The following is a 72,089-nucleotide window of genomic DNA, read 5'->3' on the forward strand; positions in this document are numbered from 1 at the left end:
AGCAAATCGATGCACAAGGGAGTCTTGTAATGGTGGGTGGGACCTGTCCAGTGATGGATCTGTCATGCAGCTGTAGTCACCCCCCAGTAGGATATCATGAGTCATGTATGGTGCCAGGGTTCTGGACAGTGCAGGCAGGAATCCCCCTGGTATGAGAGTATACACCCCTACTATGGTCAGGTCTCAATCATCCTGATACTACCACATACCTCCCATCAGTGTGAATGTTTTCACTTGTTTTTTTAAAGGGATCTCTGAGATGGATCGAAAGCAGGACCCCTCTGGCAAATGCCGAGTAGGATGTGGTATATATCTGTCCCTGCCATCTCTTATGTTATGCCGCCCTTTTTTTTGCAGATGGCAAAATGATCTCCCCTTCTCTTTAGGTGCCTGTATCATGTACTGTTTACCCATGTTATTAAGTCGCCTCACATTCCAGCTAATAATGTATGAGTTAAGGGGGCTGCCATGATTGTGTGGTAGAAAAAGATATGTAAGTCAGGAGCAGGGGGCCGACTCTGTATAGTGGTCATCTGTTATTAGGATGCTTGGTGAGTGGGTATAGGTGGACGTGTGCAAATCAATATATAACCCTTAGTAACCGATGTCTAACTTTCCAACTACCCAGCCCCAGGACAAGAAGAAACTGACTTCCAATTGAAACCTGAAAATCAACATACGATGTCCGTGCAGTCATCTGCACAACTTCAACAGGGTGTTTGCACAAGCTACTGCACCTCCCGGCCTCACATCACACCACCCAGAAGGAATGAAGGATAATTGATCCCAGTCATGGCCCAACTGCAGACTAGGATTCATACAGTCATGACATTTAAGCAGAGTCACTGGGTATTACAACACAGGTCACCATTGTTCAGGGTGGAGTACTCTAGATGATTTCATCAGCTGTGCCCGGAGTAATCCTCGGCAGCTTTGATTCAGTGTTGTGGGAAGCCACTGATGCTTGCTCCGAGTCAGAGGTGCCAAATCTGCTGTCTTCTTCTACAGAGGGAAAGAAGGATCCTGCTGCACTTATGGCCGCCACCTCCTCCATGACCTTCTGGTGTTCCTGCATGGCTTAGATGTGGGTCAGGCCCGCTCCGATGTTTCCAGTCAGTCTCTTCCTTGACAGTTTCCAAATTGTTCTGGGGAAATCCATCGCAGTTCGATCATCCCTCTGAGGGAGCCCATCTATCCAGTCCCAGACCACGGTGGGTTTGGTGAAGAACTGCACTCCATCTCCATGGGCCACCCGCAGCCTGGCAGGGAAAATCAGGGCACAGCTTATGAGCAGGGCTAACAGAGAAAATAATATGAGTTGTAAAATGTGCACATTTGAATTATGGTGTACCATGTGGCCATTATATTTTATAAAGCAACACGTTTAACATGAGATATTTTGCACTTGTATTAAATGAAGTACTAATGTAAATTAACATTAAAAAATGTTATTGAAAATATTAAATGAATATGAATTAATCATACTTATATTGAATTAATTTTACTAGTGCAAGTTTCATGTGTGCAGAAAAATAAATTCACGTTCAAATCAGTTTTAACATGTCATATATAATATTTGCAAACAAGTATTTTGCTTTGCATATTTGAAATGTAAAGTGCTCAATAGGTTTATTAATATATTGAATGTATAAATGCTTTCTTAGCTTGACTAAGCCTGAAAGATTAATTTTGCAGCACTAATGGAAAGCCACTTGTTTATTCTGTCCCCTCTGACCTGAGTTCTTTCCCTGGGCTTTTACTGTGACTTTGAATGTCCTGTTGTATTGAAGGCAAGACAAATGTTTTAGAAATAACAATCTTCATTATTTGTTCTAGCTGCTGAACAAGACATGTAATTTCATAGTTCTCATGTGAGATGTATTAGCTTAGGTTATTGTGTGTCGTGAGAAAGGATCTAAAGTAACAAATAACTTGAGAATGTAAAATTTGTGAGAAATGTGTGTAATTATTTAGATGATAATGCACTTTTTGTGAGAACATTTTGAATAGTTGCAAATTGGATAGTGCCATCTACAGCCTTGGGAGGCTGAATGTGATTTCAAAGTGTGCTCACCTGAAGGACCAATGGACGGATAGTGCATACTTCTAATTAGCGAGGAACTTTGAAATTGAAATCAGTCTTCACTTAGATCAGCTCCAGTCTCGAAGTTGTTCTGATGTCTGCTAGAGTTTGTTCACTTTCGTATTTGGTCTGCTGTCACCCTCCCATTCTTTATGTCCCCAGAAGAGTTTTCTCATCTCAGTCTTAATTGCCTTATTTTGTTATGTGGTTAAGTACTAATAAGGCCTACTATTTCTGAACTGCTGATTTGTCCTAGGTGCAGCCCATGTTCTGCACTGTCCTGAAGTTGATGTCAACTGATGCTGGAAGAAGGTGACCGTCCTGCTTGATGAATCATTGTTGTATGCTGTCCCATGAGGAGAGGTATAATTAAAGGTGATTTCTTGTTTCCTTTCCAGTTAGGTACTTAGACCAGCATAATTTTATAGAGATCTGGCCTAGTTAGATGTTGTCCAAAATATTTTTATTTTTTTGTTGTTTCTACTTGAAGTAAAATGCGAATATTTGGTGACTGCATTTTGGTTGCCAAACATTCACACATACCATTGTGATTCGGTATTCGGAAGGGATGTCCTAAATATGCCCCTTCCTGATACCGAATCTCAAACTCTATTTGCGATTTGTTAATAGATCATTCATATATATGGTCCAATTCTTCCTACAGTGCCACAGAAGTCTCACCCATTGACCTCTGTTCTGACTAGCTTTCATTAAGCCACAGCAACCACAGGCCGGTCCTCCACAATAGGAACATGCCTCACAGTTCTCCTTTGCCACATCCCCAGATGGAAACCAAAAATGTAATATCTCTACTTATTCCTAACAATACTCAACCCCGAAATACCCCATCAAACCCTCCTCCCTGGTTTAGATGGAAATTTGCAATGGAAAGAAGCTACCATGGTAGGAGTATAAAGATAAGAAACAGGTTGAGAGGAGCTCTCAGCCAGCTCATGCCCCTTCCACACCACGAAGTCCTGCAACTACCCTCTTTCTGTCCTAGAATCTGCTATAGTCTCATCCTCAGTTTTGATTGACCCATCTTTGATGACTGGTTGGGGAGGAGTAGTATTCTAAGCGGTAACTGATTAACTTTGGAGATGTGAAAGAATTGATTAACTCACTACCCCCTAAAGAAGAGCCAGAGCCACTGCCCCCTGACCCACTGATTGAAATACATGGACGGGTAGTGTGAATTTGGAATGAAAACCTTGGACAGAAAAAAACAAGTGAAAGCCACACTAAATCCTCTCTTTTATAGACTAAAATTTTTGGTCGGTGATGGTCAGCAAAACGTTTGTGGTTTACCTTAGTCTCTTGTATGGGACTAAAGGATAGTAAAGGAGATTATTGACTTGCATTGTGGAGATAGTATGAAGTAATGTAGTGACTGAAGGGACAGAAGTTTAGTGAGCTGTACATAGAAACAATTGTGGGTGAAATCTAAATGGGCAAAGAAAGGAGCATCCCTTATGAGGAATGTAAGAAGTTATTTTTAGGCAGTTCAGCTAACAACAATCATATGACACATTGCTTATTGCTTGTATTGTAACCATTGAGGGACTGTTCTAATGACTGAGTTATCTTTTCAGTCTGGCCATCTGTTTGGGGACAATCACTTGTAGATTTGGAATCTATGCGACCCAGTGTGTGGGGCAAAGTGTTTGAGAATTTAGAATAAACTGAGCTCCCTGTGAGTCACAATATCTGTGGCCAAACCATGTAGTCCTACAATTTCTTTTACAAATATCAAATGTAGTTGAGGGGAGGTAATGAACTCCAAAGATATTTTCTTCTAATCCTGTTTGGTGTTGTTAGGGAAATCATTAACCCAAGGGGTTTTTGATTCCTAGACTTCAACTGGGCATGCACTAAACACAGTTTCTTTACTGTTCTATATCTTTTCTCAGAGATGGCCACCAAAAATGCTGAGCCATCAAATCCTATGGCTTTCTTTTTCCAAAATGTCCAGTGTTAGGAGAGTCATGGAACAGTATAAAATCTTTTCCTACAAGAGTGGATATCAACGATTTGTTTTTATGTAATAACAGTGCTTTCATTACAGTTCTTTTTTTAGGGTTTTTCTGAATTCTCTTTTCCTTCTTCTAAGAATTAAACTCCTGTACTAGGGAGCTTCTAATTTGCTTTGTTCTGGGTCAGTCTGTCTAGATAAAGTGTCATCCTTATCATGACCTTTTTACAGTCTGTACGTTCTTCGATACTGTAGTACAGAAAAGAAAAGTATCCATCTGGGGTGTTGAGAGTTTGTGATCTTCATAGAGCTCAGATGCCCTAGGTTACTGTTGGCTGCCTGAATGGTACTGCCAATGAGAAAAGTCTTCTTTATTGCCCAGTAGCTCCATATCATATATGGTGTATTCTTTTCTGTTTATGATAATGCATAAGAGAAGAATGCTACTGGGTGTACCACATCTGTCGCTGGATCCCTCTCTAACTGCATTGCCCCTAAAGAAGAAGAGGACTGATCAGTAACAGTGATAAAAGGTAAACTGGGATTGGCATGTGCAACTGATCAAATACCTTTTAGTGATCTGATCCCCATTGGAAAAGTGTTTACTCCTTGGTTAACTGAACTATTGGTATCACTGTTATAAATGAAGGTTCAATAAAGTGTCTATAAAAATAAGAAAAGCCCCAAACTCTTTGAATTTCTTTCCCATTGCAAGGCCATGACGACTTTACTACTGCAGAGACCTTCTGCGGGTCCGTACTAACTGATCTGTTATACAAGATGAAGCATAAGAAGGCAAAGGAGTAGACTTCAAAATTTGCACTTATGAAGATTAGCATATCAGGCATGTACACAAAAATGATTCAGTACCTCTTTTGATGTTATCTGTGTTCTTCAAGACTTCTGAAAAAATGGTGTTGGAGACTGGGTTATTAGTAGGGGTTGGTAGGTACACTAGTGATAAGACCACAATAACAATATGAGGTCCAGTCAAGTTCTCAGTAGATGAATCCCTTGTCCAACCCTTGTCGAGAAAGCAGGCTTAACCTAGGAGACAGGTGTTTAAAGCATTTAAAAACACCAATGCATTAAATAAGTAAGATACAACACAATAATAATCCAACACCAATTTATAAAAATAGGAAATATTTATATCTTTATTTAAAATGACAGCAAAACACAAAATTCCAATGTAGGAGACCAATTTTTTAAGAATAAATCAAAAACTGCTTTCTAGTGCCTAAAAACTAATAAGGCCAAATGGGGACATCTGGTCATGCTTGACCGGGGCCAAGTCACAATTTGAGGCCTACTGCGATGGAGCCCAACTCAGACACACTGAGGGGGAGGCCTAGGTCAAAGTTTAACCTTCAGACTTAGTTGCCTTTCTGGAGCTTTTTTTCTCATCATCGGACAAGGCTCCTCATCAGGCCGGGCTTTGGTGCAAAGTCGTCAGCTTGGCTCAGAGGGAGCTTCCGGTCAGCTCCTGAAAGTCTTATTGATGAGGAAAAGCTCTGGAGCTTCAGAAGGATGAACCTGAAATTCAGGCCGGGTTGTGGTTTGGCGTTGGCGGCTTGAATCTCATAGACCAGTCCGTCACCTTATGGACCATTTTTCCAAAGGTTCTCCAATCTTCTCCAAACCAAACTTCTGGATCTCCTTCCAGAAGTCCTCCTTTGAGTCACCAGTGTCCACAACACCAATCCAAGAGTCTAGAAGCTCTTAGATGATCCTTGAGATGTTTTGAATGCATTTCCTAGAATGCACCTGGCCAATCCTTAAAAGTCCAGTTGAAGGTGGTTAGCTTGGTCCTTCTTTGTGGGGATGTTGCAGGTGAAGCTCTTTTAACCTGTTGCTTTTAGGGCGTCTACTTCTTCATTTCTCAAAGCCAGGCAAACTCCTTAGGTCTGTAGTTCCTCAGTGTGCAGCAGGTGCAGTCATGCAGAGTACAGTCTTTTGTGGTGCAGACCAGGGTTCTATCAGGTCAGTCCTTCTTCTTTTTGTAGTTGCAGGCAGTGTTCTGAGTTGCTGGGCAACTCTCCCATATCTATTCAGTGTTCCTGGGCTGGCAAGCAGGGGGACACCCCTGACCAATAGGGTGCAGGGCACCACCCTCTTGGGTGACGACTTCATGTGAGGTGTGGTAAAAAACAACCACAGAAGGTAGTATTCTTCCAAAATCTAAGATGGAAAAAGTCTCTCCTTATGGTTACAATCTGGATAAGCCAACCCACTGATGTGGGCTACTTTCCCTAACAATTCCCCTCCAGCCCCTCTGCTAATCTAGTTACTGGCGCTCCCATCTGGCTGGGTGGCAGGATGTGGAAGTTATCCTGGGTCCTGTCCTAACTGTCAGTCCCTCTTTGAAGACCAGTTTGGCTATCAAGTCCTCTTCCTGCCTTTTACTCTGCAGCTTGCAGATCTCTATTGTCTCAATGCAGGCCACATCACAGCTCACTAAGGCAGCTTGGCTCAGCCTGGCAGAGGCTGGCCAATTAGAGAAGAGCTTCTGGAAGTCTGGAGTGTGGCTTACAGAAAAGACAGTTCCATAACGTCTTTTCTGTGATAGTTATAACCAATCTAACAATGGCAAGTTGTTACATTTATCTTATCCTTTTGAGCCCAAGAAGGACATGTTTAGCTGTTTTCTCTAGCAATAGTTATACTTCAATAAAGTATTCCCATGTATATGGATATTATCTAGAAAAATGTTGGATAACAATACCAGGATATAACAAAGGATATCATGTAATTTGCCGGGGTTTGAAAAGCAGCTGGAGCATAGCAAAGGCCTAATGGTATAAGTAGATACCCAAAACAATACATAAGATTAAAGTCTGTCTACCATGCATCTCCTGCTCTAGTGAACTGAGTTGTTTGCTCTCATCACATCCAGTGTTGTGAATAACATAGCTGTACAAACTTTATTCAACTGTACAGAAATCAGTGGCAAAGGATGTCAATACTTTACAGTAATGATATTCAGGGTCAGATTTATACTTTTTCACGCAAAACTGCGTTAGCGCAGCTTTGCGTGAAAAAGTACAGCGCCCACTAGCGCCATTTCAAGACACCGACCAGGCGCCATATTTATGGAATGGCGTTAGCCGGCGCTAATGCCCTGTTAGCGTGCTTGGAAAGAAAACGAATTATTGCGCTACACTGTTTAGAGGCAGAAAAAATTGCCTCTAAGCAGTGTAGCGCCATTTTCTGGTGCACAACCCCCATGGACATGGCTCCTGTCTTAGTAAAGACAGGAGCCATGCCCACCACTCCAATGGCCATGCCCAGGGGACAAATGGGCATGGCCATTGGGGCCAGAGTCGTGCAGGGGGCCCCATGTCAGGGCCCCCGAGCGGGGAAAAAGAATACTTACCGGGACTTACCTGGGATGGGACCCCCATCCTGTGGTGTCCATCTGGTTAGGGTAGGGGTGGGTGGGGGTGTCAGAGAAGGGCACCTGTGGGCACTTTCCATGGTCTCTGACCATGGAAATATGCGCGCAGGTCCCCTTACGCCTCCCCATACCCAGGCGTTAAATAATGGCGGTAAGCCAGCTTAGCGCCATTATTTAAGGCCCCTATCCCCGTGCTGGATTTTAGCAGGAGGGAGCCAAGGGAAATCTACTGGGTGTGTTCAGGAGTGACACTTGACCTGCAACAGAACCTTCTTGTCCTTAAAATATCATTGCAGCAAATGGACCAGTTTTTATCCCAAAATGAGTAAATGTCTGTATCTTTGAGTCTTCCAAGCTGCACATGATCTATTTCTGCCTCCTCACAGTGCCACAAAAATCATATGTGCATCTTCCTTAGCTCAGACTCTATACAGTAAGAGCCTCCCTCCCCGCACTCAAGGTGTGGGAGAGTTACCTTGCTGGTATAGGCATCCAGAGATGGTCCAGGTAAGATGGAGGCAGGGCTAGGAGGAACAGTGGTCTTGTGCCTTTCGGTACCCCATGGCTGAGAGATGGAAAGGTTGGTGGTGAAAGATTTGTCTTTCAAATAAAAGTTGTTTTGGTTTGGGAGCAGAAGTGAGCCTGTGTGCAGACATGAACTTAGGCAGTACTGCTTTTCGTACCGATGCCAGCATGTGTATTTTAGGAGCATACATGAGTTTGGGATGACCAGCTTGAATACAGTTACAAATGCATGTGTCATCCTTCACAGGAATCAAATGCACAACACAATTGATTAATCTTTTTCCCTAGTAAGATGTGTGGTGAATCATAGAAAATTGCTTCAACCCCATCCCAACAATTTAGACACCATGACCAATGCTGCCACGGAAGGAAAACTCCAATCAGGAATTTAGTTCAAAGCTTTATTACAAACATAAACTCAAAGTCATGTAGACTATGCATGAAATCAAGTTATAGAAATGCATAATCACAAAGGATTAGCCAAGACAACAAAACAAGTTCAAGCAAGCTAACATTAACAAAACTAAGCATTCAAAAAGAATAATTCAGAAAGTTAACAAAAAGATCTCACACATAGAAATAATGCAGTGCTCCGATTGCACAATCATTCTATCAATTCAAATTCAATAAAGTCAATAATCATTGTCTGGGCACATGTCAACCCTACAGCTAACCACATTAGGGACATACATGTGTAGTGAGTAGCACATGTGGGCAAAGCACAAAAATACAAAAAGGGTCAAAATAATTTAGAAAATTAGAATAACTCAGGATACATGACACTAACTAAAGAAAAATAAATTAAGAGTCTGCATAATGGAAAGGACGATACCTCTGCAAGGGATACAGTATTCAGAAATTCTTCATCAACAAAGCATCAGATCAGCAGGAAAGTTCAGTCAGAAGTGTTATCAGGAAAGTGCAGAGATTGGCTAAAACTTCAAAGTACATCCCTAAAATTGAAACACATAAATCAAATTGATTTGTCAGATTAATGGCATCAGGTCATGTAAAAGGGGTATATCCAATCAAAATGTTAGTAAAACTTCAAATTGCAACAGTCTGACAATTTCCCAGGTCTGTCATTGGAACATTTCCTCTTTCCGTGTGACTCCAAACGGTTTGAAACAAAAGTATGCCTTTGCAAGAGTTCGCTTGGTTCCCAAGTTTTACCAGGGGATCATAATATTTCCGTGTGAATCCAAACACTTCGAAACAAAAGTATCTCAGGGACAGACATACACAGTTCCTCTACAGTTGAACAATGGGCTTTTACAAATGGGACTTTGCTTCTCTTGAGAAAGAATCTAAAAGAAAGCTGCTAGGAAATATAATTTAGCACCTTTATTTGAATGCAAAATGCGAGCTCTGCAGGCCTAAGTTATGCTAAACCAGGAAAGTAGAAAATGCATTAAAATACTTGTTAATAAAACACACATCATATGCAAACTTATAAATTCAGCATTAATAATATACTATCAGAATAAGTAAAACATGTTATTACAAATTGTAATACTCTATTAATGCATTACATTAAGTATAACAGAGAAGTGCATTTTTACCATTTGCACATATTTTCAACCTTATTTATCTTTCACTTAACATTAGGAATGCAAATTCAATTTGATACTGGAAATTAGTGTAGGCTCTAAAAACACTTTAGTATCATTTTTATTTCACTAGCGTATTGTTTAACCCCTTCGCTGCCAGGCCTTTTCCCCCTCCTGTGCCGGGCCTTTTTTTGCCTATTTGGGGCAGTTCGCGCTTAGGCCCTCATAACTTTTTGTCCACATAAGCTAACCAAGCCAAATTTGCGTCCTTTTTTTCCAACATCCTAGGGATTCTAGAGGTACCCAGACTTTGTGGGTTCCCTTGAAGGAGGCCAAGAAATTGGCCAAAATACAGTGAACATTTCGTTTTTTTCAAATAAATTGGAAAAAGTGGCTGCAGAAAAAGGCTTGTGGTTTTTCCCCTGAAAATGGCATCAACAAAGGGTTTGCGGTGCTAAACTCAGCAGCTTCCCAGCTTTCAGGAACAGGCAGACTTGAATCAGAAAACCCAATTTTTCAACACAATTTTGGCATTTTACTGGGGCATACCCCATTTTTGCAGTTTTTTGTGCTTTCAGCCTCCTTCCAGTCAGTGACAGAAATGGGCATGAAACCAATGCTGGATCCCAGAAACCTAAACATTTCTGGAAAGTAGACAAAATTCTGAATTCAGCAAGGGGTCATTTGTGTAGATCCTACAAGGGTTTCCTACAGAAAATAACAACTGAAAAAGAAAAATATTGAAATTGAGGTGAAAAAAACATAAATGTTTCTCTACGTTTTACTCTGTAACTTTTCCCTGCAATGTCAGATTATCGAAAGCAATATACCGTTACGTCTGCTGGACTCCTCTGGTTGCGGGGATATATAGGGCTTGTAGGTTCATCAAGAACCCAAGGAACCCAGAGCCAATAAATGAGCTGCACCCTGACGTGCGTTTTCAATCTATACCGGGTATAAAGCAATTCATTTGCTGAAATATAAAGAGTAAAAAATTGCTATCAAGAAAGCCTTTGTATTTCCAAAAAGGGCACAAGATAAGGTGTTGAGGAGCAGTGGTTATTTGCACATATCTGAATTCCGGGGTGACCAAACTAGCATGTGAATTACAGGGCATTTCTCAAATAGATGTCTTTTTTACACACTCTCCTATATTTGGAAGGAAAAAATGTAGAGAAAGACAAGGGGCAATAACACTTGTTTTGCTAATCTATGTTCCCCCAAGTCTCCCGATAAAAAAGATACCTCACTTGTGTGGGTAGGCCTAGCGCCCGCGACAGGAAACGCCCCAAAGCGCAACGTGGACACATCCAAATTTTTGGAAGAAAACAGAGGTGTTTTTTGCGAAGTGCCTACCTGTAGATTTTGGCCTCTAGCTCAGCCGGCACCTATGGAAACCTACCAAACCTGTGCATTTCTGAAAACTAGAGACCTAGGGGAATCCAAGGAGGGGTGACTTGCGGGGCTCGGACCAGGTTCTGTTACCCAGAATCCTTTGCAAACCTCAAAATTTGGCTAAAAAAACACATGTCCCTCACATTTCTGTGGCAGAAAGTTCTGGAATCTGAGAGGAGCTACAAATTTCCTTCCACCCAGCGTTCCCCCAAGTCTCCCGATAAAAATGATACCTCACTTGCGTGGGTAGGCCTAGCGCCGGCGACAGGAAACACCCCAAAGCGCAACGTGGACACATCCTAAATTTTGGAAAAAAACAGAGGTGTTTTTTGCGAAGTGCCTACCTGTAGATTTTGGCCTCTAGCTCAGCCGGCACCTAGGGAAACCTACCAAACCTGTGCATTTCTGAAAACTAGAGACCTAGGGGAATCTAAGGAGGGGTGACTTGCGGGGCTCGGACCAGGTTCTGTTACCCAGAATCCTTTGCAAACCTCAAAATTTGGCTAAAAAAACACATGTCCCTCACATTTCTGTGGCAGAAAGTTCTGGAATCTGAGAGGAGCTACAAATTTCCTTCCACCCAGCGTTCCCCCAAGTCTCCCGATAAAAATGACACCTCACTTGCGTGGGTAGGCCTAGCGCCGGCGACAGGAAACACCCCAAAGCGCAACGTGGACACATCCTAAATTTTGGAAAAAAACAGAGGTGTTTTTTGCGAAGTGCCTACTTGTAGATTTTGGCCTCTAGCTCAGCCGGCACCTAGGGAAACCTACCAAACCTGTGCATTTCTGAAAACTAGAGACCTAGGGGAATCCAAGGAGGGGTGACTTACGGGGCTCGGACCAGGTTCTGTTACCCAGAATCCTTTGCAAACCTCAAAATTTGGCTAAAAAAACACATGTCCCTCACATTTCTGTGGCAGAAAGTTCTGGAATCTGAGAGGAGCTACAAATTTCCTTCCACCCAGCGTTCCCCCAAGTCTCCCGATAAAAATGATACCTCACTTGCGTGGGTAGGCCTAGCGCCGGCGACAGGAAACACCCCAAAGCGCAACGTGGACACATCCTAAATTTTGGAAAAAAACAGAGGTGTTTTTTGCGAAGTGCCTACCTGTAGATTTTGGCCTCTAGCTCAGCCGGCACCTAGGGAAACCTACCAAACCTGTGCATTTCTGAAAACTAGAGACCTAGGGGAATCCAAGGAGGGGTGACTTGCGGGGCTCGGACCAGGTTCTATTACCCAGAATCCTTTGCAAACCTCAAAATTTGGCTAAAAAAACACATGTCCCTCACATTTTTGTGGCAGAAAGTTCTGGAATCTGAGAGGAGCTACAAATTTCCTTCCACCCAGCGTTCCCCCAAGTCTCCCGATAAAAATTATACCTCACTTGCGTGGGTAGGCCTAGCGCCGGAGACAGGAAACACCCCAAAGCGCAACGTGGACACATCCTAAATTTTGGAAAAAAACAGAGGTGTTTTTTGCGAAGTGCCTACCTGTAGATTTTGGCCTCTAGCTCAGCCGGCACCTAGGGAAACCTACCAAACCTGTGCATTTCTGAAAACTAGAGACCTAGGGGAATCCAAGGAGGGGTGACTTGCGGGGCTCGGACCAGGTTCTGTTACCCAGAATCCTTTGCAAACCTCAAAATTTGGCTAAAAAAACATATGTCCCTCACATTTCTGTGGCAGAAAGTTCTGGAATCTGAGAGGAGCTACAAATTTCCTTCCACCCAGCGTTCCCCAAAGTCTCCCGATAAAAATGATACCTTACTTGCGTGGGTAGGCCTAGCGCCGGCGACAGGAAACACCCCAAAGCGCAACGTGGACACATCCTAAATTTTGGGAAAAAACAGAGGTGTTTTTTGCGAAGTGCCTACCTGTAGATTTTGGCCTCTAGCTCAGCCGGCACCTAGGGAAACCTACCAAACCTGTGCATTTCTGAAAACTAGAGACCTAGGGGAATCCAAGGAGGGGTGACTTGCGGGGCTCGGACCAGGTTCTGTTACCCAGAATCCTTTGCAAACCTCAAAATTTGGCTAAAAAAACACATGTCCCTCACATTTCTGTGGCAGAAAGTTCTGGAATCTGAGAGGAGCTACAAATTTCCTTCCACCCAGCGTTCCCCCAAGTCTCCCGATAAAAATGATACCTCACTTGCGTGGGTAGGCCTAGCGCCGGCGACAGGAAACACCCCAAAGCGCAACGTGGACACATCCTAAATTTTGGAAAAAAACAGAGGTGTTTTTTGCGAAGTGCCTACCTGTAGATTTTGGCCTCTAGCTCAGCCGGCACCTAGGGAAACCTACCAAACCTGTGCATTTCTGAAAACTAGAGACCTAGGGGAATCCAAGGAGGGGTGACTTGCGGGGCTCGGACCAGGTTCTGTTACCCAGAATCCTTTGCAAACCTCAAAATTTGGCTAAAAAAACACATGTCCCTCACATTTTTGTGGCAGAAAGTTCTGGAATCAGAGAGGAGCTACAAATTTCCTTCCACCCAGCGTTCCCCCAAGTCTCCCGATAAAAATGATACCTCACTTGCGTGGGTAGGCCTAGCGCCGGCGACAGGAAACACCCCAAAGCGCAACGTGGACACATCCTAAATTTTGGAAAAAAACAGAGGTGTTTTTTGCGAAGTGCCTACCTGTAGATTTTGGCCTCTAGCTCAGCCGGCACCTAGGGAAACCTACCAAACCTGTGCATTTCTGAAAACTAGAGACATAGGGGAATCCAAGGAGGGGTGACTTGCGGGGCTCGGACCAGGTTCTGTTACCCAGAATCCTTTGCAAACCTCAAAATTTGGCTAAAAAAACACATGTCCCTCACATTTCTGTGGCAGAAAGTTCTGGAATCTGAGAGGAGCTACAAATTTCCTTCCACCCAGCGTTCCCCCAAGTCTCCCGATAAAAATGATACCTCACTTGCGTGGGTAGGCCTAGCGCCGGCGACAGGAGACACCCCAAAGCGCAACGTGGACACATCCTACATTTTGGAAAAAAACAGAGGTGTTTTTTGCGAAGTGCCTACCTGTAGATTTTGGCCTCTAGCTCAGCCGGCACCTAGGGAAACCTACCAAACCTGTGCATTTCTGAAAACTAGAGACCTAGGGGAATCCAAGGAGGGGTGACTTGCGGGGCTCGGACCAGGTTCTGTTACCCAGAATCCTTTGCAAACCTCAAAATTTGGCTAAAAAAACACATGTCCCTCACATTTTTGTGGCAGAAAGTTCTGGATTCTGAGAGGAGCTACAAATTTCCTTCCACCCAGCGTTCCCCCACGTCTCCCGATAAAAATGATACCTCACTTGTGTGGGGGCCTAGCGCCCGCACCAGAAAACACCCCAAAGCGCAACGTGGACACATCACAGAAAACAGACCTGTTTTTAGCAAAGTGCCTACCTGTAGATTTTGGCCTGTAGCTCAGCCGCCACCTAGGGAAACCTACCAAACCTGTGCATTTCTGAAAACTAGAGACCTAGGGGAATCCAAGATGGGGTGACTTGTGTGGCTCGGACCAGGTTCTGTTACCCAGAATCCTTTGCAAACCTCAAAATTTGGCTAAAAAAACACATGTTCCTCACATTTCTGTGGCAGAAAGTTCTACAATCTGAGAGGAGCCACAAATTTCCTTCCACCCAGCGTTCCCCCTCGTCTCCCGATAAAAATGATACCTCACTTGTGTGGGTAGGCCTAGCGCTCGCGACAGGAAATGGCCCAAAACACAACGTGGACACATCGCATTTTTTCATAGAAAACAGTGCCTACGTGTGGATTTTGGCCTCTAGCTCAGCCGGCACCTGGGGAAACCTAGCAAACCAGCGCATTTTTGAAAACTAGAGACCTAGGGGAATCCAAGATGGGGTGATTTGCGGGGCTCTGACCAGGTTCTGTTACCCAGAATTCTTTACAAACATCAAAATCTGGCTAAAAAACACTTTTTCCTCTAATTTCGGTGACAGGAAGTTCTGGAATCTGAGAGGAGCCACAAATTTCCTTCCACCCAGCATTCCCCTAAGTCTCTCCATAAAAATGGTACCTCACTTGTGTGGGTAGGCCTAGCGCCCACAAAAGGAAATGGCCCAAAACACAACATATTTTTTCACAGAAAACAGAGGTGTTTTTTGCAAAGTGCCTACCTGTGGATTTTGGCCTCTAGCTCAGCCGGCCCCGGGGGGGGGGGGGGGAAAATGCCCTAAAATAAATTTGACCCCCCACCCCCCCAACCCCCCCCTGCCCAATTGCGACCCTTGCCTACGGGGTCGCTACCCCTGCGTGACATTGGCGCCAAAAAACAAATTCCCGGTGCCTAGTGGTTTCTGCCCCCTTGGGGCAGATTGACCTAAAATCTACCAATCTGCCCCCAAGGGGGGCAGAAATGGTCTAAACACAATTTGCCCCCCAGGGGAGCGACCCTTGCCTGATGGGTCGCTCCCCATCTCTAAAAAAAACCAAACAAACAAAAAAAAAAAACACACAAAAAATATTTGCCCTGGCAACAAGAGGTTTCTGCCCCCCCTGGGGGCAGATCGGCCTAATAATAGGCCGATCTGCCCCCAGGGGGGGGCAGAAATGGCCTAAAATAAATTTGCCCCCGAACACCCACTCCCCCCCCCCCCCTGGAGGGACCCTTGCCTACGGGGTCGCTCCCCCTGCGTGACATTGGCGCCAAAAAACAAATCCCCGGTGCCTAGTGGTTTCTGCCCCCTTGGGGCAGATTGACCTAAAATCTACCAATCTGCCCTCAAGGGGGGCAGAAATGGTCTAAACACAATTTGCCCCCCAGGGGAGCGACCCTTGCCTGATGGGTCGCTCCCCATCTCTAAAAAAAAACAAAAAACAAAAAAAAACACACAAAAAAAAAATTTGCCCTGGCAACAAGAGGTTTCTGCTCCCCCTGGGGGCAGATCGGCCTAATAATAGGCCGATCTGCCCCCGGGGGGGCAGAAATGGCCTAAAATAAATTTGCCCCCCGAACACCCCCCCCCCCCGGAGCGACCCTTGCCTACGGGGTCGCTCCCCCTGCGTGACATTGGCGCCAAAAAACAAATCCCCGGTGCCTAGTGGTTTCTGCCCCCTTGGGGCAGATTGACCTAAAATCGACCAATCTGCCCCCAAGGGGGGCAGAAATGGTCTAAACACAATTTTCCCCCCAGGGGAGCGACCCTTGCCTGATGGGTCGCTCCCCATCTCTAAAAAAAACCAAACAAACAAAAAAAAAAAACACAAATTTTTTTTTTGCCCTGGCAACAAGAGGTTTCTGCCTCCCCTGGGGGCAGATCGGCCTAATAATAGGCCGATCTGCCCCCAGGGGGGGCAGAAATGGCCTAAAATAAATTTGCCCCCTGAACCCCCACACCCCCCCCCCGGAGCGACCATTGCCTACGGGGTCGCTCCCCATGCGTGACATTGGCGCAAAAAAACAAATCCCCGGTGCCTAGTGGTTTCTGCCCCCTTGGGGCAGATTGACCTAAAATCGACCAATCTGCCCCCAAGGGGGGCAGAAATGGGCTAAACACAATTTGCCCCACAGGGGAGCGACCCTTGCCTGATGGGTCGCTCCCCTTCTCTAAAAACAATTCCAAACCAATAAAAAAAACACAAAAAAAAAAATTGCCCTGGCGCCTAGAGGTTTCTGCCCCCCCTGGGGGTAGACCGGCCTAATACCAATAGGCCGATCTGCCCCCAGGGGGGGCAGAGATGGCCTAAAATAATTTTGCCCCCCCCACCCCTACCCCCCCCCGGGGAGCGACCCTTGACTACAAGGTCGCTCCCATTGTGTGACGGCGCAAAAAAAAGATCCCTGGTGCCTATTGGTTTCTGCCCCCCTTGGGGGCAGATTGACCTAAAATCGGCCGATCTGCCCCCAAAGCGGGCAGAAATGGCCTAAATACATTTTGCCCCTCCAGGGGAGCGACCCTTGTCCAAGGGGGTCGCTCCCCATCTGTAAAACAGAAAAACAAAAAAATCCCTGGTGCCTAGTGGTTTCTGCCCCCCTTGGGGGCAGATCAGCCGAATCAAAATAGGCTGATCTACCCCCCCCAGGGGGGCAGAAATGGCCTAAAATAATCCGCCCCCCACCCCCCCCCAGGGAGCGACCCTTGCCTAAGGGGTCGCTCCCCTTGCGTGAAATTCACGCAAAAAAAAAAAACTCCCTGGTGTCTAATGGTTTCTGCCCCCCTTGGGGGCAGATTGGCCTCATCAAAATAGGCCAATCTGCCCCCAAGGGGGGCAGAAATGGCCTAAATATAATTTGCCCCCTAGGGGAGCGACCCTTGCCTAAGGGGTCGCTCCCCACCTAAAAAAAAAAGAAAACATAACAAAAAGAAAAAAAAAAAAAAAAGATCCCTGGTGCCTAGAGGTTTCTGCCCCCCCTGGGGGCAGATCGGCCTAATAATAGGCCGATCTGTCCCCAGGGGGGGCAGAAAAGGCCTTCCCAAAAAATTGCCCGCCCTGGGAGCGACCCTTGCCAAAGGGGTCGCTTTGTTGCGTGACATACGCGCGCAAAAACAAACTCCCTGGTGTCTAATGGTTTCTGCCCCCCTTGGGGGCAGATTGGCCTTATCAAAATAGGCCAATCTGCCCCCAAGGGGGGCAGAAATGGCCTAAATATATATTGCCCCGTAGGGGAGCGACCCTTGCCTAAGGGATCGCTCCCCACCTAAAAAAAAAGAAATCATCACAAAAAAAAAAAAAAAAAAAAAAAGGTCCCTGGTGCCTAGAGGTTTCTGCCCCCCCTGGGGGCAGATCGGCCTAATAATAGGCCAATCTGCCCCCAGGGGGGGCATAAAAGGCCTTCCTAAAAAAATGCCCCCCTGGGAGCGACCCTTGCCCAAGGGGTCGCTCCCTTTTGCCAATTTCAAGGAAAAAAAAAAAAAGCCCTGGTGTCTAGTGGGGTTTCAAAAGCCGGATTGCAAGCAATCCGGCTTTTGAAACCTGTGAGAGACTTCAAAGGGAAGGAAATACATTTCCTTCCCTTTGAAGCCTCTCGGGGCCTCCCCCATGGGATTGAAAAAGAAATGCAAAAGCATTTCTTTTTCAATCGCGCTGGAAGCTCTGCTCTGCCATTACGTCCTGGGCACAGAAGGGGTTAATAAGGCAGGCACATTTGTGACCACCAAAAAATTCAAACATAAGCACATTTAATATACATATCAGTACAGCTTTCTACATTAGTTTTTCACTCATGTGCGCTCATAAACTTAAACTTGTCACAGTCTGCTGACTTTAATAGCATGAGGAACAGAGCTAAACTTTAGCATCTGTGAATGTCATGAACTTTAGATGTACTACTCTATGGAAGATGTGACTTATGGGCTGTATGAGAAACATGTGCCAGCCATGGATATTTTAATTTATGAGAGAAATAGGATTGGAATGTGCTTCTTTAAGACAGATATTGGTGTGTACCTTTTGTCAGGATACTTGTGAGCTTGGCATGTGCTGATTTAGGAAACATGACATTTTGGTGTGCTACTTTACTGACAGAGAGAGTACAAATGCACTGTTTAGGCCTGCCCTGAGCTTGAGCTGTACACCTTTATGTGCTAACGTGAGATTGAATCTAATGCTTTAAGGAACTATACGGGGTTAGAAGTGTCATAATGGTGAAGTAGGATCCATTAAGTATTCATTGCATATTTTAGCTTTAGACTGTTGCATTTCACGATTCAGTGTCATATAAATGGCAGATTCACTGCCATTTGACAAATGACAAATTTGCCAATACTATTCATTTTGGCTTTTGTGGAGTGAAAAAGCTTTTACCAATTTCAGTGAGACAAGTTAACGAAGATATAGTATGGACGGGAGCAGTGCAAGCTCTTCCAACACCGAGAACAGACATGTGGCAGCAGGAGTTTGAGGCCGCGCCAAACCATGGCACATACAGTACTCTATGTGTGCAGCTGTATAAGCTCCCTTTCCATGCATACACAATAAACCCCATTCATTTTTTAAGCCAAAAATGGCTCTACTTTGTCTTTTCCCATCTGAAATTGCCTCTCATTTAATATGTCAATGGAAGACACAGATTTTCTCTCTCTTTTTTAAATTAATCTCTCCCTTTCCTCTTCTAAGATGTTGGCATGTATGCATACAGTCTTTTCTAGATATTCCATGGGCAGCAGTTGTGGGTGTGAGGTGAAGAGCAGAGGGTGAGGAGAAAATAGTGAGGCAGGTGAAGTGACAAGAATAGGGTGAAGTGGAAAGAGAGAGCAAAGGGAGGTGGAGAGAGAGGAAGGTGAGGCACACAAAAATGGAGGTGAGATATTAAGAGAGGAAGATGACATGGGCTTTGAGCGAGAAGTGTGTTAGGAGGAATGAAAAGGGTGAGGTGAAAAGAGAGAGGAGTGTGAAGTAAAGAGACTAGGGTGAAGTGGAAGGAGAATGAAGCATAGATAGAGGGCACTGAGGCACAGAGAGATGGGGTGAGCTATTGAGAGCAGAAAGTGAAATTGAGAGTAGAAAGTCAGTGAGAGTGAAGATTGTTAGGTGGAGAGAGAAGTGGGTAAGGTAGAGTGAGGGGGTGAGGCAGAGAGAGGGGAAGTAAAGATAGGAGAATGTGATTGAGAGATGACAGTAAGATGGGGAGAGGGGGAAGGTGAGCTGGAGAGACCAGTGTAAGGCGGAGTGAAGGTAAGACAGAAAGAGGAGAGGATGAGGCCAGGAGAGGAGAGGGTAATGGAAAGAGAGAACGGTGAAGCAGCAAGAGAGGAGTGTGAGGTGGAGACAAAAGGCGAAGCGGAGAGAAATGATGACATGCAGAGAGAAGCGGGCAAGGCAGGGAGTGGTGGGAGGTCAAACCTTTTGTTTTTGGATGACAAACAATTATCTAGACCTGTGGGGTAGCTGGAGGCTGCCATCTATGGAGGGTGGAGGAGGGGGTGAACCAGGAGGAAGAGACGGCAGAGTAACAAGGACATTTTGGTATGGATTCTGTGCTTTGACAAAGGGAGCAATGGAGTGGTCGGAGCAATGTGCACTTTTGGTAGGGGGTTGTACAGTGGGTACTATGGTTGTTAACAAGGCCAGGTGGGCTTTGCATATTCTGCTGAAGTCGGAAGTGGACATATGAAAGGGAAATCAGACTAGTCACTTATGTGAATTGGAATCTGCCAGTGCTTAGCACAAACAAAGCTATACAATAGAAGTTGAACTGGTCCCTACTGCACCATTTTATTCTGTCACAGTCTTACATTGGTAAAAAAATCCTTAAGGCATGTGAAAAACAAAGAAAATGGATGATAATCTAAACTTCTGCAGTTTCTGTCTCTAAGCCACATTGTAAACAAGTCTAAGCCTTTCTCAGGCACTCATAGTACATGTTGAGTGTACAGGGCTGCAACAGGAACATCTTTCCAGGCTTGAGGCTTCCGAGTCTGCCATTGCTTACAAGTCATAACTGGCCACATCTGGAGATGAGCGGGGGTGAGGAGGAGAAGGATGGTAAAGTGGAGAAGTGAAGCACCTGAGGAAGGTTGAGAAGTACCAGAAAGATGGAAAGTAGGGCCAGGAAGAGAAGGGGGAAGACCACTTGGAGGAGAAGCGGATAGGGCAGGGACTAAGGGCTAGGAAAACCAGGAGGTGCCCTGGGGGAGTAGGAGGGCTGGAAACACCAGGAAGACCTGGAATATCAGGACTGGAACCACCAAGAGGATGAAGGTCAGGCACAGAAGATAAGAGGACAAGGACCTGTATGACGGTGGAAGGACGTGACCTGGAGGACCACGACTAAGAGCACCTGGATGACTAGCAGGGGTTGAGTTCAGATGCTAATCTGTGCAGCTCAGTTGCTATTTATACAATGATGAACTCATGTTTTTCAATATATTTAAACAGCTTTAACCTAATTGGCATCATGACTGCAACTTGTAAAATCTCATGATTGCATGGGTGAAGGGGCTAAAGACTTTCACACTGGGCCTTCTACTATGCGGACCCTTCATAATTAACATTAGCAGGGAGAAATGTTGAAAACAATTTGTTTCCATTAAAAATAAAACCTTCAATGAAATAAGTGCTTAGGCAGCAATGGAACATCACGGAAATACATTTAGTAGACTTTTTGCCATTCCTTCTGGAACTGTGCATTTCTACAAATAAGCAAGACAGGGATTCAGACAAAGGAGGAGAAAGCTAAACTTGATTAAATCTTGTTTTTCTATTCTTACTTTCATACATCATAGTACTTCAGGTTCAAATTAACATTGATCTTATTTGGCTCAGCTGAGTCCATAAATTTAGTTGTTCTGTTAAGGAAATGCTGCTGGCAAGAAAAGTATTTTGAGTTGTTATTTACTGTTCCGGTTCTTAAATACAGTGATTTATTTATAATGCTATTTTATTTTGTGACAAGATGCGGGATCGAATATGATGGCATTATTTTTAGCTACATCATATTTTTTAGCAAATTACACCCTCATATCAACATGTAGCTTAATCAATGTGAGCTTTCTTATACAGAACAGAAGATTATAACTGACATTGGCCCCTCAAAAGACACTCACACATACGCTCAAAAACTGCAAGTGCTCAAGGATGGCAGAAAAGTGCTGAAGGTGTAAAGTAGAGCATCCTTTTGAAGGAGTTTGACTATATTCAAACAAACCTGATAGTTATAGGATGTCATACCGAAAGAACCAAATACGATAAAGGCAATAACAAAACCAAAACAGCAGATAAATACTTTGTTTAGCTGATAATATATATATATATAAAATTATATTATTCTGTATTATATCATATATTGAAAATTGAAAAAGTTACGATAAAAATATTTTTCATTAAGAATACTTTAATATACTTATTACTATGTAAAGACTCATGCGATGTTGTGCACCCAAGTACGTGGGGGTACACGCAACAAGTATATGGGTGGTTAAGGCAGAGGAAAAGGGAGAGTGCATTGGGAGACCCTCAGATATCAGTCTTTATACGTTTGATTCGGTGATATGGAATACATACCGGGGATGGAAGAGGACGATTAAAGCCATCTAGAGAATTTCTTCATTGAATCCTACCTATCTCCATTACTTCCTATCATCTATATACCTTCTCGGAGAAGCAAATCTCCCTAAGAGATTGCATAGAAAGATATCATATACCAGTATATCAGATTTTGAAGAACCTTCTATATGTAAATCATAGAAACAATTGTCTCCCCTGATATTTTGGGATATGGATGTGCCCTGATGATGGTGGTTCCCTAGGAGGAGTGACACCGAAACGTGCATCGGCACTTCAATCTTCTTTGACATAGGAGGCACTTCAATCTTCTTGGACATAAAACCAAGGCTAATCTGGGTGATTTATAAACTCAGGCCAACAAATCATAAATAGGACTACATGGACTTTGACCTAATGTCACTTTAACTTTTCTCATTATCATAGGAATAATGTTTATTGGGTGATATGTAGATTAAATCCAACAAAGCATATATAGTATCTAATGGATTATGAATGAATTCAATATTTTATGTTAGTTGTAATATTTTATATATATTGGATTTTTAACAAAGAGTTGAGGGATTATGGGGAAATTGATCGATATAGAATATATGTGGATGCCTGAGTCTGGTTGGGAAGTGACTGTTTGTATGATGTGGGGCATATTAGATTATTGTATTGAGGGGGGATTCTGTTTATTTTATATCATTTTGTTATCACATGTATGATGAAACTATATTGAGCAAATTATATTTTTGAGTTTAAATAAATAAATAAGAAATGATGGAATTTACATACTGGGTCGTGAGGCAGTTAATGTAATATATTATCAATTTAAGTTTGTTCTATTTAAATAGAGTGGCCCATTGTTTTGAGAATATTGATGTTGTCCCTGATTGGGCCCTTATAGTGGGACAAGGAACCTCTTGTTTAAGTGGCTACACCCAAAGGACTTCATGAAAAGTTGACCACTGGACCTGGTAATAGTGGTCATGTACAACCATGTACGTTCTTGAGCACAAACAAACGCAGGAAAGATGCTCTGACTGCACAGACACCCTTGCTACATACCAAAAGGAGCATTGTGCTACACATTCTGAATGCAAGAATTTAGCCCATCCATAATGATCAATGGCAGGACACATGTCGTGAACAGTGAATTGAAATGGATGGGGGCTGTTGAGTTTCACACAGGTGTAACTTGTGGGTCTGATGGTTATGAAGAGATTGAATTTGTCTACCCAGTGTTCGACACATGAGAAATATCAATTGATTTACTGAAACCCAAGAGAAATGATAGGTAAGTAGTTGAAAAGGTCATTACTAGACGTGGGTCCCGTGCTTCCCATGCCACTGGATTTAAGCTAGCCTGGCTGATGAGGGGTGAAAGCCCCAAATCGGTCCCAGGATGCTTGTTTCTAGTCCAGGAAAGACCTGGCCTGGCAGTTCCGGTTGGACTGTTCTTATGGGGAACATGGTCACAACTGATTTGCATAGGGCTGGGTCCAAACTGGAATGGCATGGGCAGCAAAAAAAGATGGATTTAGGCCCAGATCTCTGTACTGGGGGTGAATGTTTGACATTGTTCAGCATTCCGTCCATTACTTCTTCTTTTTGCATTTGTCGCCCTAAGTAGGAAGGGTATGCCCATACGTGGGTCCCGTGCTTCCCATGCCACTGGATTTAAGCTAGCCTGACTATGAGGGGTGAAACCGGGAAACGGGTCCCAGGATGCTTGTTTCTAGTCCAGGGAAGAACTGGCCTGGCAGTTCGGGCTGGACTGTTCCCATGGGGAACAGGGTCAAGACTGATTTGCATTTGCATATGGCTGGGTCCAAACTGGAATGGCATGGGCAGCAAAAAAATGATGGATTTAGGCCCAGATCTCTTTACTGGGGGTGAATGTTTGACATTGTTCAGCATTCCGTCCATCACTTCTTCTTTTGCAGTTGTCATCGTAAGTAGGAAGGGTATGCCCAGACGTGGGTCCCGTGCTTCCCATGCCACTGGATTTAGGTTAGCCTGGCTGATGAGGGGTGAAACCCCGAAACCAGTCCCAAGATGCTTGTTTCTAGTCCAGGGAAGACCTGGCCTGGCAGTTCGGGCTGGACTGTTCCCACTGGGAACAGGGTCAAGACTGATTTGTATATGGCTGGGTCCAAACTTGAATGGCATGGGCAGCAAAAAAACGATGGATTTAGGCCCGGTGCTGGCGGTCCAAATCCACCAGGGAGGCGCTGAAAGAAGCACGGCCCGGGGGATTATGAGTTCCTTCTCTGACAGCAATTACATGGCAGTAGCACTGCCATGTGAATGCTGGCAGAGACGGGGGGTCCCTATAATGCCCATGCACTTGGCATGGACAGTACAGGGGCCACCCTGGCCAGCCCTGTCGCAATGTAACTGTCTGGTTTGCAGACAGTGAACATCTTGATGGGTGCCAGTGCACACTACACACTAAAGCATTGCCCCCAGCTCTATTATGAGCCTGAGACAATGCTGTAGGTATTTCCTCCTAGGCCAGTGGTCAGAATCACTGTTTTCCCCCACAGACCCAGCGGGAGACTCTTAATGGGGCCCGCAGGATGGCAGCCGCACAGGCGGCGACTTGCCCATTGGGACTTTGGCAAATGGGCTTTTTCATTCACCAAAGTAATAATGACCCTCTATTTTGTAGTCTCAAAAGATACCTTATGAAGCACACCATTTCAGACTTAGGCCCATATTTATACTCTGTTTGTGCCGGATTTGCGTCATTTATTTTACGCAAATCCGGTGCACACTTAACTCCATATTTATAATCTGGGCTAGACATGTCCAGTGCCAGAATATTGGAGCTAAGACATTTTTTGCCTGCAGAAAACGACCTTGCATCAATGAGATGCAAGGTAGGCATTCCTGGGCAAAAAATGCCTCAAAGACCCCAGCTCGTTATTTATCCTCCTGTGCAAAAATCACACATGGGAGGAGGAGGGCCTTAAACTTAAATAATGTCTCTAAGCCTGCTTAGTGCCATTATTTAACGCCTGGGTACGGGCAGGCGTAAGGGGACCTGGAGGCAGAGTAGGATATTGCCCACATGTGCTCTTCCCTGTCCCCAGGGACATCCCCACTCACCCCTACCCACACCAGCAGGTCACCTACGGATGGGGGACCCATCCAAAGGTAAGTCCGGGTAAGTAATTTTTTTTTGTCCAATGCCACTCGGGCCAATGCATGGCGCTGGCCCCAATGGCCATGCCCAGGTGACATTTGTCCCCTAGTCATGGCCATCGGGGTGGTGGGCACGGCTCCTGTCTTTACTGAGACAGGCGCCATGCCCATGGTTCTTGTGTGCCAGAAAATGGCACTACACTGCTTAGATGCAATTTTTTTGCCTCTAAACTGTGTAGCGATATAATTTGGCGCACAAGCCCCGTTTCCCCCTACGCCTCCCCGTCCATGTTTGCGTCCTTTACAAGGACGCTAACAGGGCCTTAGCGCCTGCTACCGCCATTCTATAAATATGGCGCCCAGCCGGAGTCAACGAATGGCGCTAGCCAGAGCTAAACTTTTTTGCCACAAGCCTTTTGCTAACGCAGGTTTGCCGCAAAAAGTATAAATTTGCCCCTTATTTTTTATTGTTCTGCTCTTTTCTCTATTTCCATCTGAAATTATTATATAGGATGGAGAAGCATAAAACTTTAATAATGCATTACTCATAGCAGCAAACAGCGCCTAAGCTCAATTAGAATGTGTTATCTCATTATTTGTGTAGAGCTAGATTGCCACTAAAGTGCTCTTCTCAACAGTGCTGAAAAGACGAGATCTGAAGGCTATTAACATAATGCAAACACAGTGCTTAATTTGGATGGCATAAATAATCAGTTGCAATAAACTGTATTGAACTTTAATTGGTCTCAATTAAAAGTAGCATTGGTGCCTGATGTGTCATACGTTAAATGACAGAAAACACAAATAGCAAAGTTACACTTCAGCTCAAAAGCACTGTTCTTGAATGCCTATTAAATGTGGTTGTTAGCAATGCAGACCGTGGTAGGGAGAATTGTGTTGGCCTCTTTAATACACCCTGGGCCAGGTTTACTACGAATTTCGGCCAGGACAAAGCCATACAAAGTGAGGCAAAGCAGCTGGTCACACAAAGTGAGGCAAAGCAGCTCAAACTCTTGCAAAGGTCTTTACTTTCCAGTTCAAAACGTATTTTGACCTTGGAAGGCGCCTTTCCTCAGCACTAATCACGCTTTTGAACCTTTTGCGTCAAGGGGGTCATACTTGGGTGTAAGGTGAGTAGATCAATGCAAGCACCCATTGTTTCTGACGTAAAGTCAGATCTACTAATGTAACATTCCACACATTGCATGTGTGCTGCACTGTATAGAACACATACGATGGGTGGAATGTTTACGTTTGTCTACGGAAATGCTTTTGTACTGGAAGAATACACTTCCAGTACAAATCCTATATAAGCCAGCATGTACATACCTCTGCACAATGGTGCAAAGGTTGTGTGTGGCACAATGCAGCTTTTTTGTGCACCAGTGCAGAAAAGTGAGTAACAGCAGGCCATTTTCAGCAAAATATGTCTCTGCCCTGCTTTCTCCCCCTTGCGCAACTGGAAGCATTGCCCTAAAAAATAATTATTCTACCCCCTGAATCGTCAGTGCCAAAGACTCTTTGCTATCTATGACTGAGTGATTGACAGTAACTTGACTACCACCATCATAATGATCGATAAAGGAAAATAAATTAGAGGAAGAAACCTCTAACAGTGGATCCTCTGTTACCAAAACCCTTTCCGAAGGAAGATACACACTGTGATGTTAGCAGTGCATGGTTGCTGTGCAACGAAATGCTCACGAGTACTCGGGCATACCCTAAATCTATAGATCTCTGTTAGTGCTTAATTAGTAGAAGTACTGTGGCCCAAATTCTTCTAAGAAGCCTGTTTGCTCTGCTGCTAAATCACGCGGTTGCGTATACGAAGGCTGTCGAGATTTCCTTTACCCCACCTCTCATTCATCCACCAGTATACTCTCCCTGCCCATATATCGCACACTCTTAGGTTCCTTTTCGGACCTCCTTTCTCCCTTTCCATTGTTTTTCCGTCTTCCTCTTCCTTCATCTTTCTACCTTTGCTACTATCTTGTTCTGGCAATTTAGGCTGAACTGTTCCTACTTGGTAGGATCAATTCTGATTGGTGCAGGGCTGGCTCCAAAGTGAGGAACTTGGGCCCATATTTATACTTTTTGATGCAAAACTGTGCCGGCGCAGTTTTGCATCAAAAATATTACTGCCGGCTTACGCCATTTTGGTGCGCCGTGCGGGCGTCATATTTATACTTTGACGCACGGCGGCGCAAACCACAGGTGGGAGTCATTATTTTTTACGCACACCGCAGCGTCAAGTCGTAAAGCAAAACTACGTTAACGCGGCGGAAATGACTGTGGGTCGATTTACGACCCCGCAAACTGGATATGCGCCTTTTTTTGACGCAATAGCGTAAAAAAAACCTGCGAACACCCCCATTTCACCAGAGGAGAACCAAAATGGATCCCAGATGCCACTACAGACCCTAGGAAGATGACAGCAGACCAGGAACCAGCCAGGATGACCCACACAAGAACCAGGACAGTTTTAAGAAGAAAAGAAAGTGTCGCTTTAGTGCAGAGGAGCAGGAAATTCTGGTTAAAGAGGTGACGGAACACCAGCACCAACTGTTTGTCACCTCAAAGTTGCCAATCAGTAGGAGAGAGGCTATATGGCAACAAATTGTCGACAAGATTAACAGTGTGGCTGAAGTACGCAGAACAGTCATTGATTGCAAGAAATGCTGGCATGACTGCAAGCGCAGGACCAAGGAAAAGATGGCCAGGAACAGGAAGGCAGCACCGCAGACTGGAGGGGGGAGTCCAGCACACCAGGAGGCCTGGACCACATGGAGCAGATGGTCGCAGCCGTCATCCCTGAGGAGATCGTCACAGGGATTCAAGGACAGGACAGAGCAGACTACCAGGAGACAACGCACATGCAGGGTAAGTCGCATGGGGAATTAAAATGCACTAATGTCAACTGTGAGCAGGGGCGGGATACCGACCACTAAATGCATGGAAGTCATCTAATACATGGAGTGGCATGGGTAAAGGGGCACGGCATGGGGGCATGGTCCCTTCTGAGAAGACCTGGGGCACACCATTACACAACACCAACAACAGTCCCATGGGGGCATGCTGTCATGCCAACGATGGAGCAAAGGGAAAGCCACGCCAGGAGGGAAGGCCACAACGTCAAACTGACATCCCTGCACACGTCAGCCACCATACCCCCTACATTAACTAGGGCCCTATTAACAACCTCTAGCCATACCAACAACTGGATTGTAACTGCGACAACAGTTGCCACTACCACCTCTGCTCTGTGTGCAGCTTAAGTAGCCAATGGCAGTAACCTCCCCATGGATCATACACACCTAAATTAGGGGGTGAGGATGACAACTGCAACAATCCCCAGAAACAAGACAAAGGCCCCAGTACTCTCAAATGTCAATGCCCATAGTTGTTGCAAACATCAGCCAATGTAAACAACAATAGGAGCTACACATCACTAAGGACACACCCATGCTGCATATGTCAGGGTCCATCCTGTGCCTGGGTAACAATGCAACATCCCAAATGTCATACTGCTCAGACAACAGCATTGAGGGGGACACACATGTAACTGGTCACTGAAATACACCTGCACAGTCAGAGGAGGAAATAGGACACTGATACGATTATCAGGGCAATCCAATGTAACACACATTCCCCAACATCAGCAAGACACATTACCAATGTCAACATCCATATCAGATCATAACATTGCCATGTATAGGATATGCCACATGTCAATTACATTTAAGTGGATGTGAAAGATCAGAGATTGGGGCAGGTCCAGATTGTTCAGTGTGCTGCAAGGGCCATCAGTACACCCACAGCCAGTGAAAGGTCTCACCACGAGAATGGATGCAGACGGAGGCTTGAGTAGGAAAAGAAGGTGGCAATTCTCTATTTGGCATAAACCAACACGTAGAGGAAATGAGGCTGACAAGTCTGATAACTCAATAACATACATGTGACACACAGGTGGGCCATAGGCCTGGAAGAATGCCCATCTGAAGGAGTGGAGAAATTAACACAAAACAAGATCACAAAGTGAATTCTTCAAAAGGCAGGCACGTGACATCAAAATTGCCACAACACAGACACACTAATTGTACCCTGTTTCATTGCAGAGGAAGATGGATCTCCTGCCGACATGCCTGTCCCAGATTTCCCTGATGACATGGACATTGATGACAAGCCGATAAACATTCCCCAGGAGACTATCCAAAAGGTCCTTGACACCCTCCAGACCCCACCTTCAGTCACTAGGAGGAGCACAGAACAAGCAGCCATCGCAGAGAATCCACCCAGCACCCCAATTGTAAGACCTGCCAGCTCCAATACAGCTGAGGACTCAGACGACACTGGCACCAGCTTTGAGAGAACTGTAGTTGGAGTACAGCGGGAGCTGGCCAAGGAGGTGCGGGTGGGGATGCAAACTATGGCAGCCAGCCGTGAGGGGATGCATTCGTGCATGATGTCATCTGCAGATCAGGCAGCAGCTATGCAAGCCCTAACATCCATACTGCAATGACTACAAGAAACTGTCAAGGGATTCACCACTGCAGTAAGGGAGTTGCCACAACACCTCGCACCCCAAACCTTCCACTGCATGTACGAATGCAATCATGACTCCCTCAGGGCCGACCTGGCTGCCTACCATTGTGATGTGGCTGCTATTCTCAAGAACCAGCAGACCCTCCTTGCTGCAGTACTGCCCTTAAGACCTTCACAGGGAGCAGCGACCGGGATGTCTGACTACACGTCTTCTAACACTGAGGTGTGTGTTGCCCCTTCAGAACCAACAACAACAAGGACAAAGCAGGCAACACACACATCAGAAGAAGAAGACTTGGAACAGATCACATTCACAAGGAAAATGACCCGGAAGCACTAGTCCCTGCCACATGGCCCACATTTACCAAGGTCCTGCGCATTGTAACTTGCCAGTCTTGCAACAACTTTACTCGAGCACAGTTCTGCAAACCACTGTATATCTTGTCACCCAGCCCAGTGATTGTCTCTCTCCTACTCATTGCTAAATCCTGTCCCTCTGCACTGTCTGAAACATCAACCCCAGCATGTCAAAAGCATTTCCGTAACCCCTTGTGTTGGATCACAATGTAAGATGTGACTATAATGGACTCACAATCATGGACAATGTACAGATAGCACTACAGCAAGTTTCAATAAATAGCACTTACACAACAAATCTGTCTCTGGGTAATGTGACATATCAACTGTGAAGTAGATAACTGAAATGTGCCTACTGTCAAATTACGTAGCTTGTCAATACAACCGTCCTGATAATATGTAGTCAGAGAATTCTGCACAGTGCCCATGATTGCATCATACTCTGCCCATCCTGAGGGACAAACCTGATGAAGTGAGAAACCATACACCACCATGCTGTGTTGGACAGAAGAATGCTTCCTCAGGGGATAACTAAGTCATCAAACAGTGGCCTCAAAATGTTGTCAACATGCAAAAATAACACAATAAACATGCCACACTAATCTAAGTAAACACTAAAAAAACTGCATAAATGAAGGTGTCTGAGTTAACATACAAATAGGTAATCATGCCGAACTGTGTCACAAATGATGTATGAGGGTCATGAAGACAAGAATACAAGATTGCCAATGAGAACTCATCTTATAAGGGTGTGCATGATCATCACACTGCAGTCAGACCTAAAGCTGTTTCCCTAATACCAAGTCTGGAAGCACTGTTTGTTACTTTGAAAACACACTTATCAACAGAAACACATTGGGATCCATATTAACTGTGATTGGTGGTTGCAACGAAGGGTCAACACTTTGCAAGGTAGCTCTGGGCTAGCTGCCAATCGTACAGCTCAGTTGGTATGTGTTTGTAGCATAGGACACAGATGTTATAGTACAAAATTGATGTACACTGAATCCAAACCCACAATCAAGTACCATTCAACACATACAATTAAGGGTTAACCAAATATTTATTAAATCTTACCTACCCTAATCTACCCTGACTACTGACTACCCACAACTGTCCCTAACTAACCTAAGCTACACTTACTTATCACATGTAACGAAACGTTCTAAATATCTACCCCCCACCCCCCTTATGAGATGGGACACATGGAGGACAACACATACTAACCTAAACACATACTATACTATCCTATACAAATATATATTTTTTTGTTATTTTTTGAGAATTATTATTATTATTTTATTTTTTTTTTTAAACAGACAAAAACCCCAAAATAGCCCAACACCCACCCACCCACATATGTAATAAGTAAAAATAGAAACAAGCAGGACCCCCACCCACTTACACTAACTAAACTAACAGCCTATACTAACCTAACACTAAGCCCCCTAAGCCCACTAACTATAAGAACAAGGAAAGAGGAGGGAGGGGAGGGAATCATGTCCATAGTAAAAAGTCTAGAGGTTGGCCCTCCGGAGGGTCCTCTTAATGGACTTAACTCGCCGGTTAATGTGCCGCACATCCCGGCTCAGGTGGCTCACCTTGCGCAGCATTTTGTCCACCTTACAATCCATTTGATTGAAGGCTGCAGGGTCAACAGATAGAGCAGTGGCAGTCTGGGTACCGGTGGAGAAGGTCTGTGTGGGTGTGGTGCCAGGCCTAGTGGGCTGTCCTGCACCGGTGGCAATGCTGGGGCCTGAAAGTCCAGCAGTGGCAGCTGTGGGTGGGGCCACCTGGCTCAGATTAGTGGTTGTGCTGGTGGTGGCTGTGGTGGGCAAAGTAGGCCCACCCTGTGGGAAGGCTCTCCATGCCCCGGAGGCCGCTTCATGCCGATATCGCCGGGCCATCCTCCGGAACCCCGACTCCACCAGCAGGATGTGCTGATATTGCATGGCCCGGCGCTGAAATTCATGGACCTGGTTTGGAGTCATGTTAGCAGCTGTGAAGACAAATGCAGATATTCTACATTAGTAACTGCATTGTGTGAAATGGTGCAGCAAGTTTATCAGACATTACATCTACTGTACTTGTAACAGCTCATATCACAATACAGATGATTGAATGTCCCTGAGGAAGTACATGGCAGGCCAGACTACAAAGGTCACATCACACATAGCACATCCATAACCTACAAGATGGGTAACAACTGGCTTTGACTTGCAATCTGAGTTCTGCCAGTTATCAACTAAGAATCATGCTGCATATCCTCCGCCTAGACCTGGGCTACAAATGTCAGTGTACGGAAAGCAAAACTAAAGCCACATGGTCTACAAGTTGTAACTGGACTTGCCAGTATAGTACCAAGTGCCAAACCTGAGTGTTTATACTAGGTTGCAACCAAACCGTCACTTATTCACATGTATGTGTAACATACTGGTAGCATCAGTACTAGGTACCCCATTCACAAACCCATGCCCGTGTTTGGGGGGGGGTGGATAAACAACTATAATTTGCCAACAACATGTATACTGAGGAGTGTATAGAAAACTCCACACATGTTTGTCTCTACAGACACACCACAGGTAAGGTCTATCTACAATTAGGAGTCAGCAAACCCTAGAGCACTCATAGGGTCAGACATGTCAGGAAATGCAGAACTTGGTACACAACATATACTTCCAGTGAGGGCTGACTTACATCAGACACAGAGTTGCTAGAACACCCATGATCAAGACTTGCATGCACACCTAGGCCATTGCACTCAAGTTCCACATACTTGTAGCACTCCATGTGGAAGTACATGCTGCTAGGAGGTTCTACCTACTGTCTCAAAATTACGTAGGTAAATAGGGAAGCAGATGTCTATTGGAAAGCAATTTGCTGTACCAAGCTTAGAAAATGTGGGTCTGACAGGCTGACTAAATTGGGGCTGACTTCTAGTGCGACTCTTGGTTATACAAGTGTCATCCACATGTCTAACCCCTGTACTCACAGTGGGGCCTACAGGAATGGCCTACAATCCCTACATGATAACATTGGATACGCATTGGACAACTCAAAACATGTGAGAAACTGAATTCCCACTCATGGAACAAGAGAAAAGCTTGCCCAACGCATCACACCTTGCTATGCGTCCTACTCACACGAGTCCTTAACCAGCAAACACAACACATAACAGACATATCAACACTTACTGGAGTGGTCGGGGTCCTCAAATGTCGCCACCTCTCCCACAGTGTAGGGTGCCGGTCCACCTGTAAGGTATGGAAGGAAGAAATGTGCTCAAAATCTGTGCACAGCGCAACAATTTCATAAACATATACAATGTGTAGGCTGAATAAGGAAATGGCAGCCATTCAGACATAATGGTACTGCATCTGATATATCACGGCCAACTTGTACATAGCATGGGTCTCCTGTGTCAGTTACACACATATCTGCATACATACATTGGCCATAACTACCATGTGGTTGCAAATATGCCCCGTAATTGGTGAGCAGTAAAAAATATGAGTGTAATCGTCTCATCATGTGCATCCAAGAGAGACATCCAAAGCCTGGTTACTTGAGGACTGCATTACCAGTCAAACATGCCTTGTGGCCATGACACATTTATTACACATAGGTCCAATGTACAGAGGGAGGGGCAGGGACTTTTGTAAGCCATCCTGTTGTTACAGTTTATTCAATTGATGTGGCCCAGCTATGGTGATTTGCACCACCCATGAATATGTGAAGCCATGTGCATACACTTGGACTGCCATCCATATTTTGATTGTGGCACAACTAACTCCAACAAACATTCTAGGATGTTAGCTGAGGGCACCTTACACCTTTTCACAATGTTTTCAAATCCAGAACTGACATGTATCCAAAAAGATCAAGGAACACAATAATCCCACACATTCATAGTACTTCCGTGAACGCTTTCCTTCCACACTCACCAGACTCACATGAGACATATGTCTGAGCCACTTTGCTATTATCAATTGACGTGAAGCCAGCACTCATTTTCTGCATCATGTAGTTATTCTAAAGTCAGTCTAGCAATTGCTTCGACAAAGTTTGCCTAAATGTTGGTACATCTGTACTTCTCTGTCAATAGTACCCTATATGGACATGATTGACTCCTATTTTGTTAGCTTTTCTGACAAAAAGGCTGCACCAAATTCCTTCATGGAAAAGTAACCTGTAAGTTTGCTGAGCACGTGCTACCTGACACCTAGCAATTGTGATCCTTGCCATAGTGCATCAATGATCCCTTTATATTTCCCCAGCATTACACACAGTCAGCAAGTTAGCTGGCAGACATTGTACTAATCCCCTCATGTCACTACAGAGCATTTAATCGTGCACATTCACATGATTCGTACTCATCAACAGTGCCACCAATCATGATTCCCAGGTGGTCCAAGAGATCCTGCTCCCTGGTGATGAGGTCAGCCCACCGGTGCTTCAGCTGGTGGTCACTCCTCTGGCTGGCATACACACGCTGCAGGTGATGCAGCACCTTTCCCCACCGGATTCTGCGCGCCTCTGTTGGATACCCCTGTATCACCCTGCTCCCTGCCTGGATCATGAGCGGCAAGAAATTCGTCACAAGCCAGATGAACCCCCCCAACTCCTCTTGCCCCATCCTGCCAAGACGTGGCCTACCAGACATACTTGGAAGTGAAAGGGAATAGGGGTAAACGAAATAGAAAGGGGAAAAGGGGGAAAGTAGGGGTACAAAGACAGATTAAAAGTACACCTAAACACTAAAAGAGCCCAACTATCCCCAAACTAACACTACCCACAACAGACTCCCACAAACAACAAAAACACAAGATAAATGGACAAATGTAGACAAAACACAGTAGTACAGTATGCAGCTACAATTTTTATTTCACAAATTGACAATACAGATAGCACACAGGACAAAAACAGCACAAAATCTCAGGACAACACTCTCTACACAGCCACACAGTCTAGAAGGATCATAGACTGCAAAGTGAAAGGGAAAGTACACCCACTGTACATGATCTGTAAACAGGATTTCCTATTACATCACTTCCTGTATGAAAAGTCCCACCTTTTTCGCATTGTGCGTAATTTTTTGTTTACCAAAACTGTATTTGCGTACATTTTTTTGACGCACAGAAGTGAAAATTAACTCGCATCCACATAATAGTACATGGACTGTACAAATATCTGGATGCGGGCTAAATTTCACTCCTGTGCCTCTAAAAAAATGACGCAAATACAGTTTTGGAAAACAAAAAATTACGCATAACGCTAGGGACTTCAAAATTACAGTGCATTAACTGGTTTTAGGCATTTTTACTTGTTTTTTGGTTATGTTACATTTGGGACACATCAGAGATAGGCTAAATAAAGACAGTACGGTGTTGAAGGTGGATGTTCACATGTGTGACATCATACTGCAGTGGACCTTGATCGGCTACTCCCTTCACAGTATTTTTATGGTTGGCTGACGCAATAGTTGGTCATAAGTGTGGCCTACATATATGTGTTGCACAAATTGTGCATGTTTGGCATAAGGAGAGGATTGCAATGTGACGCACATATGTACAATACCTAAATGCCTTTGACTCAAATTGTGTGCTTTGGCAACTAATGTATTTGCTGACCAAGTGTGTGTGTATCACATGAAGCATATTTGTACAGATGCTTGTATGAATGTGACGTCCATGTGTCCAATCCTTAGATGCAAGTCATATTGGAAATGAGCGAGGGCATGTCATACATGTAAAAACACCCGTAAAGTGGACTTCCAAGTTTTAGGGTCACGTAGACACCACATGTGACATAGCATGCACCAGATGGATGGCAGACGCTTGTTCATGTCAATGGTCCACATTTTCTACATCCTATGTCCTACAGTATTGGTAAGAGCTTCCTAGGCACTACTTGGTGAATCCCACAGTGAGTCATACACATGCATTGAGGAAGTGAGTACCATGTTGTTTGCACAGACAGACAAGGGTGAATCTCAAATGTATGATGACACCACAGTTGAGGCCATAGAAGTGAGCCCCAACTATCAAGTGGCTGTGGTGGACCAGCATACAAGACAGCACGTGTCCACTTATTTCCAGTGATCAATTGCACATAGGTGTCTTGTTCATGTGTGTGGTCCAATGATGATCCTGCATATTTTTTGGGGTGTAATTTGTCACAGTTCGGTCCAGGACTCATCATGAGTCCTACCCTGTCACTAAAGACGTGTAATGAGACAGTCAACAGGGCAACCTTGGTGTGCTGAGTGAGATAATGTCTCAGGTGTCATGTTCCGGCAGGTGTCATTACAACATTTGTACACAGGTTGGCCTCTGCACTTCCCACTGCATCTGGGAACATCACAGCCTCTGTGCTGATTATTCTCGCAGCTATTCACCACACACGGCCCATCACTATGTTGTGCGCACTGTGATTCTGTGTGTGAACTGTCATGGTCCTGACATTTGTGTATTATTCATGGACATTATCAGAGGTTGCTGGTTGTGCTGAAAGCTCCGTACCCAATCCCTGCCTACGGCCCTGGGACACTGTCACACTTTGTCATTCATGCATAAATGCAACCCAGACAAGGGATGGGCCATGGATTTAGCTTTTCCAAGAGGATGTAACTCAAATGGTACAGTTAAAAGGCAGATGATGCTATACAATATATTTGTGCATGCATTGAAGAAGCCCATGCCCAATACCCCTGATGAATGAGAGGTTTGCTAACGCAAGTGTGGTACATATGTAGACGCAGGGATACTTTAGTGTGACGCACAGACAGTTGCCAGTCAGGCTGACAGAATGCAAGGTGATTCAGGATCCAGCTACTTGACAAGTTACATAATCAGTGGTCTGACTAAGACTGTTTGGAGGACAAACTAGACAGTTGACATGTAAAACTGTGTATGTCCTGTGTTTTTGAAGGTGACAAATGAACTCAGTGGCTGTGTTACACAGCTTAATTAGTATCAATGCTTAACGGTGTATTTGACATAATGGCAACTCCTATGCTGTCCCAGGCATCAGCAGGGGCAGTGCTTGTTGAAATGGGTGGTGTGCATGGAGGTGATCACAGGTGTGGGCTGCATCTGTGTCTCACCAGTCCTGTAGGTGAGACTTGCATTCTAAGGGCCAACAGACATTTTCACACGGGAAGCAATCTACATGTGCTAACAGGACTTTGAAACTAGAAGACAGTGTATAAATTGACCTGACGTCCTTGCAGTCAGATGTTCTATGACAATGACATACCATAGGAAAGGGTGTAGCACACTGGTTTGCTAATGTTGGTCTGAGTGTGTAGAGGAGGGAATATCAGAGTACACATCTTAGTATTCCAGGGACCTCTGCCGACAGGTGGCTTGTGACCAGGTGCATGGGTGTGTCAGGAGTTAGGAAATGGGCTGACATGTACATGGAATGTCATGTGTGCAATGCTGCTCATATGTGTGGCACTTGTGTTGTCTCTGTTCTGCTTCTATGGGACTCTGGTCACAGATATTCCTTGAAATATTGGATGCAGTTGGACTTACTGCTGTCAAGGGTCTGGTCAGGCATTCCTGTTACTGATGCCAAAGCACATTGACTGCCTCATGTATGAGGCTTGTTTTCCCCTTATTGAGTGATGGTGTCTTAGTTGTGTGCCATATGCTGCGTTGGACCTTGAATTCAACATGTATGTGTGAAATAGTTGTGGTCCTCTGCTATTAGCCTTCAAAGGAGAAATGTACATGATATATGTCATTAAGAGTGTGTGTGTATGTGACCATTGTATGTTAGGCATCACATAAGCTCTGGGATGTTCTGTGTCCTACTCAGTAACTCAGCAATGCTCCATGAGGCAACACTCTTATTCTGATGAGTAGAGATGAAGGTGTGCAAAAAGGAATAGCCAGACAATCATATGGTGATTAGAATAGGTGTTTATTTAAATTCGTTAACTAAAGTGGTGAAGGTGATCATATTCAAAAGAAATTATTGACGATCTGTTGCCGCCTGCGTATACCAGCAGCCGTGTTCTGTAGTTCCCCCTCCTGTTGCAGGCCAGCATCCTCCTCTTTCTCCTCTTCAGGCATGTGTGGCTCTTGTTCCAGGAGGGGAATGTTTCTTTTGATGCAAATGTTGTGCAATATTGCACATGTTAGGATGATCCTACAGACCATCTCCGGGGAATATAGGAGGCTACCACCAGTGATGTCGAGGCACCGGAACCTTGACTTGAGGATGCCAAATGTCCTCTCGACAATGCTGCGTGTCCTCCTATGGGCATCATTGTAGGCAGGCTCTGCAGCAGTACTTGGGTTGCCAAATGGTGTCATAATCCATGGCTGGATGCCATACCCCTGATCAGCTGCAAGAGAAAATGATTGGGATCATGTTGATGTAGCTGGCACTATTGAAAAGACCTTTCAAGGCAGTAGTTGTCTTGTGTTGTCTGTGACTCTTTTGTGTAATAATGTGGCATCCTGTGCTTGTAGGATGTACCATCTGCATTGTGTTGTTTCCTTGGCTGAACAAGTGTTTGTCTGCTAACCGTTTGTCAGCAGTATGTTTTGGGATTTGCAGTACAGGGTGTCCTCCCTAGCATTGTGACTTGTGATACAGGTGTCCGTTTGTCTTCACTGGGGGTGAGATGGTAGTTCCATGCACAGTTTAAATTAACAGTGTTGTTAACACTTTCATATCAATGTACCCTGGACATCCCATACTTTTAGACTTAGGCAATGGATTAATGTAAAGGTCATTGGGACACTTACATTTTGCAAGGTGACATTTGGGCAACCCACTCCACACGTCTGATCTTTGACGTCTTAACATTAGGCTGTACAGTAATTTCCGATGTATGACAGGTTCAATGGTGAGCTAAGAAACATGGCTAGCGATGTCATGACCTCAGTATGTTCCTGTTCACATGTTGCAGTTGTGGTGTATGTGTTGTGCGTCCTAGAGGGTTGCTGTGCAGTGTGTATATAAGTAGGTTTTTGTACTTACCAACAGTAGTCCATTGCCATACCGTCCATCCTGGAAGTGTTCATTGATGGTGCAGTGACGGAAGATGAATGAGTCATGGACACTCCCAGGATATTTAGCCACGATGTTGGTGATTAATCCCTGGTGATCGACTATGGCCTGCACGTTGATGGAATGTGTGTGCTTCCTGTTGCGGTAGAGGTGTTCAGTTGCAGCAGGTGGCACAAGGCGTACATGTGTGCAATCGATTGCACCAAGGACGTGTGGGAAGCCACTGATGAGGTAGAACCCCTGTTTTGTTTCCTGCTGCTTCTGCAGTGTGTTAGGGAAGCAGATGTGGCGGGGTGTCAGTCGAATGATGGCATCCAGTACTTTGGGCAAAAAGGCGGAGAATGATGGTTGTGATATTCCGCCACCCAGGGCACCAGTTTTTTGGAAAGAGCCACTTGCCAGCATATGAAGAACAGCAAGCAGCTTGGTTTCTGTTGGGATGGTGCGGGGTGTCACCAAAGTGGGGGCCAACTGCGGTTCAATGTTGCGCAGCAGCTGCTGAATGGTCTGCCAGTTCAACCGATACCTCTGGATGATGTCATGTTCCCTGAGGCCCTGAAGGGTGGTTCTGGGGCGGAATATGCTCTCTGCGCTACCTTTGGGGTCCCTGCTGGTGTTGCTGTAGCTGCTGTTGTTGCTGCTGGGCTCTGCGTCTGCATGCAAGCTGGATTAGGATCACCTCAATGGCTCCCTGTTGCTGCTCTGCTGTGCTGTTTGTTCTGTGTGTTCTGATTAAATACAGGTGTGTTTGCCCCATTTTAATGGCTGCCCTGACCCAGGCATTAATTTTTTACGCAAATCGGGCTGTGCGTCATTTTCTGACTCCGCCTCTCGGCCGTGCATAATTTTTGCCAGAAAGCATAAATACGGCGCACGGCTGTTTAAGCCATTTTTTGGACGGGAACGCCTACCTTGCATATAATTAACGCAAGGCGGGTTGCCGCATCCAAAAAATGTTGCACACGGCGGAATTTTGTCGTCTGCAGGCTCGGGCGTCAAAGTTTAAATACGGGGCAGCGTCAAAATTTTTGACGCACAATCGCCGCAGACGGAGTATAAATATGCCCCTTGGTGTGCAACATAATGATGGACTGGGATTCAGAACGGGCAGTTACCAGTGGCTGAGATTAATTCAAGCATGTCACTCATTACCTTTTTGTATAATTCAGTGAGACACCCTAAGTGCGACAGGAAAGTTGAGATGTTGGTCCCATACTCACTCTGCCATTAGAACCAAACTACACTAGATTAAAGAGCCTCAACCAGGGTGAAACCGGTCTTTGGATACTTGTGTTCCAGTTAGGGGTGGACCTGGCTTGGACTGTTTCTACTGGGGGAGAGTCAAAAGGCTGATTTTCATATGGCCGGTCTTAGCCGAGATGGCATGGTGTGCAAATAACGATGGACTGGGATTCGGCTCTGAGTATTTACCAGTGGCTGAGATTAATTCAAGCATCTCACCCAACACCTTTTTCTATACTTCAGAGTTTTCATGTTACAAGTCTGGTTATTCAACATACCTCATGGTCCCCATAAAAGAGTGCCAGTGGGATCCACCTGCAACCACTGAGTTAAATTAAGCACTAATTTCTGTACTGTAAAAGGACAGGCTCCAAAAGAAGTGAAGATGGTCCGACACATTCCAGCACTGGTAAGAACTGAATGTGCCCTGTCCTTTTTGGTGGGTCCTGAAAAATGGGACCCGTGATTTGAATGGTACTAAAATTAATGCCAAATATGCTGCAAATTCAGAAACTGAGTGATATCACAGTAAATGTCTATATTGTACACCTCTTAAAAAGAGGGCTATGTACAATTTAAGCAGTACTGGCAAAACCATTACATTGACTTGAATGCAACTGATCCAGGAGCACAGAAACTACAAGCATATTGGCCCAAGCCCGTTCAGTAAACACACTCTAAAGAAATAAAGCCACACAAAATACATTTCAATTCTAAGAAAATGTCTCTCTTTGCATGATCACCCCCATTATTTGGATCAATGCTGTTAGATTTTGGATTATACATTGGGATCCTGCTAGCCAGGCCCCCGGTGAATGTGCTGTGGCCCCTACAAACTTGTCAACCTGTGCAAATCTCTGATTGGCACATTAAATATACCTTTAAATTCCCAAGAATATGATGCCCCATGTGTCTCGGGGGCCTGTAAGTTAAATGGTATCAGTGGACTGCAACATAAAGGTGGGTGAGCCACTGAAAGCTGAGGCCATGCTTGAGGCAGAAGCCTGGCTTTAGGTCAACTCAAGGTCCTTCTGGAACCTCAAACCCATGACAAGCCGAGCTTTAATGTGGTTTCTACCTGCTTCCTTTCATGTACCTGGGATGTGGCGTTACAGTCAGAGCTTGTGACTTTGGAACTTGGAAACCAGATTTGAGACTCAGCAAAGGTTTAACCCTCCTGTAATTCTGAGAAAATCACTTAATCTTTCCAGGTCAAGTTCGCATTATAAAAAAACTGTAGAAAAATGCACAAAGGGATGAAAACAAAGCCTTAACATGAGGTAAGACCAATACGTACCCATTTACTTCTGAATAAATTGAGGTTACCCACTTAAATTGTGTGAGTTTTAGGCAAATATTCTATTTCATCAAAACTATTTTTTTATTATCGAAGATAAAAAATGTGAATTCAGAATAGCAGTTGTACAAAGCCCTACTGTGTTTGATTTAATAGAATATTATATTACTCTATTACAATCAGGGTTATGTACAGGGCTTGCATGATAATTGTCCTGCCTCTAAGTTCATCAATGGTTCATGTTACAAATGGGGTCTTTGGTTGGCAGTCAGGTTACCCCCTGTCCAAGCAAGGACCCTCACTCTAATCAGGGTATAGGAGAATCACCCTTACTTAACCCCTGCTCATCCCCTTGTAACGAGCAGGCAGGCTTAACTTCAAAAGCAATGTGTAAAGTATTTGTACCAACACACACAGTAACTCAGTGAAAACACTACAAAATGACACAACACAGGTTTAGAAAAATAGGCAATACAGTATTTCTCTAAACAAAACAAGACCAAAATAACAAAAATCCACCATACACAAGTCAAGATATGATTTTTCAAAGGAATAAGGCCCTCATTACAACCCTGGTGGTCGGTGGTAAAGCGGCGGTAAAACCGCCAACAGGCCGATGGAAAAAAAAATGGAATCATGACCATGGCAGAACAAACACCGCGGCCACTTTAACACTCTGACTGCCAGGGCGGTACAAACACCGCGGCGGTAACCGCCAACAGACAGGCGGAACACAATGTACCGCCCACAGTATTACAAAAGGCCAATCCGCCACCTTTTCCGGGGCGGATTCACCGCGAACAAAGACACGGCGGAAACAGGACTTGGAAGAGAAAACACTCACCTCTACACACCCCACAAGGAACCAGGACGCCATGGAGCCAGAACGCCATATTCTACCTGCCTTTGCCTTCCTGCTCCTCTACCAGGAGCACGAATGCCGGCAGCGAAGACCACGGTGAGTACTGCACCTACGACACAGCAGTGGGGGGAGGGAAAAGAGAGTGACACACACACACACGGCACGCAACACCCCCACCCTCACACACTGCAACACACACACTAATACATGTTGATACATTACAGTTACACCCCTCAACCCCCCGGAAGAATGCAAAAGGAAATGATTGTAACGATTGTAATCAATTAAAATCCAGTACTCAAAAATATATATACACTATTAACAAATATATACACCAATAGTACAAGTCCAGGTACTGCACCATTTATAGTCCGTGGACCACTGGGCCCAAAATGCATGGGCGAAGCCCACACAATATACCCGATCAAAACGGAGAGAACACTGCAGGGGCATCAGATAGAAATACAACAGGCACCTCAGGGGGAAGGGAAGGGGGGCACCTCAGCCGGATGAGTGCACAACGCCAGATCCACGAGGGGGCTTCATGGCCACTGTTGTATCCTGGGGAGTGCAAAGCCACAGTCTCTCAAGTCTATCCAGTGGGTGGATTGCCCACTGCTTTATCCTGGGGAGTGCAAAGCCACAGTCTCTCCAGTGGGTGGGTTGCCCACTGCTTTATCCTGGGGAGTGCAAAGCCACAGTCTCTCAAGTCTCTCCAGTGGGTGGTTTGCCCACTGCTGCATCCTGGGGAGTGCAAAGCCACAGTCTCACAAGTGGATAACATCTCCACTGGTTCTGGAGGGATCTTTGTGCCCAGGGTGCTTCATCCTGCCAAGGACAGAGGTAGTGGATAAGATTCTCCACTGGTTCTGGATGGGGCTTTGTGTCCAGAGTGCTTCATCCTGCTCGTGGCGGCCTCAGTAGCGGCGGTGCTTGCTCCGCTCATCGGCCTGCGGTGCTGGTGGGTGGCTCAGTGAGTGTGCTGCTGGTGGCGGTGTCCTGGCCAGCGGTAATGGTGGCGGCGGTGTCCTTGGCAGCGGTGCTGGTCGCGGCGGTGTACTTGGCAGCGGTGCTGGTGGCGACGGTGTCCTGGGCAGCGGTGCTGGGCAGTGGTGCTGGTGGCGGCGGTGTTCTGGGCATCGATGCTGGTGGCGGCGGTGTCCTTGGCAGCGGTGCTGGTGGCGGTGGTGCCCTGGGCAGCGGTGCTGGTGGCGGCGGTGTCCTTGGCAGCGGTGGCGGCGGTGCCCTGGGCAGCGGTGCTTGTGGCGGCCGTGTCCTGGGCAGCGGTGCTGGTGGGGGCGGTGTCCTTGGCAGCGGTGCTGGTGGCGGCGGTGTCCTGGGCAGCGGTGCTGGTGGCGGTCTTGTACGCCGTGCAGGTTGGCAGCGACTTCCCTTTCTTTCTGTGCCCCTTCCCCACTTTGGATGGTGGCGCAGCTGTCTTCCCACTCCAAACTGTAGTCCTGGGAGAGCCCTTGGTGGCAGGTGTTTTGCCCTTTTCCCTCCGGGCAGTGGCCAACTTCTTATGCTTCTGAGGTGGGGGACTGTCCGTGGTCTGGCTCCTTGGCACACTGGCTGCCCTGCTGCTTGGCGCAATCCAGAAGCCGGTTACTGCTGGCACCACTGTTCCCGCTGATGTGGTGGCTGAGGTGCTGGGTTGGGACCTGGAAAGGCGTGCCCTAGGGGACTGCAGGGGTGGGGGAGGTGAGGGGAAGAGGTCAAGGTTGGACAGGAAAAGTTTTTTAGACACACAGGGACGGGTAGATGGAGAGGGTATGGGAGTGGAGAAAGAGGTAGTGGTTGTAGGAGGTGTATGTTTGCTGACTTTGGGTGAAGGCGCATGGGCTGGAGGCTGTCGTGAGGTGGATGGCTGTTGGGTGGGTGTGTGACTGCGTTTGTATACCATGGGAGGTGGGCTCACAGACACACTGGGAGAGGACACAGGGGATGTGTGAATGGTAATGGGGGTGGTGAGTGCACGTGTGTGGTGTGTGGTGATGGGTGTGCTGGTGATGTAGTGCATGCAGGTGTGAGTGGAGACGTGACGGGGAGGGAGGAGGGAGACGAGGAGGAGGGGGACACAGTGGAGGCAGTGGCTGTTGGTATGTCTGCATGGGTATGATGCTTGTGTGAGTGCCTGTGGGATGTGTGGTGCTTATGTTTGCCAGAGCATCCCTTGTGTGTTGAGGTGTGTGCATGCTGGTCTGATGCTGTGCTTGGGATAGGCTGAGGTACAGGGGTTTGGGTCTGGGTGGAGGAAGTTGGAGGGAGTAGGCTGGACACAGGGACAATGGCTGTCATTAGTGCTGAGGCCAGAGTCTGAAAAGCTTGCTGTTGGGCTGCCTGACCAGAATGAATGCCCTCCAGGTATGCATTTGTCTGTTGCAACTGCCTCTCTACACCCTGGATGGCATTCAGAAAGGTAGACTGCCCAACAGTGAGGGATCTGAGGAGGTCAATGGCCTCCTCACTGAGGGCAGCAGGGCTGACAGGGGCAGGGGCTGAGGTGCCTGGAGCGAAGGAGATGCCCACCCTTCTGGGTGAGCGGCCATGGGGCACACGCTGAGGGGCTGCTGGGAGGGCGGTGCTGGTGGGGGGGTGGCGGCTGTACCTGTAGATGCGGGGGGCACAGAGTGGCCCGCCACCGCAAAGGAGCTCCCATCAGAGGAGGAGTCCGTGTCCCTGGTCTCAGCTCCTGTCCCTGCCGTGGAGCTCCCCTCGCCCTCCATCCCACTGGTGCCGTCAGACTCCATTGTCTCGCCCTCCAGGGCCATGTGGGATGCAGCTCCCTCCTGCTCCGGTACCACTGCTCCTCCGCTCATGATGCAATTGCACACAAGAACAGGGAGACACAAAAAAGGGGGGGAAAGACATGCTCAGTGCATGCAATACCGCTACCATTGGCGGACACTACAGACACAGAAGACCTCTGCACTACGCCGTGCACTTAGAGTTCCCTAATTAATCCCAGGGACATGGGGTACAAGGCCTATGCCCGATTGCTGCACACATGGAAGTCACAGGAGCCTGACTAGGTGTAGATGGCACTAACCACTAGTGAGGTTGGGGGTGCCACTGAGCCTGCCTTATGAAGGGACCTTGCCTACTAAACTCGCCCTGGCCTAGGGGAACCCACAGCCCACCTCCCCCACCCAGACACCTCGTAATGCGTGCTGATTCAGCTGAATAAGAGTGTACTCACCCCCTTGTGGCTGCTGTGATGCTCTCAAGCACCCATCCAACTCCGGATACGCCACCACCAGGATCCAGAACATCAGGGGGGTCATGGTGAGATGGGCACCCCTCCCACGTTGGGAGGCCATCCCCAGCTGGGCCTCCGCTGTCTTCTTGTTCCAGCGGCGAATGTCCTCCCATCTTTTCCGGCAGTGGTGCTCCATCTGTGGTGGACCCCCAGGGTCCAGACTTACTTGGCGATGGCACGCCAAATATCCTTCTTCTGGTGGGCGCTGACCTACAGGAATAGTACAGGGGAAAAGGAGAAGATATAACCATCCGGACTGTCACAGTCATTGGCCCACGTTCCCACCCTTGCCATGACGCACCGGCGCACTCACCGTCGTTTCATGCACGTCTCATTCTCCCCCCCATCTTCCATCCACACCACTCTACACAGGCATTGCCCATACAGCATGCTCACAGTGTACTTAGCTGTTTGTCTGGACGACTGTAGAGTAGCGTGTACTGGGAGAGGACCCCATTCACTAGTTTCTCCAACTCCTCCGTGGTGAAGGCAGGGGCCCTTTCCCCAGACACATGAGCCATTGTCTCTTCCAGAATGAGGGCAAAGCAGCACCTGCAGTGTAGGTCCTCTCCTGTCGAAGATCAGGTATCAAGTGAGTGAACAGATAGAAAATGGCGGTCACATCCGCGGCTGAGCGTACCGTCACCGCCGACGTAAATTGTCATTGGCTCCTGGGACCCATAGGGTCCAATGTTAACCAATGCAGGATTGCGCCGCGGTCTTCAACCGCCTACCGCGACGGTGTACAACGCCAGCGCAGTTACCTCATATCCTCTTGTCCCACATTACAGGTCAGGCAGCCGCCATTTCAGGGGGCCACTTGGCATTATTTTTTAATGTGTCAAACATATCTAAGCCTTGCATACACATTAAGACAGGGACATAGCAGATTGAAAAATGTGTGCAATAAAATTGTGTTTTCGTACCTCAGTGTTGGCTGACCCTCTGCTCGCTGTTCTCCTCCATAGAGCACATCCGCTGGGGCAGGTGAGGAGAGGGAGGCATCCTCCGGTGTACAGACCGCTGGTGGACCTGTCGACAATGGAAGAGCGACATGTAATTGTCACCTTCAGACTGGACTGTGCTACAATCCAGGAACTGTGTGCCCAGTTGGAGCTGGACCTGATGTCAGCTATCCGCCATCCCACAGGTATCCCCCCTCTAGTGCAGGTGCTGTCAGTACTCCATTTCCTGGCAAGTGGGTCTTTTCAAACGACAGTGGCCATAGCATCAGGGATGTCCCAGCCTATGTTCTACAACGTGTTGTCCAGAGTGTTGTCTGCCCTTCTGAAACACATGCGCAGCTACATCGTTTTCCCTCAGGTGGAGGATTTGCCTACAGTTAAAGGTGACTTCTATGCCCTGGGACATATCCCCAACATCATTGGTGCCATTGATGGGACAGGTGTACGGAAACCAGAAGAGTTACCATTCTATGAATGTGCAGATGGTGTGTTTGGCCGACCAGTACATCTCCCATGTGAATGCCAAGTTTCCTGGCTCAGTGCATGATGCTTACATTCTGAGGAATAGTAGCATCCCTTATGTGATGGGGCAACTCCAGAGGCACCGTGTGTGGCTATTAGGTGAGGATATGGACCCTATACAGTATGACTAGGTGTCTGGGTCTGGGGTTGTCCCTAAGGGTTAGTGTGTGTCTAACAGTTGTCCCTCGACATTTGCAGGTGGCTCTGGGTACCCCAACCTGTCATGGCTATTGACCCCAGTGAGAAATCCCAGGACAAGGGCAGAGGAACGCTACAATGAGGCCCATAGGCAAACTAGGAGGGTTATAGAGAGGACCTTCGGCCTCCTGAAGGCCAGGTTCAGGTGCCTCCATATTACAGGTGGTTCCCTATTCTACTCCCCAAAGAAGGTGTGCCAGATCATCGTGGCCTGCTGTATGCTTCACAACTTGGCTTTGTGACGACAGGTGCCTTTTCTACAGGAGGATGGTCTAGATGGAGGTCTTGTGGCAGCTGTGGAGCCTGTGGACAGTGAAGACGAGAAAGCAGAAGAAGAGGATATCGACAACAGAAACACAGTGATTCATCAGTACTTCCAGTGAGACACAGGTAAGAAGACATCACTGCCTGCTACATCTGATACACTTGTTCTACCTCTCATCTGTCACTTTCACCCAGTGTACGGACCCTGAGTTGTCACTTTCCCTTTTGATTTCACAGATGTGGGTCCCACTGTTTGACATCTGCTTTGTTTCCTCATGGACTAGAGCTGTGTGACATAGGTATGTTGACAATACAATGGATATTGCATTTTTCCTCAGTTATTGCAAATACACATTTTCAAAAGCACAGACTGACTCCAGATTGTTTTGTGATTTAAGGGTGTTTATTTAAGTGCTAAATAGTGGAGAGGGTTGTAAAATGGTCAGGGGTGATGGTGGAGGAATGTCCATGGCAGAGTCCAGTCTATTAGTCTCACAGGTGCATTGTCCAAAGGGGCATAGGAAGTGGAACTGGGGCAGTTGATGGATGGACAGGGTGACAAAGTGGGACAAAAGGATGACAATCAGGGTGGTCTCATTTCTTGGCAGGGGTCTTAACATTGTTCTCTGGCCTTGTCCTGGATCTCAGGGACCGCTTGCAGGGTGGTTCTCCATCTGCAGGGGGTGGGGTGCTGGTGTCGTGGTCCTGTGACGGTGCCTCCTGTCTACTAGCGCCAGCAGAGGTGGTGGGCAGTTCATCGTCCAGGCTAGTGTCAGGGGCCCCTTGTTGTGTCACAGTGTCCCTCCTGGTGCTCACAAGTTTCTTCAGCACCCCTACAATGGTGCCCAGGGTGGTATTGATGGTTTTGAGTTCCTCCCTGAACCCCAAATACTGTTCCTCGTGCGGACGCCGGGTGTCCTGAAACTTGGCCGGTACAGTTGCGATCGTATCCTGGGAATGGTGGTAGCCTCCCATGATGTTGGAGAGGGCCTTGTGGAGAGTGGGTTCCTGGGCCTGTCCTCCCCCTGTAGCACAGCAGCCCTCCCAGTTACCCTGTGTTCCTGGGCCTCTGTCCCCTGAACCGTGTGCCCACTGCCACTGCCCCCAGGTCCCTGCTGTTATTTGGGTGGTGGGTTAGCCTAGGTTCCCTGTAGTGGTGGACACACTGCTGCTTGACGTGTCCTGGGGACAGAGGTATGGGCCCGCTGGGTGGGTGCTGTGCTGCTGTTTCCAGAGGGGGGAGGCTCTGTTGTGGCTTGTGCCAGTGTGAGGGGAACCAACTGTCTTGAGGTCCCAGATGGGCCGGGCTGGTCATCTAGATCCAGTTGGAGAGAGCTGCTGTCATCACTGTGGGCCTCTTCTGTGGGGGAGTGGACATGTCTGGAACCTCCTGTCCGGTGACGTTGGGTAGGGGTCCTGCAGGGGTGTATAGTCATAATTATTGCATCTGTGTGTGCCATTGTGTGCAATGGGTGGGTGACCCTGTACCCCAGTGCTTGCATTCTTGTGTAGGACCTTGTGTGCTAATTGTTTAAGGGTGTGTGTGGGTATGTGCAGTGGCCATGGTGATGGGTGTCCATGCTTTGTTGTTGGATGCAGGGCTTGGTGTTGGGATGGGTGGGTTGTGACAGTGGGACATATGTGAGGAGTTGGAGTGATGAGGGTGAGGGCGGGGGTATGTGATAGCATGCAGGTAGGGTGGGGGATGTAATAGTTAAGCTCTGACTTACCAGAGTCCATTCCTCCAGCTACTCCTGCGAGGCTCTCAGGATGCAGTATAGCCAAGACCTGCTCCTCCCATGTTGTTAGTTGTGGGGGAGGAGGTGGGAGTCTGCCTCCAGTCCTCTGAACCCCGATTTGGTGTCTTGAGACCACGGAACGGACCTTCCCCCGTAGGTCGTTCCACCTCTTTGTGATGTCATCCCTAGTTCTTGGGTGCTGTCCCACTGCGTTGACTCTGTCCACGATTCTGTGCCATAGCTCCATCTTCCTAGCTATGGTGGTGTGATGCACCTGTGATCCGAATAGCTGTGGCTCTACCCGGATGATTTCCTCCACCATGACCCTGAGCTCCTCCTCAGAAAACCTGGGGTGTCTTTGTGGTGCCATGAGGTGGTGTGGGTGATGTGTGAGGTGGTGTGATGTGTGGGGTGATGTTTAGGGGTGTGTGGTGTTTTGTGCGTGAATGTGTATGTGTGATGGTGTTGTGTGCCTCTGTATGGTGGGGTTGTCTTTCCTGTGCTGTCTCTCTGGCCTTCGTCTAAATTTCTGGTCGTAAGGGTTTGTGGGTGATGTGGGTGTGTGTTTTATATTGTATTGAGTGTGTGGGAGTGGTGTGTGTATGTGTATCAGGTGTGTGTATTTGGAATTGTCCAATGTGGTTGTGTTTTGTAAATGTGTGTGTAATTTGAGCGCAGCGGTGTGTACCGCCAATGGAATACCGCAGTTGAAAGACCACCGCGTGGATTCGTGGGTCGTAATAGTGTGGGCTTATCCCTGTTGGCGTGATGGTGGAGGTTTTGTTATCGCCAGTTTATCACTGACCTTTGGTGTGGTGGACTTGTGTGGGTGTCTGGATTTTGGCGGATTCCGAGCTGTGGGTCGTAATAGCTGTGGTGGAATTCCACGGCCACGGCGGTATGTTGGCGGTCTTCTGCACAGCGGTAGGCGGCATTTACAGCCAATATTGTAATGACCCCCTAAGAGTATTAATTCTTAGAAAACAGTGAGAATGCTGTTGTTACACAAAATACCTGGTTAGCCCAAAAAATAGGGCTGCACAGGTGAGCTTGCGTCATAAAAGTCAGAGATGCGTTGATTCCTTACTTGCAAGTGAGGCCGTGCATTGTTTCCTTTTCCGGTTGGGTCAGCAATGCCTCATTTTTCTCCCTTGCAAGAGAGAGATGCGTCGATTTCCGGACCATGCACCTCGGATCCATGCTAAGTCAGGCTGACTTGGATGCCCAGGGACAATTCGTGGAAAATCTGGTCACACTGTATCAGAAAACTGCGCTTGAAGAGGTTTGGGTTATTATCAGCCTCCATTAGTGGGTGTTGTGAGTCATTTCTCCAGCTGCCTTGTGTTGATCTTCCAGCCGTGATGCAGGTAGAGCGTGGATTCCAGCCGCAAAGCTGGCGCGTGTCGTGTATCAGCTGCGTCACAGAAGGTGCGTCGTAAATTTCCCCGCACGACATTCTGTGCTTGGATTTTCAGTTCTTGTCTGCCAGCTTCACCTTTCAAAGGCCAGAGATTGTATAGGGCATCATTTGGCAGGGCAGAAGTCTCAGCAGAGAGCCCAGGTGCATGCAGGGGAAGTCTTTGATGGCCCTGACACTTCAGCAACAGGAGACTAGCTCAGTTCAAACCTTTGTAGATTCTTCTCAAGTAGGAATGCACAACAAAGAACAGTCTTTGTCCCTTTCACAGGCAGAAGCAGCACCTGCAGGATAGCCCAACAAAGCACAGTCAAAGGCAGGGGCAGCACGTCTCCTCAGCTCTTCAGCTCTTCAGAAATCTCCAAGGGCTTGTCCTGAAGCTTGCCTCCTGTTGTTGAAGTCTCAGGGCCATCAAATACTTCTCCTGCCAGCACCTGGTCTCTCTGCTGAAGCTCCTGCCCTGCCAAGTGGTACCCTAACCAGTTCCTGGGGCTTTTGAGAGGTGAAGCTGGCAGACAAAGGCGGTCATTATGAACACGGCAGTAAACTCCGCCGACCGCTGTGGCGGCGGTGAACAGAAGACTGCAGTTGGCGGTGAATACAAACCCGCCATATAATGAACTAAAATCCCTACCCTGCCAAATATCACCAGACCTCCAGTCACCGCTAGTACCTTGTTGGCGGAAATGCTGGACCTTCCACCCCACCACTGCCGAGCACACCCACATCCCCCTCCAAATAATGATGCACAAATCACCTTGGCGGTCAGTGGAAGCTGAATGACCATTGGCCGTGCCGACCACCATGGGCAGCAAGTGGACTCAACAGCAAGAAGTGCACACATTGGATAAGCTTGAAAACCACACACCTGACACACATCCATAACTCCATAAAAAACTGACAGACACACCCTACAATCCTTTGCAACCAAACTAGGCCAAAGAAGACGGAGACCACCAGAATCAGACACCGAACCTCACTATACACGAGACGAACACCGACCCACAGAAGAGCACCCTTGTAGGAGGCTGGCCTGGCCTGCAGTGGGTACCTTGTGGTACTTACACCTTGTGCCAGGTCCAGTTATCCCCTATTAGTAGATTAGTAGTATTCTAGCAGCTTAGGCTGATAGAGGTAGCTATAGCAGAGCAGCTTAGGCTGAACTAGGAGGCATGCAAAGCTCCTACTATACCACTTATATAATATAGCACTATATCATAAGAAACACAATTCTCAGAGTTACTCAAAATAAATGTACTTTATTTTAGTGACAATATGCCAAAAGTATCTCAGAGGATATACTCCCTTAGGAAGTAAATAAAATACACAAAATATACACACAAACCAAAATCAGGTAAGTAAACAGTTAGAACAGTGGTGCAAACACTGTAGAACACAATAGAATGCAATAGGAGACAATAGGCCCAGGGGCAACACAAACCATATACTCCAAAAGTGGAGTGCGAACCACGAATGGACCACAGGCCTAGTGTAGTGTGTAGAGGGTTGCTGGGAGTGTAAGAAACACTAAGGGTGTCCAAGATACCCTACCCAAGACCCTGAAAAGTAGGAGTACATTTACCCTACTACCCCAGAAAGACAGTAAAGTCGAGATAGGGGATTCTGCAAAGGCAACAACTGACTGCAAAGCACTGAAGAAGGATTCCTATACCTGAGGACCTGCAAAGGAAGGGGACCAAGTCCAAGAGTCACACAAGTGTCTGGGGGGGCAGGAGCCCACTAAACCCCGGATGAAGGTGCAAAAAGGCTGCCTCCGGGTGGAAGAAGTCAAAGATTCTGCAACAACAGAAGGTGCCAGGAACTTCTCCTTTGGTCAGAAGATGTCTCACGGCGTGCTGGAGGATGCTGTTTCCACGCAGAAAGACCACAATCAAAACTTGCTAGCTGCAAGAGTTGCGGTTGAAGTTAATGGGTGCTGCCCAGGCCCAGGAAGGACCAGGAGGTCACCCTTTGGTGGAGGAGACAGAGGGGGCACTCAGCAACAAAGAGAGCCCACGCACAAGCAGGCAGCACCCGCAGAAGCACTTAAACAGGTGTTAAAGAAATCTGAGCACAGTGGTCATCTCAACACAACAAAAGAGGGTCCCACGAAGCCCGTGGTCAACTCAGTGAGTTGAGCAATGCAGGACAGAGTGCTGGGGATCTGGGCTATGCTGTGCATGAAGGAATCCTTGCAAAAGTGCACAGAAGCCCTAGCAGCTGCAGATCACACAGTACACAGGATTACTGTCTGGCGTGGTGAGGCAAGGACTTACCTCCACCAAATTTAGACAGAAGGACCACTAGACTGTCGAGGTCACTTGAATCCAGCTCCTGTGTTCCAGGGACCATGCTCGTCAAGATGAGAGGGGACCCAGAGGACCGGTGATGCAGAGGTTTGGTGCCTGCATCAGCAGGGGGAAGATTCCATCAACCCACTGGAGATTTCTTCTTGGCTTCCAGTGCAGGGTGAAGAATGACAGCCCTTAGAGCATGCACCACCAGGAAACAGTCGAGAAAGCCGGCAGTATTAGGCACTACAATGTTGCTGGTAGTCGTCTTGCTACTTTGTTGCGGTTTTGCAGGCGTCCTGGAGCAGTCAGCGCTCGATCCTTGGCCGAAGTTGTAGAGAGAGATGCAGAGGAACTCTGGTGAGCTGTTGCATTCGTTATCTGAAGAGGAACCCACAGGAGAGACCCTAACTAGCCCTCAGAGGAGGATTGGCTACCTAACCAGGTAAGAGCCTATCAGGAGCGGTCTCTGACGTCACCTGCTGGCACTGGCCACTCAGAGGCCTCCACTGCGCCCTCACACCTCTGCATTCAAGATGGCAGAGGTCTGGGACACACTGGAGGAGCTCTGAGCACCACCCCTGGGGTGGTAATGGACAGGGAAATGGTCACTCCCCTTTCCTTTGTCCAGTTTCGCACCAGAGTTGGGGCTGGGGGATCCCTGAACAAGTGTAGACTGGCTTATGCAAAGAGGGCACCATCTGTTCTCTTCAAAGCATTTCCAGAGGCTGGGGGAGGCTACTCCGCCCCCGCCCTTAACACCTATTTCCAAAGGGAGAGGGTGTAACACCCTCTCTCAGAGAAAATCCTTTGTTCTGCCTTCCTGGGATTGGGTTGCCCAGACCTCGGGAGGGCAGAAACCTGTCTGAGGGTTGGCAGCAGTGGAAGCTGCAAAGAAAACCCCAGAGAGCTAGTTTGGCAGTACCCGGGGTCCATGCTGGAGCCCCGGGGATGCATGGGATTGGCACCCCAATACCAGATTTGGCATGGGGGGACAATTCCATGATCTTAGACATGTTACATGGCCATATTCGGAGTTACCATTGTCAAGCTACATATAGGTATTGATCTATATGTAGTGCACGAGTGTAATGGTGTCACCGCACTCACAAAGTCCAGGGAAATTGCCCTGAACAATGTGGTGGCACCTTGGATAGTGCCAGGGTGCCCTCACACTTAGTAACTTTGCACCTAACCTTCACCAAATGAAGGTTAGACATATAGGTGACTTATAAGTTACTTAAGTGCAGGGTAAAATGGCTGTGAAATAACGTGGATGTTATTTCACTCAGGCTGCAGTGGCAGTCCTGTGTAAGAATTGTCTGAGCTCCCTATGGGTGGCAAAAGAAATGCTGCAGCCCATAGGGATCTCCTGGAACCCCAATATCCTGGGTAACTAGGTACCACATACTAGGGAATTATAAGAGTGTTCCAGTGTGCCAATCAGAATTGGTGAAAATGGTCACTAGCCTGCAGTGACAATTTTAAAAGCAGAGAGAGCATAAACACTGAGATTCTGGTTAGCAGAGCCTCAGTGATACAGTTAGGCACCACACAGGGAACACATATAGGCCACAAATTTATGAGCACTGGGGTCCTCGCTAGCAGGATGCCAATAACACATATCAAACACACTGACAAAATATGGTTTCCACTATGAGCACTGGGGCCCTGGCTAGTAGGATCCCAGTGAGACAGTAAAAATACCCTGACTTTTACTCACAAACAGGCCAAAAGTGGGGGTAACGAGGCTAGAAAGAGGCTACCTTCCCACAACCCTCACTGCGGTTCCATCCCCGACACCATTTACCACACTAACCATGTCACCCCACAAACATCCCAAACAGCCATGCTTCACAGAAAGGAAGCTAAGGACCATGGTGGATGAGATCCTGAAGGTGGAGCCACAAATAATCGGGGCTCAGGTGCAGCACAGACCCCTCGCAAGAAAGATGGAGCTATGGCAACAGGGTCAATGCAGTGGGACACCATCCACGCACCACAGACGACATCGACAAGAGATGGAACAACCTGCGGGGGAAGGTCAGGGCCATGGCATCCAGGCATCACATCGCAGTCCAGAAGACTGGGGGAGGACTGCCACCAACACCACCTGAATACACTGACTGGGAGGAAAAGGTACTGGCCATCTTGCACCCTAAGGGACTCACTGGAGGAATGGATTCAGGTAAGTTGTCTACATTTACCCCATATACATCATACCTATAATGCAAGCACCACCCCACCCCACCACACCCATACCCACCAGGACCAATACCCCACCCAGGCCACAGCCACTGAATCCACCCCCGCATGACCACAACCCCACTAACAGGCCCACATCCCTCCCACCGTGCACAGCCACCTACCCCTGCAAGGATTCACAATGTCACTACACCACCCACAATGCAACTCCACACCCTAAGCAAAATGCAGTGCAAATCTCAGAAAGGCACCCTGGATGTGCCCAAAAAGCTACACCAGAACAAAACAGCCCAGCCCTGTGCACCCCATCCATTCATGCATTTGTAACAGACATGTATATGTCCCCTAACAGGCACCACCACCCATGCCACCCTCATGGACGGGACAAGGAGTGCCAGTGTCCCCATGGAGACAGAGGCACCTCACAGGACACTGGGGAAGGATCCCTGGACACTGATGAGCAGGCAGTCCCTTCACACAGTCCTGGACTGTCACCATGCAGCAGCCCCACCCAGGATTCCACTGACACCCCTACCACCCAGGCAAGAACAGTAGCCCAGGACAACCTTCCACACACCAGTGTATCGAGGCCACAGACTGGTGGAACACAGGTACAGAGGCCACAGTCTCGCCCTACCAACAGGCAAGAAGACGAGGACCGCAGTACAAGTGGTACCGCCAGACCTGTGCAGGGGACACAGGCACAGGGGGCTAGGGCAAGTGCTAGGGTCTTAGTGGGCCAGGGGGAAGGCGAATGGATGGATGCAGCAGCCCATGCCGTGATGTCTGAGGTATTGGGGGCCTACCAGCCTTCCCATGGCAGATTGGCACAGATAGTATCCACCCTGGAGCAGAGTCAGAGGATGAAGTAGGAACACCACCAAGAGGCCATGGAGCAGTGGAAACAGCACAACGCCACAATGTCCAGCATAGCAGGAGCACTGCTGGAGCTGGTACAAACCCAGTCTGAGACCCACACAGGACAGGAGGCCCCCACTACAGCACAGGAAACAGACCAGACAATGAGACCATCAGCAGCAACATCCTAGGAAATACCCTCAGAGGAAACACAAGGGCCAACCATGTCATCCCCTCAAGGTCAACAGCAGGCACCCAAACGGACCCTCAGGCCAAGATATGGGACTGAAACCCCTGCCATAAACAAGGCCCCCTTCAAGATGTAACAATCTGCACAGCAACCATCCCACACAATCACCCACCACACAGTGCTAAGAAGCAATATGAACTGATGTAAGCACTGATGGACCCACCAATACTACCAATAAGGCTGCTGCCATGTTGGCATTGAGGACAACCACCCATGACCAACTGTCATCACTGTAAATTGCACTATTCACTCCCTGCCACCAATAAAACACATATCACACCTGTAACACTGTCCCCTGTCATAATATGTGAACAAAGTGAAGTATGGATTGAACTGGCTGATAACCACTTTATTGGCAATGCGTTGCATGAAAGGACTCCTGTGTGCCTAAATGTGGCCCCCCAAAAAATGCACTAAATAGTACTCACTACTATGCAGACCTGGACACAGTTGCAAATAGAAGATCTAACCCCTCCCCCCCAGATGATAAACCACACTGACAGTATGTGTCACAAACCCCAATATCAGCCCTTAGTCCCACATAGTTACTGAAAGTAGAGTTGTATCAGTTGGGTCCTGGAATTGACATCTTCTCCTTCCCCATCATCACCATCACTCTCATCCCCTCTCTGAGGAAACTGGTCAGGACATACAGTACCCTCACCTCCAAGAGGGAGATAGAAATCCTCACTGCCACGTTGTGCAGCATGCAGCAGGCCACCACTATTCTACACACCTTTTCAGGCCCATAGGCCAGGGAACCCCCAGAGATAAGTAGACAACAAAATCTAGCCTTCAGGAGACCTATTGTGCACTCTATCACCCTCCTAGTATGTCCATGGGCCTCATTGTAATTCCTCTCTGCATCCGTCCCAGGATTCCTCACTGGTGTCAGGAGCCAACGCAAGTTGGGATAGCCAGAATCACCTAGAAAAAGGTGCAATACAGAGTAGTCATTGTCAAGCCTCAGAGTCAGACAGCCTGGCTGTCTGCTAGGTGGCAGTTAGTGACAGGAACACTTACCTATGATCCACCCTCTGCCCTCTTGTAGTTGTCCCATCTTCTGTGGCACACTACTGTTCCTCAGCACAAAGGAATCATGGACTGAACCTGGGAACATGGCATTCACATGTGAGATGTACTGGTCTGCAGTACATACCAATTGGATGTTCATGGAATGAAAGTTCTTTCTGTTTCTGAACGCCTGTTCACTGACTCTTGGGGGTATGATCGGTATGTGGGTGCCATCTATGGAACCGATCACATGGGGAATGTTTGCAAATGCATAGAAGTCTGACTTGATGGCAAGAAGGTCAGTACTTTGGGGAAACCTCACATAGGACTGCAGGTGTCATACAAATGCATTTAGAAATCTTGTCAGTACGATGCTGAACATTGGCTGTGAAAATCCAGCACCCATGCCCACTGTCACTTGAAATTAGCCCGTGGCCAGGAAATGGAGTGCAGAGAGCACCTGCACTTCAGTAGGAATGGCATGCTGATTACGATTTCCCAAAGTTAGTGCAGGATCCAGTAATGCACAAAGTTCAAGAATAGTTGCACGGGTGAGTCTGTAACTGATTATGATCTGACGCTCCACCATGGTCCGCATATCCACAAGTGGTCTGTACACCGATGGTGCCCTTCCTCGCCACAAGGGTCGGTACCTAGGAGGGATTTCAAACATGTGTGAGGAACACACAAACATGGGCACACATTGTCATCAAATGTGCACTGCATACTTGATTGTAGGGACTCATAAGTCAGATGTGCTTGACAGTTCTTCATCTACACCTTAATGAGGGAAAAGAGTTTGTCATATGTGGGTTTTGTAATGGTCACATGTAGAGGTGCTTTATGTGAAAAATAGGGTCTGCATTGTGCACAATTCTTTTTTATAGATGCATAGTTAATGCCAAAGTGTCTGCCCCCTGTAATCCAGAAATGTTGTTGTGGAAGTGACCTCATACCGCTAGCAGTTGACGTAACTGCGTAAGGGGGTGTCTACCGCCGTTCCCACTGTCATTGATTAACATGGATGCCAATGGGGAATCCTGTTGTATCATGATTGCCACCGGCGGTGACTGTGCACACCGCCACGGTACGTACGTGAATTCATCATCTCAACTTAGCTTGACTCCCTGATCTCGAGGAACAGGTACTCCACTGTGTGTACTCCTGTGTCCTGCCCCTGGTCATGGAAGTGTCTCGTGTTGCAGGGGAATGGGCCCCGGCCTTCACCCAGGAGGAACTGGAGAGAGACTAGTGGATGGAGTCCTGCCCCTGTACGCCAAGCTTTATGGACGGCCAGAGGTACAGGTGAGTCAGGGTTTGGGGGGGCACTGTTTGGGTGGAATGGATGGTGTTGTAATGACATATGTGTGCACCTCTGAGCCTGCATGGACCATGGTTAATGGCATGCTGCGTGCATATGTCCTGTAAGTCTGACAGTACTGCCCGCCCCATAGTGGACGTATAGCCAGCTGTACCTGTTTTGCAAGTGCCTGACCTCTGTGTTCCATTTCTGTGTCACCGTTTTAGGTCAGAACCCACCAGAAGAAGGCACTTTGGCATGCCATCACCAATGACATGCAGACCCTGGCGGTCTACAACTGGCAGAGCACCCACTGCAGGAAGAGGTGGGAGGACCTGCGGTGCTGGGCGCGAAAGATCCATGAGGTCCAGCTGGGGAAGTTCTCTCATCGTGGAAGGGGTGCCCGTCGGGCACTGACCCCCCTCCAGGAACGCATCCTGGCGGTGGCTTACCCAGACCTGGATGGGCGCTTGAAGGCTGCACAGCAGTCACAAGGGGGTGTGTACCCATGTCACAATCGTAACCCTTGATGGATGTCTGTGTGTGCATTAGGGTTCATGCTGCTTAGTTGCAGGAACTCTGACTGTTGTCCACCTACATGATGGCCCCCATAGCGTGTAGGGGTGTCTCGGTCAGGTCTCCTAGATGTCGAGTCCCTAGGTAGTTCAGGAGATGGGTGTAGAATAGGGTTCTGGTCAGAAGTCAGGGGCATGGCCATGGGCATAGTGAACGGGGCTGCCTGTTGGGGGTGTCTTCTGGGTGGGTGTAGGTATGGCCACTATGTTAATTCTTTTCAGCTATTTACAAGTGTCTCACCTGTTTTGTCTCCCTATCCCTGTTCTCCTGTGTTGTTTTTGTACATCAGCAACATCTGGTGAGGGAGCTGAGGCACCAGCAAGTGGGGATGAAGTGGCCCATGGATCCTCGAAGGCAGAGTCATCTGACGCCAAGGGGACCAGTGGGTTGGAGGGCAAGGGGAGTACCAAGGGAAAGGAAACTACCACTGGAGGTAGTGACTCCGATACCTCCTCCTATGGGGGCTCCCCAACGGTGGCGGACCCTAGTGGCCACACCACTACAGTGACATCTCCCCATTCCATCACCGGCCTCCCTTTTGCTCCTTACAGAGTTGGCTGTGCCCGCTCACCCGAAAGGTGGGTGTCTCCTTTACCCCAGGCACCTCCTCCCCTGCCCCAATCAGCCCTGCTTCCCTCACAGAGGAGGCTATTGACCTCCTGAGAACCATCTCTGTAGGGCAGACAACCATCGTCAATGCCATCCAGGGGCTAGCATCAGAGATGCAGCAGACAAATGCCTATCTGGATGGCATTCACGGTGCTGTGTCTTGTCTACAGAGATCTTTTCAGGCTCTGACCTCCTCTTCGATGGCAGCCAGTTTCCCTGGTCATTCCATCCTCCCTCCAACCTCCTCTACCCCTACCAGCACCCCACTCCCTTTACCCGTCCAAAGCACACAGTCTGACACACAGTCAAGCACATCAACACACAAGAAACACACTTCTAAACACAAGCACCACACCTCCCACCACAAGCATTCATACAGCCAACATACACATGCACACACAGCAACATCCACTTCGCCTAGTGTGCCCACCTCTTCCGACTCCGTCTGTCCCTTCTACATGCACACCCTCATGCACTGCAAATTCAGACACTGTTGCTTCTCCTCCTACTGCAGTCACCACAATAGCAGACATCCATACATGAACCCCAGACACCACACCTGCACTCACCACAACTACTGTAGTTGACACATGCAGCACACTCACCAGACTTGCAGACACCCACACAACATACATCCACCTTGGCAGCCTGTCTTCTCCCACCTTGTCCACCCCCCTCCTCCAAAAACACACAAACGCACCAAGGCACCCACCCATCACACATCCACCATACCTCAGCATACTGTCCAGTCACCTGCACCCACAACAGGCACCCCTACACCACTTACGTCCACACCCTCTGCCTCCACTCCCACACCCTCATCCAGGCCCAACCTAATTGCTCCCAAAAAACTTTTCCTCTCCTGTGCTGACCTCTTCTAACCCACTGGCCTACCCCATCTTGTCCCTAACCATGCACACCTCCTTGCCCTTTCCACTCCTTCCACTTCACAGCCCACCCCTGTTTGCCCTTCACATTCCCATGCCCCTTCCCCAGAGAAGAAGAAGCCCCACACAGAGCCAAGTCCATCTGGCTCCACCCGCTCGAAACACACACCCCCACCTTCCAAAGCCAAACCCACCCCCTCCACCTTCCAAGCGCAAGTCCAAGCCCCAAACCCATCACAAATCCCCACCCCCACCAACCCCTGCCCCATTCCGTGAGGTGCCTGGATACCCCATTGTTGCCTCATTAGGTGGAGTACCGTGCACTTTGGGAGTCAGGTTGGGGCCATTGTGGCCCATGGGACTTCTTGCAATACTGACAGGCCATTGGCCTTGTTGGAAATAGTTGGCTCTGCAAGCCGGAATAAATATTTATGTGTGGCCTGTGTTTTGGTGGCACACTCCTGAACCCTGGTCTTTCGTTTCATTGTTTGTGGGTGTGGGGCATTTGTATGTACTATGGTCAGGTTGGATTTGCCTTATGTCGGGTAAGTACCTCGTGCTGTGGGGTGTATGGGTTGTGCTGCTGTGAAGGCTTGGTGGGGCGTTGCAGGGTGGGTGGAGTAGGTGGGTATGTAAATGTGCCCTTTCCTCCCTTGTTTTGTAGGTTGCAGTACTTACCATCGTCGTTTTCATTGGTGGTCTCGGTCGTGGAGGTATATGGCAAGGAGAATGGCTAGCATGATCTGCAGCTCTCTATCCATGTCTGCTTTGGCGCGTTGTGTGGGCCTCCGGTGAGTGTTTCCTTATATTTGGTTAATTTCCGCCTGGTCTTGCGTGGTGGTGGTTCCCACCCCGAAACTGCTGCGGCATAGGGGTTCATTATTTGAAGGGCGGGTTGGGCCTTTCCGTCGGCCTGTGGGCGGACTCTGCCGTCATCGTCGGCACACCTCTACTGGCGGTGGGTGGTTTTCTGGATGCCTGTGTTTCGATTGGTTCGTTATTTAGCTGTCCAGACCGCTCCTCTGTTGACGGTTTTTACCCCCACTGCCGGCGGCGCGGTTTGGACCGCCGTGTTCATAATGAGGGCCCAAGACTGAAAATCCACGCACACACCGCTGTGCGGAGAAAAAATTGACGCACCTTCCGAGACGCGGCTGAAAAATGACACACCACCGGCTTCGTGACAGAAATCGATGCTCCACTGGCATCGCGGCTGGAAGATCGACGTAAGCATCTGGAGAAATGACGCGCAACACCCGCTGACGGAGGCTGATAACTTCACAACCCACATAGTGGGGCTTGCTGATACCGTGCAGCACAATTTTCGATGCAAACCTTGTTGGGTGCAGAAAAATGACGTAACGCCTGTCCGGACACAAGTGCTTGGCCGGATCGACGCATCGCTCTCCTGCAGAGAGGAAAAACGACGCACGTCGACCTGACCAGAGAAGGAGAAATGACGCACTGTCTCACTTGCGGGTGATAAATCGACGCATCAATAACCTTTTTCGACACACACTAACACATGCATGTTATTTTGACAGTGCCTTGGTACCTTTGAACGCCAACAGTGTTTTTACTGTTTACAAAGCGATTCAAGACTCTTTTGCTTTTAAAATTAATAACTTGATTTGTGTATGTTGGATTCTTGTTGTTTTGGTCTTGTTTTGTTTAGATAAATATTTCCTATTTTTCTAATCCTGTGTTGTGCCATTTTGTAGTGTTTTCACTAAGTTACTGTGTGTTTGGTAGAAATACTTTACACCTTGGCTCTGAAGCTAAGCCTGCCTGCTCATGCCAACCTACCAAGGCGGTCTGTGGAGGTTAGCTGAGGGTGATTCTCCTTTACCCTGACTAGACTGAGGGTCCGTACTTGGACAGGGGGTAACCTGACTGCCAACAAAAGACCCCATTTCTAACACATTTTCAAAAACAGAATAAAAAAACAAACTTTACTAAAAGATGTATTTTTCAAATTGTGAGTTCAGAGATCTTAAACTCTACATTTCTATCTACTCTCAAAGGCAATCTGCACTTTAATAATATTTAAAGGCAGACCCATGTTTACCTATAAGCAACAGTGAAAACCGAATTTGGCAGTATTCCACTGTTAGGACATGAAAAAAAACACATAAGTACATGTCCAACCTTTTACATAAACTGAACCCTACCCATGGGGCTACCTAGGGCCTACCTTAGGGGTGCCTTACATGTATAAAAGGGAAAGTTTAAACCTGGCAAGTGGATACCCTTGTCAAGTCGAATTGGCAATTTAAAACTGCGCACACAGACACTGCAGTGGCAGGTCTGAGCCATGTTTACAGGGCTACCCATGCGGGTGGCACAGCAAGTGCTGCAGGCACACTAGTAGAATTTGATTTACAGGCCCTGGGCACCTCTAGTGCACTATACTAGGGACTTACTAGTAAATCAAATATGCCAATCAGGGATAACCAAATTACACATACATTGTACATAGGTGCACTTGCACTTTAGCACTGGATAACAGTGGTAAAGTGTCCAGAGTATCATAAAAACAGCAAAGACAAAGTCCAGCACACATCAACAACCTGGTAAACAGATGCAAAAAGTAAGTGGAGACCATGCCAAGGGTGCCAAGTCTAACACGTGTCCCTCCCAGCTGAAAGTGGGGAGCAACTACCCAACCTCACAGAAGTTCTCATCACTAAGGCAGAAGAATCTGGACATACATCAGCATTGGCGTGTTCTGTGCCAGGGTGGTGTTCCACCGTAAAGTCCATACCCTGTAGGGAAATGAACCACCTCAAAAGTTTTGGATTCTCACCCCTTATCTGCATTAGCCATGTGAGGGGGCTTTGGTCCGTCTGAACCCAACTGTGAGCCCCAAACAAGTAGGGTCTTAGCTTCTTCAGCACCCAGACCACAGCAAAAGCTTCACACTCTATTGCACTCTACCTACATTCCCTGGGGAGTAAATGTAAGAAAGTACCATCTTGTCTGGCATGTTACCCCCATTTTCACTGTATATATGTTGTTTTAGTGTATGTGTCACTGGGACCCTGCCAGCCAGGGCCCCAGTGCTCATACGTGTGCCCTGTATGTGTTCCCTGTGTGATGACTAACTGTCTCACTGAGGCTCTGCTAACCAGAACCTCAGTGGTTATGCTCTCTCTGCTTTCCAAATTGTCACTAACAGGCTAGTGACCAATTTCACCAATTCACATTGGCATACTGGAACACCCTTATAATTCCCTAGTATATGGTACTGAGGTACTCAGGGTATTGGGGTTCCAGGAGATCCCTATGGGCTGCAGCATTTCTTTTGCCACCCATAGGGAGCTCTCACATTTCTTTCACAGGCCTGCCACTGCAGCCTGAGTGAAATAACGTCCACGTTATTTCACAGCCATTTACCAGTGCACTTAAGTAACTTATAAGTCACCTATATGTCTAACCTTCACCTAGAGAAGGTTGGGTGCAAAGTTACTTAGTGTGTGGGCACCCTGGCACTAGCCAAGATGCCCCCACATTGTTCAGGGCAAATTCCCCGGACGTTGTGAGTGCGGGCCCCCCTTTCCACGCGTGCACTATACATAGGTCACTACCTATGTATAGCGTCACAATGATAACTCCGAACATGGCCATGTAACATGTCTAAGGTCATGGAATTGTCACCCCAATGCCATTCTGGCATTGGGGAGACAATTCCATGATCCCCCGAGTCTCTAGCACAGTACCCGGGTACTGCCAAACTACCTTTTCTGGGGTTTCACTGCAGCTGCTGCTGCTGCCAACCCCTCAGACAGGTTTCTGCCCTCCTGGGGTCCAGCCAGGCCTGGCCCAGGAAGGCAGAAGAAAGGACTTCCTCAGAGAGGAAAGGGGTCAGGGCTGGAGAGGAGTAGCCTCCCCCAGCCTCTGGAAATGCTTTGATGGGCACAGATGGTGCCCATCTCTGCATAAGCCAATCTACACCGGTTCAGGGATCCCCCAACCCTGCTCTGGCGTGAAACTGGACAAAGGAAAGGGGAGTGACCACTCCCCTGACCTGCACCTCCCAGGGGAGACTGCATTGCTGGGTAAGGCGTGATTTGCAGCTGCTCCGGCTCCTGTGCACTCATCCAGGATTTCCTTTGTGCACAGCCAAGCCTGGGTCCCCGACACTCTAACCTGCAGTGCACAACCTTCTGAGTTGTCCTCCGGCATCGTGGGACTCCCTTTTCTGACTTCGGGTGGACTCCGGTTCACTCCTCCTCCAAGTGCCTGTTCCGGTACTTCTGCGGGTGCTGCCTGCTTCTGTGAGGACTCCCTGACTTGCTGGGTGCCCCCTCTGTCTCCTCATCCAAGTGGCGACATCTTGGTCCCTCCTGGGCCACAGCAGCATCCAAAAACTCTAACCACGACCCTTGCAGCTAGCAAGGCTTGTTTGCGGTCTTTCTGCGTGGGAACACCTCTGCAAGCTTCTTCACGACGTGGGACATCCATCCGCCAAAGGGGAAGTTCCTTGTCCTCTTCGTTCTTGCAGAACACAAAGCTTCTTCCATCCAGTGGCAGCTTCCTTGCACCCTCAGCTGGCATTTCCTGGGCATCTGCCCACTCTCGACACTGTCGCGACTCTTGGACTTGGTCCCCTTGTCTTACAGGTACTCAGGTCCGGAAATCCACTGTTGTTGTTTTGCTGGTGTTGGTCTTCTTTGCAGAATCCCCCTATCATGACTTCTGTGTTCTCTGGGGGCTGTAGGTGCACTTTACACCTACCTTACAGGGTCTTGGGGTGGGCTATTTTTCTAACCCTCACTGTTTTCTTACAGTCCCAGCGACCCTCTACAAGCTCACATAGCTTTGGGGTCCATTAGAGGTTCGCATTCCACTTTTGGAGTATATGGTTTGTGTTGCCACTATACCTATGTGCTCCATTTGCAATCTACTGTAACTTTACATTGCTTGCATTACTTCCTTTTGCTATTACTGCATATTTTTGGTATTGAGTACATATATCTTGTGTATATTTGGTATCCTCATACTGAGGGTGCCCACTGAGATACTTTTGGCATATTGTCATAAAATTAAAGTACCTTTATTTTTAGGCATATCTGTGTATTGTGTTTTCTTATGATATTGTGCATATGACACCAGTGGTATAGTAGGAGCTTTGCATGTCTCCTAGTTCAGCCTAAGCTGCTCTGCTATAGCTACCTTCTATCAGCCTAAGCTGCTAGAAACACCTCTTCTACACTAATAAGGGATAACTGGACCTGGTACAGAGTGTAAGTACCCCTTGGTACCCACTACAAGCCAGGCCAGCCTCCTACATTGGTTGTGCAGCCGTGGGATAAGTACTTGCAACTACTTACCACTTTGTCATTGTGTATTTTTCATAAGAGAATAATATACAAAACAAGTTCAGTGTATGTACAACTAACCAAAAAGTTTTGCTTTTCTTCTCTTACACTATCTGCTAAGTGCTGAAAAGTAGTCCTAAACTTTCTAAAAGTTTCAAAAAGTTTCAAAAAGTTTTTTTTTCTGTTCTTTAAAAAGTCCTGAAACTTTTTCTCTCTTCTATCTGTCTCTAAACCTTCTTCTATCATGTCTGGTGTAGGAAATCCTCTTAATTTGCTCAATACAACATATGACAATCTTAACTTTAAGAGCCTAAGGAGTCTCTGCATTGATAGAGGTTTAGTTCTAGGAAAGAACCCTTCTATAGAATTTCTGTCTAACATGCTCATTGAGAATGATAAGGCCCTAGCTGGCAGTTCAATTGAGAAGTTAGGAGATAGCTCACACTCTGACTCAGGGGAACCCCTTGATGGAGTGGTACAGGGTCCTCTTCCTAGTCTGCCCCTTAGCAGACCACCTAGCATTACTGGTAGTAATAGAAGCTCCCATCACAGTAGGGAGGGTTTTGTTCCTGAAGGCCAGGTTGTTAGAGTGCAAGCTGTTAGAGGCAGGTCTCCCTCTGTTGAATCCAACATTTCTTCTGTGTCCAAGCATTCCCAACCCACCCACCCTCAAGACAAATTGTTAGAAAGGGAACTCAATAAGTTGAGAGTGGAAGAGACCAGGCTGAAGCTTAAACAGCAACAGCTGGCTCTAGACAGGGAATCCCTAGACTTAGAGAGGTAGAGACAGAGGTTGGGGTTTGGACCCCATGGTGGCAGAAGCAGTATTCCTGATAGCAATCCTGTGAGAGAGCATGATTCCAGGAATCTGCACAAGATAGTTCCCCCTTACAAGGTGGGGGATGACATTAACAAGTGGTTTGCTGCACTTGAGAGGGCCTGTATGGTACAGGGGGTCCCTCAAAGGCAGTGGGCTGCTATCCTATGGCTATCTTTCAGTGGAAAGGGTAGGGATAGGCTCCTTACTGTTAGAGAAAGTGATGCCAATAATTTTGCAGTTTTGAAGGAAGCACTCTTGGATGGATTTGGCTTAACCACTGAGCAATACAGGATTAAGTTCGGAGAAACCAGAAAAGAGTCCTCACAAGACTGGGTAGACTTTGTTGACTATTCAGTGAAGGTCTTGGAGGGGTGGTTACATGGCAGTAAAGTTTCTGACTATGAAAGCCTGTACAATCTAATCCTGAAAGAGCATATTCTGAATAACTGTGTGTCTGATTTGTTACACCAATATCTAGTGGACTCAGATATGACCTCTCCCCAAGAATTGGGAAAGAAGGCAGACAAATGGGTCAGAACTAGAGTGAACAGAAAAGTTCATACAGGGGGTGACAAGGATGGCAAGAAGAAGGATGGTAAGTCTTCAGACAAGGGTGGGGACAAATCTAAAAATGAGTCTTCATCAGGCCCACAAAACACTCTGGTGGGGGTGGTGGGTCCAAATCCTCTTCTAATCAAGTAAAAAAGGCTTGGTGCTATTTATGTAAAGTAAAAGGCCATTGGACAACTGATACCAGTTGTCCAAAGAAAAGCACCAAACTTCCCACTGCCACAACCCCTACTGCAACCTCTAGTGCCCCTAGTAATAGCAGTGGTGGTGGGAGCAAACCTACTAATAGCCAATCCAAGGGAGTAGCTGGGCTCACTTTTGGTAATTTAGTTGGGGTTGGTCTTGTTAGGGAGACCACAGAGGCTGTGCTAGTCTCTGAAGGTGCCATTGATTTGGGGCCACCTTGGTTGCTTGTCCCCTTAATATGGATAAGTACAAGCAACGTCTCCTAATCAATGGTGTTGAGGTTCAGGCCTACACGGACACAGGTGCCAGTGTTACCATGGTAATAGAGAAACTGGTACACCCTGAACAACACCTACTTGGTCACCAGTACCAAGTGACAGACACTCAGAACAACACTCTTAACTACCCCATGGCTGTTGTGAACCTCAACTGGGGTGGGGGGGTTACTGGTCCAAAGAAAGTTGTGGTTGCCTCAGATTTACCTGTAGACTGTCTACTAGGGAATGATTTAGAGACATCAGCTTGGGCAGAAGTGGAGTTGGAGGCTCATGCAGCAATGCTGGGCATTCCTGGGCATATTTTTGCTTTGACAAGGGCTCAGGCCAAAAAGCAAAAAGGACAGGGTGACCTGGATCCTGGAACAATGGACCAAGTGCTCCCTAAAGCTAGGGTTAGTAAGGGTAAATCCCTACCCACTATCCCTCCCTCTACAGATGATTCAACTTCTGAGGAAGAAGAGTTCCCCCCCTGTGCAGAACCTTCACCAGAGGAGCTGGCAGCAGACACTGCTGAGCTTTTGGGTGGAGGGGGGCCTGCCAGGGAGGAGCTGAGTGTGGCACAGCAATCCTGTCCCACATTAGAGGGTCTCAGACAGCAAGCTGTCAAACAGCAGAAGGGGGATGTCAGTGACTCACATAGAGTTTACTGGGAGAACAACCTCTTGTACACAGAGGCAAGGGATCCAAAACCTGGAGCAGCCAGGAGATTGGTCATTCCCCTGCAGTACAGAGAGTTCCTCCTAACGCTGGCACACGACATTCCCTTGGCTGGACATTTAGGTCAGACTAAAGCATGGGAAAGGCTTGTCCCCCTGTTTCACTGGCCTAGGATGTCAGAGGACACAAAAGATTTTTGTAAGTCTTGTGTGACCTGCCAAGCCAGTGGCAAGACTGGTGGCACTCCAAAGGCTCCCCTTATTCCACTGCCTGTGGTTGGGGTTCCCTTTGAAAGGGTATGGGTTGACATAATTGGCCCCCTTGACCCTCCTACTGCTTCAGGCAATAGGTTTATCTTGGTGGTAGTGGACCATGCCACAAGATATCCTGAAGCTATTCCTCTAAGGACCACTACAGCTCCTGCAGTGGCAAAAGCCCTCTTGGAAACCTTTCCAGGGTGGGTTTCCCAAAAGAGGTTGTATCAGACAGGGGTAGCAACTTTATGTCTGCATACTTGAAGTCCATGTGGAAGGAATGTGGTGTAACATACAAATTCACCACACCTTATCATCCACAAACAAATGGACTGGTGGAGAGGTTCAATAAAACTCTCAAAGGAATGAGAATGGGACTCCCTGTAAAACTCAGGAGGAGATGGGATGTCCTGTTACCTTGCCTCCTTTTTGCTTACAGGGAGGTACCTCAGAAAGGAGTGGGCTTCAGCCCCTTTGAACTCCTCTTTGGGCACCCTGTAAGAGGTCCCCTAACACTTGTAAAGGAGGGTTGGGAACAACCTTTAAAAGATCCTAAGCAAGACATAATGGACTATGTACTCGGCCTAAGATCCAGAATGTCTGAGTACATGAAAAAGGCCAGTAAAAACCTTCAGGCCAGCCAAGAGCTCCTAAAGCAATGGCATATACAGAAGGCTGTTCTGATTCAGTACCAACCAGGACAGAAGGTGTGGGTATTGGAGCCTGTGGCCCCAAGAGCACTCCAAGACAAATGGAGTGGACCCCATCTCATTGTTGAAAAGAAGGGCGAGGTCACCTACTTGGTTGACCTGGGCACTGCCAGGAGTCCCCTGAGGGTGCTCCATGTCAATCGCCTAAAACCCTACTATGACAGGGCTGATCTCACCCTGCTCATGGCAACAGATGAAGGACAGGAAGAAGAGAGTGACCCTCTCCCTGATCTCTTCTCTTCCACAGAAGAGGATGCTCTAGTGGAAGGTGTAGTTTTGGCAGACTGTCTTACTGCTGAGCAGAAAGACAATTGCATAAATCTCCTAGGTCAGTTTTCTGAACTCTTTTCACCTGTGCCAGGAACCACATCTTGGTGTGAGCACACAATAGATACTGGAGACAGCATGCCTGTCAAAAGTAAAATAAATAGGCAGCCTGACCATGTCAGGGACTGCATATAACAAGAAGTTCAGAAAATGCTTGAACTAGGAGTGGTTGAACATTCTGGAAGCCCATGGGCCTCTCCTGAGGTGCTTGTACCAAAGCCTCATTCAAAGGATGGAAAAAGGGAGATGAGGTTTTGTGTAGATTACAGAGGTCTCAGCCAGGTAACGAAAACTGATGCTCACCCTATAGCCAGGGCAGATGAGCTCATAGATATACTGGCATCTGCCAAGTATCTAAGCACCTTTGATTTGACTGCAGGGTATTGGCAGATCAAGTTATCAGAGGATGCTAAAGCAAAAAACGCATTTTCGACTATTGGAGAGCACTACCAATTCACAGTAATGCCCTTTGGTTTGAAAAATGCACCTGCCACTTTTCAGAGGTTGGTGAATACAGTCCTGCAAGGGTTGGAGGCTTTCAGTGCAGCATATCTGGACGATATAGCTGTCTTTAGCTCCACCTGGGATGATCACCTGGTCCACCTGTGGAAGGTTTTGGAGGCCCTGCAAAAGGCAGGCCTCACTATCAAGGCTTCAAGGTGCCAGATAGGGCAGGGAAAAGTGGTTTATCTGGAACACCTGGTGGGTGGAGAACAGATTGCACCACTTCAGGGGAAAATCCAAACAATCATTGATTGGGTTCCCCCTACAACTCAGACCCAGGTGAGAGCCTTCTTAGGCCTCACAGGGTATTATAGGAGGTTCATTAAAAACTATGGCCCATATTTATACTTTTTGACGCTAAACTGCGCTAACGCAGTTTAGCGTCAAAAAGTTTTGCGCCGTCTAACGCCATTCTGAAGCGCCAAGCGGGCGCCGTATTTATGGAATGGCGTTAGACGGCGCAATCAGACCGGCGCTGCCTGGTTTGCGTGGGAAAAAACCACGTAGACCAGACAGCGCCGGCGTAGGGGGAAAATGGCGCATGGGCGTCTTAAAATGGGGCAAGTCAGGTTACGTCGAAAAAATCGTCTTAACCCGACTTGCGCCATTTTTTAACGACGCCCATCCCCCATCAACATGACTCCTATCATTGTAAAGATAGGAGTCATGCCCCCTTGCCCAATGGCCATGCCCAGGGGACTTCTGTCCCCTGGGCATGGTCATTGGGCATAGTGGCATGTAGGGGGGCACAAATAAGGCCCCCCTATGCCACCAAAAAAAAATATAAAAAATAAAAAATTATACTTACCTGAACTTACCTGAATGTCCCTGGGGTGGGTCCCTCCATCCTTGGGGGTCCTCCTGGGGTGGGCAAGGGTGGCAGGGGGGGTCCCTGGGGGCATGGGAGGGCACCTGTGGGCTCATTTTGAGCCCACAGGCCCCTTAACGCCTGCCCTGAGCAGGCGTTAAAAAGTGGCGCAAATGCGCCGTTTTTAGCCACGCCAACTCCCGGGCGTCTCTTTTGCCCGGGAGTATAAATACCACGTAAAGGCCTGGGAGTCATTTTTTAGACGGGAACGCCTCCCTTGCATATCATTAACGCAAGGAAGGGGTTCACGCTAAAAAATGACGCACATTCCGGGAACTTTGGCGCTATTCGCCTCTAACGCCATAGTATAAATATGGCGTTAGTTGGCGTTAGTTTTGCGTCGAAATTGCGTAAAAAAAAACGACGCAATTTCGGCGCAAATGGAGTATAAATATGGCCCTATGGCTCCATTGCAGCCCCACTTAATGATCTCACTTCCAAGAAAATACCTTAAAAGGTATTGTGGACAACTAGCTGTCAGAAAGCTTTTGAGGAGCTGAAACAGGCCATGTGCACTGCACCTGTCCTAAAAAGCCCATGTTACTCCAAGAAATTCATTGTTCAAACTGATGCATCTGAATTAGGGGTAGGGGCAATCTTATCACAACTCAATTCTGAGGCTCAGGATCAAACTGTTGCTTTTATCAGCAGGAGGTTGACCCCTAGAGAAAAGCGTTGGTCTGCCATAGAGAGGGAGACCTTTGCTGTGGTCTGGGCACTGAAGAAGTTGAGACCATACCTATTTGGCACTCACTTCATTGTTCAGACAGACCACAAACCTCTACATTGGCTAAAACAAATGAAAGGTGAAAACCCTAAGTTGTTGAGGTGGTCCATATCTCTACAGGGAATGGACTATACAGTGGAACATAGACCTGGGAGTACCCACTCCAATGC

This window comes from Pleurodeles waltl, chromosome 3_1 (assembly GCF_031143425.1).
Source record: "Pleurodeles waltl isolate 20211129_DDA chromosome 3_1, aPleWal1.hap1.20221129, whole genome shotgun sequence".
Lineage (NCBI taxonomy): Eukaryota > Metazoa > Chordata > Amphibia > Caudata > Salamandridae > Pleurodeles > Pleurodeles waltl.